The sequence below is a fragment of the Akebia trifoliata genome, chromosome 1 (genome assembly GCF_017979445.1).
Source record: "Akebia trifoliata isolate Shusen 1 chromosome 1, ASM1797944v1, whole genome shotgun sequence".
NCBI classification, from domain to species: domain Eukaryota; kingdom Viridiplantae; phylum Streptophyta; class Magnoliopsida; order Ranunculales; family Lardizabalaceae; genus Akebia; species Akebia trifoliata.
Window position 1 is genome coordinate 20,071,452 of NC_141375.1, and position 72,089 is coordinate 20,143,540.

Here is a 72,089-nt window from a genome sequence, read left to right on the forward strand (position 1 = left end):
AGTATTTTTATTTTTTTAATTATTATTTAGGTCTTTTTAGCAATGTAATTTTATTTGGGAATTAGTAAAGACCGACGTTTGCCGGGCGGGGTTGGTGCCTAATACCTTCCAACCTCGTAACGTGATCCCCGGACCCGTATTTTTCTTTCGTAGATTAGTTTATTTGCCTTTTAGAATCAAAGTTCAGTTCATAGACCGTAATAACTAGGTGATGACTCCCAAACCTCAAGGGTCAAAAGCGGATCCGCGCACCCCGCGGATCGAGGGCGCTTTCAATATTCTCTAGATATTTATAATTGGGGTAGAAAGACAATTAAATAAGAAAGTTAAAATAGTTAGATCAGATAAAAAATATAAATATTATGTTAGATTTAATGAATCGGAGTAGAATCTAGTCTATTTTGCCAAATTCTCAGAAAAGTTGGGCATTTATACACAGTACACAATGCCTAGTACACCTTTACAGAATGATGTGGTTGAAATGCATAATCATATATTTATGAATATAATTTGAAGTATGTTGAGTCATTCAACAATTTCATAATTCTTGTGGGGAGCAGCATTAAAATTGCTATGTATATCTACAGGCTTCCTAGTAAGATAGTTCCCAAAACTCCTTTCAAGTTATGAATTGGTGGAAATCTAATTTAAGATATTTACATGTTTGAGATTGTCCAATGAAAGAAAAAAAACTACAATTCACAAGAAAAGAAATTAGATCCCAAGATTATTTCTAGATATTTCATTGGTTGTCCAAAAAAATCTAAAGGATATAAATTCTATTATCCTAAACATAGTATGAGAATAATTGAAATCGGAAATACTAAATTCTTAGAAAATGATAAGATTAGTGGGAGTGTAAAACCAAGTAAAATAATTCTTGAAGAAATAAGAGTGGATATTCTACCTCCTCTTAATCTTCAAGAAACTATTTATTCGTAGGTTACTCAATAACTTAAAAAGAATGGAGAACAATTAGAACAAGTTAATTCACTATTCTATTAGTACCCAACCATTTTATTGAAAATTTACCATCGATAGTTCTGAGAAAATCTCTTAAAGAAAGAAGACTTGTCACTCTAGATGATTACGTGGTATATTTACAGAAATCTAATTATGATATTAGGATGATTTAGTTACGTTTTCACAATAAATAAACAGGAATGATTCTTCTAAGTGGATAAATACCATAAAAGAAGAGTTAAAATCTATGGACCAAAATTGTATTTGGGATCTCATTGAATTACTTTCTAAAAATAAGAAAGTCGACTATAAAGAAACATTCAAGACCAAACACGAAGTAAAAGACAATGTTGAACGATTTAAAGTCAGACTTGTAATAAAAAATTTTATTCAAATGAAAAGTATGAATTACACTGAAACATTTTCTTCAATTTTAAAGAAAATACTCATTAAAAGTCATTATAACATTAGTGGCTCATTATGATTTGAAGTTACACCAAATGGATGTATAAATAAATTTTTTGAAAGGGAGTTTGAATGAAGAAATCTACATAAAATAATCGGAAGGATTCATAGAAAAAAGAAAAAGAAAAGTTAGCTTGTAGACTTAAAAAATTCATCTACAAACTTAAATAAGTTTCAAGACAACGATATATAAAATTCAATGATACCATTACATCATTTGAATTTAAGAAAAAAAATATTGACTAGTATATATATCTAAATGTCAATTAGAGCAAGTTCATTATGTTGGTTCTATACGTAGATGATATTCTATTAACTAGTATTAATCTTGGTTTGTTTTATAAAACCAAGAATTATTTTACTAAGAATTTCAAGATGGTTGATATGAATTAGGCAACATATGTTATTAGTATAAAAATTCTAAAGAATCAATTTCAAGGATTATTAAGATTATCTCATAAATAATATATTAATCAAGTCTTAAAGAAATATAACATGTAATCTTGTTCTATCGGTAATGCATCTACTGGTAAAGGAGATAAGTTGAACTTGATGCAATATTCGCAAAATGATTTAGAAAGAGAGCAAATGAAGGATATTATATACGTCTTAATTGTTGAAAATTTGATATACACTCAGACCTGTACCAAACTGGACAATTTTGTAGTGGGGATGTTAGATAGATACTAGAATAACTTAGGAATTAACTATTGGAAAGCTAGAAAGAAGGTTATGAGTTATCTACAAGGAATGAAGTAGTATATACTCACTTATAGAAAATCAGATCATCTAGAAGTGATCGGATACTCAGATTTAAATTTTTTCAGATGTTCTAATAGAAGAAAGTGTACATCAGGTTTTGTATTTCTTATAACAAGTGAGTTATCACATGGAAGAGCATGAAGTAGAGTATTATTACTTCATCCACTATGGAGGCTAATTGCATGGTATACTTTGAGGTCATGAGTCATGCTCTATGTTTGCGGAATTTTATCTCAGAATTTGGACTTGTCGACTCTGTAACCAAGCCGCTAAAAATATATTATAATAATACCGTAGTTGTATTCTTCTCTAAGAATGGAAAGTATTCGAACATTTCAAAACACACAAATGACGAGTACTTAGTGGTTAGAGAAAGAATCCAGAAATAATTAATGTCAATAGAGAAAATTAATACCACTCAAATGGTAGCTGATCCATTGATAAGGAGATTATCGTCAAAAGCTTAGAAAGAACATATTATCAAGATAGGTTTTTTAGAAAAATCTCTTATGTATTTAGAATAAGTTACTTTGAAGTGGTTATGTAATTGACATTAACATCAGTACTAAATAAAATTTTATTTCTACTTATTTTATATTTTCATTTATGTTAGGATCATATTTTGTTTTAGATTTAAGTAATATAGGAAATGTCTTGACAAGAAAATTTACAAAAGCACAATTAAAGGCTATATTAGGAATGATATTAATGGTGTGGTACATGGAAAGAAGTATGGTATACATGACATACAACCGTCAGACTCACATTAGTGTCTAGTCGAAATATAATATTATGGTATCTAATTAAAAATTGGGATTATTGACAAGATTTCAAAATTCGCAATCACATGTTAAAAATGTTTTGGTTACAAAATCATAAATTGAGTATTTTTCAAAAAGGTATTATTTTGAAATTTTCACTTTAAGACAGTAAGTCTAGTAGGCCTAGTGGAAGAATGTTAAAACCCAATAACCGTGTGGCCCAATTGACTTACACGTTTTGAGTATTTGATTTGCACAATTATTCTATAAAATAGAGACGTCAATAATTAATGGTTAATCACAATTAAATTAGAAATAAAAATTACTCTTTAAGTCTTAGAAGGAAACTTTGATGGATAGGAATCATATTAAAAGAGGATTTGTAAGCCCTCTATTTCCAACTGAAAGTGGATCAACACCCCCATAATAGATGTACATAAAATGTGAAAAGATATATAGGGTTTTGAATTATGGTAATCGCCATCAACTACTAAAGTCCTAGCCGATCCAACATAGAAAAAAAAGAATGTGAGTATGGAAGATAGAGAATAAGTGAAACAATGTTCACACGACTTAAGGATTTGCACACATTGGATCACAAGCACGGAATTGAGAAAGGTACACCTCCAACAAATCTTGGATCATCAATTTAACTTACGGCACAAGGTAAGTACCCTAATCTTTATTCTTTAGGAACATGAATAAGTTTCTTGAGATATACGAATGATTCTTGATCTTGAAAAATTATGGATTTATAATTATATGGATAATGATTTAGATTGATATAAATCTCACAGTATCGATTTGGTACATGTTGATCAAGAATCATATCATTGATTGATTATGAAATTGGGTCATATCCTTAGTTAAACTCAAATCTTTGATCTAGATGAATTTCCAGTTTGATATGATCCATTAACAACCACAAATTCTATTCGATTTCTAGTCAGTGAATTTTGGCATTTTTTTATGTTAAGGTTTTAGCGACCAGAGCGTTGAGCAAATGCAAGTGTGAGGGAGGGAGCGAGGCTAGGAGTAGGAACGTAGGACCGCCAAATTAAAAAATATCTTGGGGTATAGAATATCTCCAGAGCATTTTAAAAAAATAATAATAAAATTTGTCTACTAAAATATAAATTTTAAAGGTTTTAGATTAATTTTATAAGTACAACAATATTTTAAAAAAATCATCATTATATGATTGTGGTGTTCTAATTGTAATGACGTCAAGTCTCCCTTGTTGGCCACTGACAAGGAATTTCCACGTCTTGACCGGTATGTGTGGGTGGTTGGGCCATGTACTCGGGGATTTGGGCGAGATATTGTGTTCCTGCTCTAAGAGGCTATCAACTCAAATAACACGCTTACAACTTTATTACCTTTATTTATCTACCCATTTTCCAATCATACCCCTACAACTTTATTGTCCTCCCTCTATTACTCCCTTAACCCCCTAAAAGGATGATCATATCGTAGGCACTTGCAAAGTCTAGTACTTAATATAATTGATGGAATAAGATTTTCATAGATAATGGATTTCCAATACTTTGAAAGCATATTCTTCTATTTTGAGAGCATGGATGGAGAAGGATTAGCTCTCAAAGTGTCATAAGAAGATTTGAGAGCAAAAATGACACCCTTAACAGAAGGATTGGATCATTGAATTGGAGATCATGGTTTCCAAACTTGTCTAAAGATGAATAAACATGACATCTTAACTATATGGAATCTCTCAAGATAAATGAGATTACTAGGATGAGATTTTAAAATCTCATACAATTCAAGAAAACTCGGCTGAGTCAACCATGATTTTGTTTATTTTAATTAAAATAATTCTTTTTTTAAGATTTAAACATTATCTAAATAAAATATGATTTTATCATTAAACATCTTCCATAACCTACCTTATTATATAAATAAATAAATAAAAGTTATAAATACTTTCATATAAATGTATATGAAGTTATTTTTGTTTCGCCTTAAAACTCATCGAAGAAATTTATATTACCTTAGTTATCTAGGGTAAGCAAGGGTCAAACCCAAGAGACAGTATGTTAGTTGATCAAATCAAGAAAAGATTCAACTTATTTTTTGAAACCAAACTATGGATTAAAATCAAAATTAAAAGGGATAGGTAAATCTTTTTGGAGATTAAAAAATAACCTAGAAAAGAAAGATTGAAAAACCAAATGATTAAAGCATTAGAGATGATGATTCCACCTTTAACAAGAGATATTATAATCAAAACACTAATTTAATTTCTGATTTTGTCCCAATCCAATTAGCAACTAAATGACATGGATCAGAACATAGAACTTTTAAAATATGTGATTATTTGAATCTTTAAGCAATATTTTATCAAGTAAATAAATCTTAATAATCATCTACCCATCGTGCTTGAACTTATTTAAGAATTTATTATCACCGTTAGGATTAGTTTATCACTAAATTTTATTCTTTGCCGAAATAACTAAACAATAAAAATAAGTGCTGGAATAAATAAATGCAATGATAACAAAATCATCTTGCTCTTCAGTTTCATCATCTTTTCCAATGGAGGGATTAGTTACGAGTCATCACAAATTCATAGGAATGTAAAAAATAAAAGAAGGTAAGTAAAAATAATAGGAACTTGGAAATAACTATAAAAGAAAACGATCTTTCTTGAATCTTTAATCACTTCATACAACGTCTCTCTCTGATTATCGAAAAATAAAGCTAAAGAAAATAAAACCTAATCTTAACCTAAAATTCTCCCTCAAACGAAGTACAATTAAATAGAAGGTCTAAGCCCCTTTAAATAGAAGGAAATTAGGGTTTCTTTGTTATCAGAAAACCCTAACCCTAATTACACAACTTCTAATGAGAGGACCAACTCAACATCGCTCAAATGCACAAGTCCACAAGAATCCAAGGCCATTGGTATGCCTACTAATGTTGTTACCTTATTGGGACTTTTGCTTTCCAACTTTGGGTTGGAACAATGTCTTGGTCTTTAGAGTATTTTCCACTTGCTAACTTACCTTGGTTCTTCCGTCATGATCTCGATAATATTTGAATCTGAAAATAATTAACAAATTAGTTCCATTAGGCTTACAGTTTAATTGAAACTAAATAGACTAATTATTATGTGGGCTAAATAAATGGTGTTAAGGTCTTGCATAATTGGGCCTTAAAGTCGTAATTCTAGGCTCTGATCAGTAATTTCTTATAGTGACATTCATATTGATTTGGTAGTACTTCTTGCCCATGATTGATTTGGAATTACTGTAGTGGTTTGCTTTTGATAATTCCTCTTGTTAAATTTTTAACCAACTTGATGAAGTTTTGTTGCGTGACCTTTTGAAAGATTAAATTCCAGACCAATCTGTTTTGTTAAATCTCTTTTGGGACATTTAATCTTGTGGGAATGATTTTACTTTGTTTAAGAAAGATATGACAAACATGTTTCTAAAGTCAAAACTCACAAAAATTTGTTTATGTTATGTGCACATCGATTTTTAAGCTTATAGTATTTTTCTACTAGTGACACACCATGTTTTTTTTTTTTGGCTAAAACACCATTTTTTAGGCTTTTCAACGTTGGTGTATTTTGTTAAAGGATGGGTAGTATTTTTGCTTATAACATATCACAACAACAATGCAAAAAAATTAATGTGTTTTTCACAAAGCCACAATTTTTTAAATCAATTTTTGGATTTAGGCATAAGATAATGATGATGTAACCACCCTCAAAAGGGACACAAAACCCTAGTTTGACCATATTCTTCTCTCTTTGATGTTAGGATAACTTGGATCGTAATAGAGACTAGTTCTTTAATCGGATGGACTCTGTGCCTAATACCTTCCGCAACCCAGAATTTGATCCCTTGCCCTTCATCTCTTACCAATGGACCCAAATCCATTTGGAGTCAATTTTACGATTCTTAGACTTATAACTAGGTGGAAACTCCCCAATTCCTCAAAAATCTCCAAAATACCATACATTTTTTTTAACTGTGTCGAAGCATTTTCAATAGGACCTACACATGATAGGAGTTGATTGACATGAAACATCCCATTTATAATTTCCAGACAATGTTTTGTTATATTTGGTTGATTTTTTTCTACAACTTAAATTATTAAGGTGAAGCAACTAATGGCCTACGTGCAAGTTATTGTATTCCAAATAAAATAGGTAGTATTGGGGTTAAGAACCTAAAATCATGAATTCAACTTGATTGGGGTAATGACTGTGGAGTTTAGGATGAATGGGATTTTCTATAGAGGAAGTAATGTAATTATGGGACCAATATTTGGGGATGGGATAATGGAGTCATTCGTTCTTAATTGGGTAGGGTTGCAATAGAAAACCTTTTTAGAAAGAATAAAACTAAATTAAGTACTCACTAAAGTGTAAGGGTATCTCCACTTTAGCTCAAAATTAAAGTAAATATGAGTGAGTGTAAGGTTGTAAACGAATGTTTATCGAATCGAATATAGGTATATTCGAATTCAACATATTTTTTCAACATCTGAAATCCGAAAAATGTTGGGAACACACATCCGAATTCAAATTCAATTGACAAATCAGATATCGGATAAAATTCGATTCGATTATTATATTTTTGTCTTCCACAATTCTATCTGTAAAAATAAAAAAAATAAAAAGCCTAATTTTTTTTCTTCAACATCACACATCTTCAACCTTTAATTTCTACATTTAAAATCAATCAGCTTCAACCTTAAAGTTAATCAATGGTTGGTCAAGGTGAGGTTGAAGATGAGAGGGTTTATGGGTTTTCTTGCAAAGGATCAAGATGAGAGGGTTTGGATCAAGGTGAGATTGAAGACGAGGGGGTTCTTAGATTTTCGTGCAAAAGTTCAAGGTGAAGTTGAAAATGAGAGGGTTTTTTTGACTTGGGTTGAAGCTGATAGAGATGAAAGGATTTCTTCACTTTCTTCGCTTGACTGGAAGTTGTGTGTATGTGTGTTAGAGAGAGAAAACATGAAATATTGCTGGAGAAAATGATCTAAATCATCGAATTTGTTGACTTGGTTGGCCTCACAAACCTTAGCTAACAACCAAGCTTTGTGGTCCTCTTCCTCTTCCAAGTTTGTAATTTTGAATAGAGAAATTATAAAAGAAAATAATAATAATAATATTTTTTTTATAAATAATTAATAACGAATTATTAATAAGAATCTTGATACTCTAACTACCCCATGTGGCAGAATCAATCGACTACCCTGACGTGACAAGTTCAGGAATCATAGATCTGCACTTTTCGAGATACACGACTACACTTTCCCATAAAAAAGTATATTCCGGGGAGAGCATATCTACAATTTCTAGACTTGTCACATTAGGTAGTCAATTGACTATGCCAAGTGGGGTAGTCAGATTATCACTACTCTATTAATAATATATAATATATAATATATTAAATCGAATTGGATTTTTTGGGATTCGAATGTACTAACATCCCAATTCGTATCCGAAATGTAGTTGAATCCAATATCTAAAATTTTGAATTCGAATTTTGGAACGTCCATTGCCAGGCGTTATTGAGTGGACCTTATAGATTGTGAATTCTAAGCTTTGTACACGTGGCAAAAGGTAAAAAATGATGGACTAGATCCTAACCAACACAATGGTAGCAAAGACCAATTCTTTGAAATTTGAGAAACATGGTCGTAGCTGGCACCTATTAAATCCAACCAGACGTACAGCTCTTTTCATTGATATCGGGTCCACATTGATTCATTTTTGTGGAAGAAGAAAAAGACGCGAACGAAGCTGCGCTGTTCTACAGAGATACTCTCGAATTCGATCAGAGAGAGATTTCTAGGGTTTCAAAATCCCTAGAGTGACTCTCAGATCGGACCTCTGTAGCTATTTTCCTTAGGTTTGTCTCTTTTCTTCATTTTTGGTTGATTTCTTTGAATTAATGATATTTTCTTTTTCTCGTCTTACTAATTGAGGGGTTTTTTTTTTCAATTAATTTGATATTTTCATGGCGTTATTGGTGTTTCTTATTGAATACTTTTGTTTTTAGGTTCGGATCTTGTGTGTATTACAGTCATTTAGGAGAGAATCAGAGATTATAGTTTTCTTGGGAAATATTTATAATCTTTAAATAATTGCCATTTTATGCCCAAAAAAAAAAAAGAGAAAATAGTAAAGGTTTTTGAAGATTTGTTAACTGTTTGGGTAAGGTAGGTTAAGTAAGAGAGTTTTTAGGAAATTTTCACCTAATGAGAGGTTTTTGAAGATTTGTTAACTGTTTGGGTGTGTTGAAGCCTCCAAGATAGTCGACCAATTTCCTTCTTTTTTTTTTATTTTTTAATCTTAGAAATTTCTTTCTTTCTTGTTGCTTGAGCAAGTTTAAATTTGCTTCTTTGGTTCTGTTCTTAGATTTGTATTGGGTTCTATCCTATTTTGTTGACTTTTTAAAAACCTGTCCCTTATATGTGTGTCTCGCCCATATGGATAAGGATGACATTTTGAACGACCCAACAACACATTTATTCTCAACATGGTGATTACTATCACAAAGAAATAAGTTCATTTTAAAATAATTAACAGTATGGAAAAGAAAAATAGGAATTAACTATTTAATGAGACAATAAAGATTCTTCAGTGTAAGTAAGGAGAAGTATATCAGAATGGATCGAAATTTTGTGAGGATGTTCTTCAAGGTATGAGCAACACATTGTATAGTTGGATTGTCTAGCATGACATCCATATTAGCGACCAAGGTTTGGATACATGACCAAGTTTCCCATGAATTAGCAAATCCTATATGACTAAAAGGAAAAATGAAGTATGATCTAAGAGAAGGCTCTAATAATCATCATCATTGAAGTGATATCCCAAAGATTTGGGGTCAGCTTAACGAATTGTGTTCCTCCATTCAATTCTGCCCGGAGGCACGTATTTTGTTATTGACAGTGTTTTCATATCGATTTTCACTATCTCAATCCATGTTCTTTTGGGACTTCTCTCACTTTATTAGGACATTCAATTAGCATAGTCCTTCTAACCGGGACAAATCTGGCTCTAATCATCTGTTTAATAGTTCAATTTTATTTACTCTTTGATAGGCAGGTGGTTGGTCGTTGGACCAACTATTGATTACAGATAGTACTCATACTACCCACTGGCCGTTGTGTCCAACCGACCTAATCCACCCTTGGCAATTTTTTTTTCTTTTTTCAATTCTCTGTTGTTAAGTAATGAACAAAGAGAGGAGAATTATAACATAATTTTTTAGTAATGACCGCAACTAAAATTTGCGGCGGGGGGATTAAACATTGGTTCTCCTACCTCTCTCAGTGCAAAAAATAAATAAATAAAATTAGCCTAAAACTTTCCCAAAGCCACTCTACTCAACATTCCCTACTTGTATTGACCCTAGTCTACAACTCCCTTTCTTTATATATCTATTAGTTAGCCTAACATGTAAATTATTTGTCTTTTAGTTTTAATATTAAATCCATTGTTATTTTTTTAATATAATGTTTATTTCTTGTCTAACCTATTTTCCAATTAAAAATGCCTCCAGTAACATAAAGACTTGATAAGATGGTTGCCCAGGGCTTTATCGTGGATTTGAATAAACCTCTTGTCTTCCAGGTTAGTTTCCATTGGTTTTTTTCTCTTTTCTTTTCCTTCTTTTACAAATTTCTGTTTGATTGTTAAATGGAAGGACTCATATGTGATATTATGCTGTGCATGCTTCCATAGTGGTGCGGAACTTTTCATATTCCTCACGTGTTTAAACTGTGGTGTTCTCATTTCTCTGGTATTTTGGATTGAAACAGGAAACAGGAAGTCTGAATGACTAACCACAGTATCATTTGAGTCATATAAAGAAACTTTTAAGCTCAGGCTAAGTAACTTCCTTAGAGCCCTAACCACAAGGGGTTGGCCTAGTGGCAAGCCGAGCCTTGATAAGCTCCTCAGCAAAGAGTAGGTCAAGTGTTTGTAACCCCATGAAACTATGAATTTCTTGGGGCCACCCTCCAGGGTCTTGTTGACCCTTGACTCAACCTGTTGCATGTAAGACTTTCCAAGGGGATGGCATGTGTGACCAAGGGATTACTCCTACCCGAAGGGTGGGGATACACCCATGATTTCAAAAATTAAAAATTAAAAATTAAAATTAAAATCCTTAGAGCCTTGTTAACTCTCTTCTTTGGCAGTAAAGGCACTTGCATGTCATTTTTGTTCAACAGTTCCAAAATTCTTGATCTCTCCTTTTATAATGGGTTATTTTAGAAACACTCTCGTGTAAAATTGGTGATATTAAGTTTACCACCTTGCAAAACACAAGATTAGGTTTACCCCCCTTGAACGTAGGCCAATGTTGCTTTTTTCTTGATGATTTAACAGTGAAATTTTGCTCTTTTCCAAATTTTGATTTAGTAATTTAAGTATTTAAAGATCATTTTGAAAGAAAAAAAAAATCACCATTAAATCGTCAAGGAAAAGCAATGTTGACTTACGGTCAAGGGGGGTAAGCCTAATATCACCAATTTTACAGTGGGGGCGTTTCTAAAATACCCTTCATAATATCTGCTTGCTTTTTATTCTCATCTGAATTCCAAGTTTCTATGTTGCTCCTTACTTCAAAAGCCCAACCTGCCAGTCTTATTAAAACCACTATAATTGCAGAAATTCCTTTTCTTTTATTTGATTTCTAACCTTTCAACTCTTTTATAGGTTGGCCATCTAGGAGAAGATTACCAGGAGTGGATCCATCAGCCTATTGTTTGCAAGGAAAGCCCACGTTACTTCGGAAGTGACTTCTGGGAGGTATTACCCAATTTCCCTGTAATAGCACTGTCATATTTCTGAAGGTATTTCCATTTGTATGGTCCAATCATTGATCTCGGGTTGACTTATTTTTCACTGAAAACAGTTCTTGACCCGCACGGTGTGGTGGGTGATTCCACTCATTTGGCTGCCAGTTGTATGCTGGTTCATCCTCTCATCCATCCAAATGGGCATTACGCTGCCTGAGGTAGCTGTGTTGGTAGTTGGAGGGATATTTGTGTGGACACTAATGGAGTACTCTTTGCACCGCTTCCTTTTCCATATCAACACAAGCAGCTACTGGTTATTTTTCTTTTTCTTTTTGTTTACTTCTGTCCTATATATATACTACAGTTTGCCCGTGCCTATGGCACAGGCATCCTCTTTGGGGTTAAGGGGATAAAGCCAAAAAATTACAAAGTTGGAGAGGTATTATTTAGAATGAGGAGAAGAGGAAAGACAATAATGTGGGTTAAAGGGGTAAAAGAGGAAAGATAATAAAGTTCAAGGCGTACTATTGAAAAAGGGATAATAGAGAAAAGATAGTAAAATTAGAGAAATATTATTTTAAGGAGGGGGGAGAGATAAAGAGAAAAGACAATAAAGTTAAAGAAATAAAGAGGAAAGGATAGTGTGGACCCCACTCCAATGTAGCTGGATTGGACGTTTATTCCCCATAACTACAATTAGAGTGGGTTTCACCGTTGTTTTATATATATGACTCATGAGAAAACACATGATCTTAACCATGTAAACATGGAATCCAATTGTCAGAATTTATACGTATACAAATTACAAATCTCACGGATAATTATTTCAATGATAAATCTCAACCGTTCGATTTTATGTTTACACTATTGGGATCATGTGTTTTTTCCATGAGTCATTCTTCGTGAGTCAACAAATCCCAACTGTATATATATATATATATATATATATATATAACCTCAAGGGGTTGGCCTAGTGGCAAGCCGAGCCTTGTTAAGCTCCTCAAGAAGGGTAGGTTAAGTGTTTGAAACCCCACGAAGCAATGAATTCCTTGGGGCCACCCTCTAGGGTCTGGTTGATCCTTTACTCAACCAATTGCACATATGACTTTCTGATGAGGCAGTGCATGTGACCGTGGGATTAGTCTCACTTGAAGGGTGGGGATACCCACATTAAGCAATATATATATAAGCTAAAAAGATTCTATCAAAGGAATAAGTAGAAAAGGAACTCTATGGAGGTCGAAGAGACCTACCTAGGGAACTAGAACCCTTTCAAAACAAGAACGACAAAACATAAAGAGCTGCATCTCAACCCAGAACTGCCAAACCACAAAGAACCCAGACGATCAAACCGTCAACGAGTCCCAACTAAAACAAGGTCTTAAATGAACATCCCCTTGAACTCCTCATACTCCTTGGCTCGGGAAATACCCAATACCTTGGTCCTCCGTTTAAGTTTTTATCACCATTTCAATAGAAGTAGCCTCATTTACCAATGAATGCTAACTACTTGCTGCAGGGGAAATACGTTACATTACCTTCTTCATGGCTGCCATCATAAGCACCCTATGGATGGATTACGCCTTGTTTTCCCTCCTGCTGCAACAGCTATTCTGTGTTTTCCGGTATGTTCCCATTGTTTCTTCTCTTTTAATTTTGTAATAAAAATGAGTAACTCTCTTTGACTGTTTGCATCTCTTTTAACAAATCCTCAAACAAACTTTTATGCATTGATAGGTTTTTATAATGTTGGGTGTAACTTCAAACTCATCAATCCATATTGTTCAGTTTGTGGTCTTGTTGTAGGCCACATATATTAATCATATTATCCTAATCAACAAATTAGACCTTCCACATAGACTTTTCTCCATATCAATTTTAAAAACATCCTAGTACCAAGTACGATTGGATAGAGGATTACACTTTCAATGTGACCTTAGGCCACATCCCATTGATTGAATGGTCTTGATGAGGCTATGGACCATATATACCATATTGATCTAGGAAACATGTATTGAATCAATGAATGGTGCAGCAATATTCACTACAAAGGTACTTAAGTTACATTTAGATCCTATGTGTCTATCATACACTTGTAAAAACAATCCCTACCATACTGTAAGTTGAAATATGCATTATTACATAATAATGCCATTTGATTATGAAGCTTGCACTGAATATGCTTCTGATCATCCAGATGAACGCTTTGTGTTGGTGAACTAAAATAAATTTTTATCCTGACCGTCCTTAAGCTCTTAATGATGCTAGTATGAAATACCTATGGAGAATTCAGATGCTTTTAGTATGTCAAACATGGTCATTACCACAGTGACAAAAATCTGTGATTTTTTGAAAAAATTGCAATTAAATTACGATTTCAATAGTTGTCGATTAAATCATCGATTTTTTGAAAAAAAACACAGATTATTTTTTACTTTTAGCAATTTTAAGTGTTATTTTATTATTTAATATATGAAATACATACTTTTTACACTTCAAAAAATAGGTTTGTTTCTAAATTTATCCGATGTTTTCCCAACTTCATCGATCTTTTGGCAATTTTTTTAGGAACTTTCTCTCGTCAAATTATTCCCTTTTCACTATGATCATTACCAGAAGAGGCACATATACTGGTTTATCTTTTGAGAAGTCAAAATACGAACTGAAGAGAATAAAGATAACTGCATTTTTTTAAGCCATTGCGTACCTTGTTTGCTGTGATTCTGATTCATCATGTTATGTGTCTGCTAGTTATATAACCTTGTTAAGCTCATGTCAACTCCCTCTACTGCTCCTGCATTGTTTGGAGGTGGCTTATTGGGCTATGTGATGTACGACGTCACCCATTACTACCTGCACCATGGACAACCATCTAAAGAAGTGCCTCGAAATCTGAAGGTGAGAGGAAAGTGAAAAAAAAAAAAAAAATTATTTGTCAAAAAAGGGTCCCCTCTTATACTATAGTGTACTACTTGGTGCACACATTTTAACTTGGCATCCATCACTCATTGGGTTCATGAGTGAAATTTTCTATGCTAAACTTGACCTGATTGGACGATCTCAACTGCCTGATTTATACTTTCCTGCTCACCATAGTTTTCTTTCTCACTGCCAAAAGTGTATTGAGGGTTGGATGGTTTGGGTCAGTTTTGAATTGAGGCGTGCCTTGGAAAGTTAATGAATGAATATCCATGATAGTTAACAAAAATTTAACAATTTTGAGATCTTAGAAAATCTAAAATACTTGTTTGCTTGTATTTTGGCAGAGATACCACTTGAATCATCACTTCAGAGTTCATAACATGGGATTTGGTATCACATCCTCACTATGGGACAAGGCATTCGGGACACTTCCTCCATCAAAAGCTATTGAGAAAAATAGATAAAATCTAATATCAGCTGGAGTGAAAAGCAACAACCCAATGATCAAGGAGCCTGGATTCAAATGGAAGTAGTCACATATGATATATCTATATATTAATTAACTGTTTGTTCAGTAGTAAGCTTGGGGAGGGGAGGGGAGGGGATTGCATTTGTTTAGAGAGATGATGCTCTCTTTTTTAACTCATTTATCTTCCTGACCCACCTATCTTAATTAGCAGCTTTTCACAACAAGGTGTGGGGAGGGTATAAAAGATTTGAGTTTAATTTGAATGCATCATCCATCACAGTTGTCAGAGTTAGATTGTTTTCATTCTTTGTTGGAGTCTCCAACTTCCATCCCATTGTTCTTGACAAATTTCTCTTATTTTGGTGTTCCTGTAAATTTTTTTGGTTTACCTTTTCAAAAGGGGTTATTTTGCCAAAACACATGCCAATGTTTTCGCCTATATGGTGTCTTTGCATCATGATTGTTAGCATAATAGATCATGTCTGATAGATTTACATTACGCTAGGAGGGAAAAAGGCATTTAATTTTGAATATAATTAAAATTAAATTAAATGCCTGATAGTATGATTTAATGTTAATAAGATTGTCGGTTTGAAATGGTATGTAGCAAATTTTCGTTAATGGGGGCAAACGCCTACGAAAAGATCGCTTGGATTTAAGAAAGGGTCGCTTGGATTTATCCATGATTTATTCCTTATCTCTAAAATCCTATTTCCTAATTCTAATTGATTAATTTGGGATCCGACCGAAATAGGATTTGATTGGTTTATATTTATATGTGCGTTCTGTCTAATCTATTTCTTTATCTCCTTATGAATCGTATGCTTGTAACAATAGGGACAGAATTTTCTCAATTCCAATCGACTAGGTGTATTGTGTCGATTCTTTTGAGTAATATATCTGGAAATGCCCGGTGATTCCTTATTAATACCGTTTCGGACACAACTGTTACATTCCAAAATAACTCTTATTCTGACATCTTTACCCTTGGCCATGAACCTCCTTTGGATTCACTTAACTCTTCTATTTTCGATCCGAAACGAAGAAGAAAAAAGGGAAAAACAAAATAGAAGTTGCTAACTCGAAATCCAATTATGAAAGATTTCGTTGCAATTGCAATCAATAAAGTAATAATAAGTAATACAAGCATTTCTAACTATCAATTTATAACTATCAATTATTTCTAATTCCAGTATAGTATTTCATTTAAGTATCTTGTATGATTTTGTTGTCCTAGACCCCCATTTGTATTTCCGTTTTGTATTTCCGTTCGCACTCTATTAATTAGAGCCTGAACCCGAGTTTCGCTGAGGTTGAATCTACTTTTCTTCTTTCTCTTTCCTTCTTTATCCTAAAAAACTGAAAAAAGAACAAAACTAAAGAAAGGGAGAAGTATTAGTCACAGATTATTTAGTGTATCTCTAATCTTCTTTATCCCTTCCTATGTCATGAAAAAAAGGGGAATGTCAACGCATCTGGGAATAAACGATTGATCTCTATCAATAGACCCGCTAAAGACCCGAACCATAGAGTACTCAGCACAGGGGCCACGGAGAGATATGTTTTTATATCTCGCATTGAAAATCCTCCTTCTTTATTGTAATATTGTAATACATATATGATCAGATACATATGTAGTTAAAGATCCCTTGTATGTGTACGCGGAATCCTATGTATATAATCCTTTCATTATATGTTATATGAGATATGAGACCAAAAAGAAGAAATGGCAAGATAAATTTGAATTGTATATCAATGGAGGAAATAACGATGTGGAAAACAAAACGGGGATTCTCTACAATGACACTGTAGGCCAATTGAAAGGGATGTAGCGCAGTTTGGTAGCGCGTTTGTTTTGGGTACAAAATGTCACGGGTTCAAATCCTGTCATCCCTACCTATTACTTCTCCCAGGAGCAGTAACGCAGGATCAATTGAGATCCATTAAACTTGGACATACATACTCTTTGAGTTTATGATACTATACTCATGCAAAATGCATTGGGGGGTACAAATCCTTTTCTTTACGGTCCTATCTATTGTGATAAGAAAGCGCTCTTAGTTCAGTTCGGTAGAACGTGGGTCTCCAAAACCCGATGTCGTAGGTTCAAATCCTACAGAGCGTGATTTCGTTCTTCTTGTAAATGCGTAACTCCAATAACAGTTAATTTGACGAAATTATAAAAATATCATTTTAATCTTTAGATATTATAATTAAATAAGGGTCTAATTAATTTATTGAAATTATAAATGTACTTTTTTATTCAGGATAATGCTGAAGTAACATTCTGACAGGGATGTGTTTCATAATCATAGATTTTTTCACGACAATCTTTTATTCGTCAATATTATAATGAGATAAGAGTTTGATGCAAAATGATAATTGTCCTAATTAATATTTTAAATTTAAAAAAAAAAAAATGCCTTTTTAATACATTAAATTATAAACTACCTCATAAAATTAGATTATTTATTTAAATTTTCAAAAATAATAATTTAAATTAATTTTAAAAATTTTAATCTTACACTAATCTGTAATACATGTGTGTTGGCACACACACGACATCCTGGTTAAATATAAATATACCTCATTTATATATTTGAAGCACCGGACTGATAAGTTATTGGATCAAGTCCTTATGGAATCCCAAATTCCTGATCCGTACCCATAATTAACAGTTCGGAATACAGGTTTGATCCTATCCATTGATGGCCCTAGTATTTGTCATTACAATGGCCTACTACTATTATTTTGATGAATTCATGTAGGCACCCCATTTTGTATGTCCTTTATTTATCAACTCGCCTTTTCATTTGGTTCTATTTCCAGTGAAAAGCAATGCTTTCCAGGTCCCTGATGGTACTATTTGAGCTAATCCTAGTTTCCCAAAACGATTTTCCAATCAAAACTATCATTTCTTAAAATAAAAAAATAAAAATAAAACTCTAATTTTAGAAAGAAAAAAAAAAAAACCAAAATACGATGACATGTCATGCCTCTGAAAGGGTAGGTCTTGAGTTCGAATTGAATAACCTCAAAATGCATTGTTTAAGGTATAAATCTTGAGAAAGAGAGTGAGACTCACCATTGTGTTTTATTAGATAGATATGGGCGGGGAGGGGTGACAAAAAATCAAACAAGGCAACATCAATAGTTTCAATAACATTTAAGCCAAAATTTAGGAGAAATTTTGTGGTGAAGGAAACACATTGTGCCCTTCATGCTTATACAAATACCACAAACTCCAAACCAACCTTTTGATTTTTCTTATCAGCCATCCTTGTAAAGCTGGCCAGCCAAACCACATGATATTAGGGATTATGATCCATCTCAAGAGGTGAATCACCAATGAACAATCTAGATCAATTCATAGCCGGCCATATATTATATACATACAAAAGTCCAGCTTAAAATAAAAAAATTGTACATATAATGAAAATGATCACAGTGATAAAATTGTAACTGTTAATAGTTGATAAAGATAACACTTTTGACTTATCAAAAAAATAATACTTTTGGAGTTTGGACCAATCCTCAAGTTGATGTAAATCAGCTAAAATTAAAATGATCACATTTTAAATTTGACTATGGTTTGTAGTCATTACAACAGCTACTCTTGCCATTTGAAGGGATAGAACACAGCATCTCTTGTCCATTAAATAATTACAGTTTGAAAAAATTTACCTTTAATGGGAAAATATTTATTGTACTCCCAGCTTCGTCATTGTCCAAAACGCAGCATAATATCGATTCTGCAGTTTTTTTATAAAATCAACGGCAAAAGTGTCTTGAGTTGTCATAGTTAGAGAAAAAAAAAATTGGGAAAACACAGGGTTGATTGGGAAACAGAAAAAAAGGAGAGAGGGGAAAGGGGGGGCTTACTTGCATCATGGCACGGGGATTCGCAGTGTAAGTTGTCTCAATAGCCCTTTCCCGCTGTTATCCAAAATTGAAAGAACAAAACTATCATGCATTAAAAAAATTCAACCAACGATGCTAAAGAAGAATATAGTCAATGGAGTGTAAGTTACCTTCAACTGAAATCCATAATGGAAAGCAACCCTCTTCACATCTTCCAAACTGAGTTCAATTGACATCTCCTGAAAGCCACAAAAGGTCCAGAGAGCAAGTGAGATATGTGTGTGTGTGTGTGTGTGTGTGTCGGAGAGAAAGAGAGAGAGATTTACATCTTCTGTCCCATAAGCATCGGCAAAGTGATAGAGTAGGGGGCCCAAGTTTATCCATACCTATCAATGGAACAAATTTGCACATGAGGAAGAAAGCACAAGTTAAAAAAGTGAGAATTTAGTGATTCAATCGACAAATTTCCCAACACATCACTTAACAAAGAGACGAAAAAATGTAAGGCAATGCAATTCATGATTTGTGCCAAAACAGAGAAAAGAAAACTTACTCCTCCATCTCTCAGTATTTTCGATATGATTTCAATATATTCCACAATGTTGTGGGCTGTATCCAGGAAGAAACACGTAACCACGGCATCCCAAGCTCCTGAAAGAATAAAAAAGAACACAACAATGTTTGAAGTAAACAATGACTGGGGCTCCTCCAATAGTACAATAAAAGCCCATAACAATGTGTGAACTAACTAGCCGGTGAGTTGAAAGTACGCCATTTATGTATGAAAATTAAGTAGATGGATGTGCATATTAAACAACCGACAAAGCCCAACAAAGATACAACCTTGATAAACAAGCAGTTCTTCAACAGGCAACACCTAAGAGAAAAGACTCAACAAAATCCCCAAAAGAGCCCTTCACAATCTTCTATGATTGAAGACCAAATAGAGCAACGGTTTTAACATTCAGGACAATCTTCTCCGCTCTTAATCTGTTAAAAAAGTGACTAACACTCTCTTTCCAGATGCCCCAGCATAACAAAAGGAAGTACGGAACAGAAGACCTATCCTCAACAAGTGTTAGGTTTAATTATAAGGACTTATTAGTTTTAGGTGTATGTACATCATTTAGCTTTGTAATGCGTTTTCTCCTCATATATAGAGGTAGGAGGCTAGGGTTGGAATCACTTTGATTCTGCTCAACTGTTATCGGCATTTTTATCTTCTCAAACTCTAGGATTACATTGTATATGTATCCGAGCACATCGTGTAATCAAGGGTTTAGATTCTGACTTCTTTCTATTTTCTTCCACGTATTCTTTTTTATTTTATGATAAAATCAAATCCTAATTGAGACTTAAGGAATCCTTGGTGTTTAAATCCTCCACGTGGAAATACATTTGTGGTTGTGATCGTGCATATACCCTCATGTGGCTGAATCTAAGAGGGGCTGGGTTTTAGTGATTTGGTGGTGTTTTGGGCAAACTTTGTGGTAGTTCAATGTACTGGAAAGTGCTTGATGTGGTGTTTGGGTATTTTTGAAGCCTGCAAATCTTCTATGTAGAATTCTGGCATAGGTGATTTTGGTAAGCGTGTTTTTCGCTACTTCTCTCAAATTTTTTTGCAACATGATTTTTCCAGAGGACTCACAAGTTTTTGTGGGGTAATTTCTCCTAAGGACACTTCTTTCTGGTTCTCTCAACTTTTTGTGAGTATTTATCAAGTTCCGAGGGGGGCAATTTCTCCACAAGAGGTTTTAACCTAATTTTTTGTTGCTACTTTTTTTCTCTAGTACTGGTAGAGTGTAGATCATCATGAGCATGGTGGATTTCTGGAATAGAAATCGAATAAAAGGTATGTATCCAAACCTTATAGGGGCATAGATGACTCCCATCAAATGTAATAGAAGTAATTACATTCAGTTATCTAAAAGAATAGAGGTATTTTTGAAAGCAAAGGAAAAAAAAACACGGCCACTTGATCCAGGATAAGCCTAGTTCTAATGACCCGAATGCAATTGAGGGATAGGAGCAAGAGGATGCTCAGATAGTGACATAGTTTTGAATTAGTATGGAACCACAGATTAAGTGCTAATTTGATGTTTTTTGGACATAGCTAAGGAGATACAGGAGAGGGTGAAGAACATGTACTCATGGTTAGATAATATCACCCAAACTTCTTAGGTCACACGAGTTTTTCTCTCTGCAGTAGGACGACAAGACCCTAGAGCAGATTTTTTTGCATCCATTATGTGTGTGACTGAAGAACTTAATCAATGACGGCCAATTACCAGTATATTCTGAGGATGCAGAAAGAAAAGGAAAATATGGATGTGATTAGAAATGTGGCAATGATGGCGACAGATCAGCCTTAGTTATGGGGACCACAGAGGTCATGTTGGTAGAGATACATGTGAAGCCATGGAACCCATAACTGTATCCATTATCGCCTCAATGGTCGTATAGTAGATTATTGTTGGGATTTAATGGCAAACTAGCCACCCATCATCTTCTTCCTCACTACAGGATAAGTAATGTCAGTCTCCTACTTTTACCCTTGGACAAATTACAGAAAGAGGGAACTAGTTCTTCTCTCCAAGGATAAGTATGATAAAATCATTTCCAAATCTCAGCCCCAATCATCTTTTCTACTGCTACTTAAGCCTAGACAGATATGGCATTGACTTGTTTACTATCAACATCCAATCCTTAGATTATTGATTATGGTTCATCAAACCACATGACAAGTACTTTTAGTTTGTTGATTTCTCTTCGTTTCTCTCCTAGTCAAAGTATTAGGCTTCTTAATTGTTCTTAGTCTAAAGTTGTTAGGTTGGGTAAATCTCAACCTCATTCCGACATTTATTTGTTGTTTGCTTCTACATTCTTAAATTCAATTTTAAGGGCTTAGACCCATAGTTCAGTTGGTTTGACACATTCCAAAGCAACTAATAGGTCATGGGTTCAAGTCCAGCTTACCTATCAAAAACAAACTTCCATTTTAATTTTTTATCTGTTAGTCAGCTAATAGACATTACAGAGTTTAGTAACATTCTTTCCTTATCATTGTGTATCAGGATCTAAAGATGAGGCATTAGTCTTTCATAGAGAAAGTTGGATATTTTAGATGAAACTAGTTTTCTTGGATACATCAAAGCATTATCACTTACCGCTTATTTAATTGTGCCATTTGACCTAATTTAACAGGACGGATATATTTTAGACTAGGAAAAAATATGTATCATAATTTCTTAAAAACATATAATTTTTATGAATGATGCTGAAGTGGCCTCAGGCTGGAACCTCTATCGCACTTCTTGAAGTGAAAGTGTATGGGAGCATTAGATGCTTTTCATTGTGATACGAGTGAAAAAGCATCTATGGTTCGTATCCACTTTCACATCAAGAAGTGCGATATGAGATTCCAGCTTGAGGTCACTCCAGCACGACTCAATTCTTATTTATACCTTATAAGTAATATTAGGGAAAGAATAGTACTAAGAAAGAAAAATATCATGACAAATTGGTGAAAGCTAATTTAATGTAATAAATTAGAGGATAATGATTACAAACAGTTTTAACCTAGCAAAATAAAGATAACTGACCATATTGAATGATGAAAACTCTTGCCAACTTCCCAAACTGGAAAATTAGAATGAAAGGTGAGAAAGAAAAATAAGTTGACCTACTGCTTAGTACCTTCGTGGCTTGGATCATTGTATACTTCAACAAAGTCACCCCCACACATGGAAAAGCCCTCTGTAATTCCTGCACTGCTTGCAAAATCAAGTCAATGATTACAATTTAAGGAATTTTTTTTTTTTTTTGGATAATTAACAATCCAATTTGATTTATGAAAGAAAAAAAAAATAGGTGCACACAGAAAGCACAAAAGTGTGAAACATTCATTATAATAGCTGATTAATAATAAACATAAATCCAATATAAGCAATTACTTGCTAATTCACCTTTAAAATAAAGAACTTAAAATTTTGAAAATAAAATAACAAGAAACAACCCCCCCCCCCCCCCCCCCAAAAAAAAAAAAAAAAAACTCTATATTTCCAAAGAATTCAAAGAGCATTTATTTCTGTAGAGATAAAGGGAGATGTTGATCACTAATCCACGTCTCATGAGTTGAACATCCCAAATTGGAGACTTGGACCGCTCTTCAGGCCCACTAACCTCCATGAATGTTAGTTACTGCCTTGGTGTATGTACATATCAAAAATCAGCTCAATTGGTGATTCATAGCCCTTGGATTTCAAGCATTTTTCCATCCTGGGTACCATGAAAAGATCCATGGATGAAAATATTAGGTTCCAATCCCATGACTGAAATGTTCAATCTGATAAACAGGGATCAACAATCAGGCCGATTCTTTACTGCAATTTCACCAAAGGAGGACCAAATATTGATGGGCTTGGTACACTATGTGAATAATCAGATAACGACTGGTGATACGTAACGAGAAAATATGATATGAAAGTTGTGCATATCCAACTTGTAAACACTAATAAATAAATAAATCCAAACATATATCGTCATATTACAAACCTTATGTTAGTTATTTAGAATTGACAACATGGAAAGAAAATGAGCTAATGTGAACAAATGGGCTTCAGAAAAGAAACAGAACTGTGAAAATTACCTTCACCGTTACTAGTAAAAAAAAATATAACTCTTCATCCACAAAAGACTTGAGACTTATTTCAGAATAAGGAGATCAAGTTAATGAAAGTTTTGAAGGAAGCAACCAATATTCCAATTATTTGGCAATGGCAAGAACTTTATAATTAACTGCTTATTGGAATCCTATTATTTTCCCTCATTTCTTGTAAATAATGTGTGGATATCTAAATGATACAACTCTTGTTTGAAAACAAATATTTTTGTGATAGGTAGATTTTTTTTTTTTTTTTTTGAAGAATATCAATCGAACTCAAAACTCCATCATCAACAACTGTCCTTTATTTTACTTGGAAAAGTGAGCTTGGACCCATAGTTCGGTTGTTTTCCATTAATGCAATTTTGAGGTCATGGGACCAACTTCAACTTACCTACCAACAAAATGTCCTTTATTCGAACAATTTGTGCTCAGGCATCCATGCCTCGAGTAGTGTGGAAGAACGGTACTAGAAGTTTTTGTTAACATATATAATGTTTTATCCTTGTCCTTTTATGTTTTTTTCCTATTTCTATGTATCTCATACAAATAGGAAGTAAAGGAATAAAGAAAATAATATTTTCTCCGGAATTTTTCTCTTCTTCTCTCTCTCCCTTTTTCTCCAAACCCTAGATTAAATCTTTACATGGTATCAAAGCACAAGATCACAAGGGATCAAGAATCGAAGAGAACCGTACAGGAAAAGAGTCCTACAACTATCGCCCTCCATTTTCCAGATTTCTAGGACTGTCACCCTCCATTTTCCAGATCTCTAGGGCTGTCACCCTCCATTTTCCAGATCTCTAGGGCTGTCACCCCCCATTTTCCATCCCTGTCCCACTTGGATCTCCGACCAATAGGGCTGTCACCACCCATTTTTGGGGCTGCCAACACCCAGTTTTCAGTCATAGGGGCTGCTGCCACCATCAATAGGGCCCTTGCACCCCACCAAAAATCAGATCTCTTCTCCTAAATCCTTTGAAGGCAGATCTCTTCTTCTTGGGCTCTGTAGGGCTAATTTGAACTCATCTTTTGGTTGTCACACCCCATGTCACGGTTGTAAAAGCCCTAAAGATCAATAAACAATTTTTTTTTGTTACCTAGAATGGAGAGTAGAACCAACTCCAATGCTGGAGTAGTTGTTTAGTGTTTCCGAACAGTATTAAGTGTGATTTGGATTTTTTTCGAGAGTTATTTTCCTCCTGTAAGTCATGTCAGAAGTCACTTCCGGGCAATCTAACAATAATGGGTTTGGATCCCCACAAGTCAGAGATGAAAATCCCAGTCTCCAACTCACCACAGTCAAACTCGATGGCATAAACTATTTGGAATGGGTTCAGTTTGCAAAGTTGATTATTCATGGGAGAAGAAAGGCTAGTTATCTTAATGGGAAAGAGAAACAACCTAGTCCTTCATATCCCAAGTACGAATAATGGGATGCAAAAAATTCCTTTGTTGTTGCACTCAATGCAACCTCAAATTAGCAAAGGATGCCTATTCTAGAAAATAGCACAACAAATATGGGAGTCAATGACTCAGATCTATTCCTACGCTTAGAACAGTGCTAGGATTTATCAATTGGAATAGAACATATCCCATCTCAAACAAGGGGACAAAACATTGTCAGACTACTTTTCTGAGTTGCGTAGTATGTGGGAAGAGTTAGAGCACTACTTACCTTTTAATTGGAAAAGTTCAAAAGATTGCACAATTCAAAAAGCATGTTGAGACTCTACGTATCTTTCAGTTTCTAGCCGGTTTGAATCTTAAGTTTGAGATGGTTTAGGTTCAAATTCTAAATAGAGATCTCCTTCTTTCTTTGAATACAGTCTACTCATATGGTCAAAGTGAGGAAAATCGATGATTGGCTATGGGACAGTTGAATTTCCCCATGAGTGGCAGATCTGCCATGGTAGCCAACAAAGAGAGTGGAGGAGTCTTCAGGGGGTAAGAAATTTGGTAAATCAACACAGGGTGCATCCATACAGGGATTCAATAGCAGAAAAAGACCAAAATGTGATAATTGTGGCAAGTTTGGTCACATTCGAGCAAAGTATTGGGACTTGATAGGTCGTCCCGACTCCTTTCAGCCTAAGAGTCATTCCTCTGCAGCCCATCATGCTTTTAGTATTAACGTGCCAAATAATCCTCCAAGTTCTAAGATGTCGACTTCGATGGCACATGCACCATTTTCTCAGGATGATATTGTTCGTCTTTGAGCTCTATTGGATGGTTCCACTGTGACTTCTTCTTTTGCACACACAGGTACCTCTACTTCCACTCATCATGCTTCCTCATCTCACTCCACCTCCTGGATTCTTGACTCAGAAGCTTCAGATAATATGACAGGTATATCATATTTTTTCAGTCCTATAGTCCTTATTTAAGCAAGGACAAAATTCGTCTAGCTAATGGTTCCTTATCATCCATAACCGGTAAAGGAACCATCACAGTTCTTAATAGTTTTCCTTTGTCTAATGTTTTACATGTTCCTAATCTTACTACTAATCTTGTGTCTATTAGTGGTGTTAAAAAAATCTTAATTGTTGTGTTACAATTTTTCCTTCTCACTTTGTCTTTCAGGACTTGGCAACGAAGAGAGTGATTGGCAATGGTCATAAAATAGATGGCTTGTATCTTCTCGACATTCCAGTATCTCAACATCTTTCACAAGCACATGCATCTCAAAGTAATAGTAGGGAAGTCAATAAATCTCGGATAATGCGATGGCATATTCGTTTGGATCATATCTCTTTTTAATAACTACATCGTCTATTTCCTTTTATGTTTCAGTCCATATCTTTGTTAGAGTTACAATGTGAAGTCTATCAGTTGTCTAAACATTGTCGCTCATCTTATCCAACAAGTTTGAATAAAAGTTTTTTATTTTCTCTTGTGCATTCTAATGTTTGGGGGCCTTCCCCTGTTATTTCTTTATTAGGTTTTCGTTATTTTGTCACTTTTGTGGATGTACATGGGTGTATCTGATGAAGACCAAAGATGACGTCTATTCAATATTCAAAGATTTTCATCCCGTGGTCCTCACTTAGTATGGCAAGAAGATCAAAGTCCTTCGATTAGACCAAAGGGGTAAATACTCTTATGGCAATCTTCAAGAATTTTGTGTTGCACAGGGGGATTGAACAACAAACCTCATGTGCTTCTACACCCCAACAGAATGGTACTGCAAAAAGAAAAATTCGTCATTTGTTGGAATTAGGAAGGGCCATGCTGATTGGGATGCTTGTCCCAAAACATTTTTGGTCTGAGGCAATCTTTACAGCTTGTTATATCATTAATCGTACTCCCTCAAGTGTCTTGAACTTTCAACCTTCTCTAATGGCTCTTAATTCAGATCGTCCCTCGTTTTCAATGGTTCCACGAGTGTTTGGACATATTTGTTTTTCTCATATCTTTGGCCCTGCAAGTACTAAACTTGATCTTAAGGCTATGAAGTGTACATTCCTTGGTAACTCTAGTTCTCAAAAGGGCTATAAGTGTTATCATCCACCTACTCGTGCTTTGTCACTATGGATATCACATTCTTTGAGGATCAATCTTACTTTCCTAGTTCTGACCCTCATCTTATTCTGGGGGATCGAGAACCTCTTCCCAATGTATCTATTTCAATTCCTCTTGACTCTACTATATAGCATGTGCAACCAACTACATCAGCACCTAATCTTTTTGGACGCACCTACACAAGGAAAGGGAAAAAAGTCATTGCTGATGCACCATGTCACACTCTTGAGGAGCCAAGTCATGTCTCCATAACTTCATATCTAACATCTCCAGTCCCTAACCTCAATGTTTTGATTGCTCACCATAAAGGTAACATTTTTGTACATTGCACCCTATTTCTCAATTTGTTTCATATCATAGTATGTCTCCTTCTTATCATTCCTTTGCAACTACCTTGTCTTTTATTTCCATCCTCTCTAGTGTGAAAGAAGCTCTTTCCAATCCCAAGTGGAAACAAGCCATAGATGAGGAAATGAAAGCCTTATCCCAAGGGAAGCAATCTGTTGGGCGCAAATGGATCTTTACAGTAAAGTATAAATCAGATGGTTCGATTGATAGGTACAAGGCTAGGTTGGTTGTCAAAGGCTATGCATAGACTATCAAGAGCTCCAGTTGCAAAGATGAATTCCATTCGTGTTCTACTCTCTTTGGCTGCAAACTTCTCTTAAGAACTTGGACCCCTCAAATATTTTCTAGGTGTTGACGTGGCTCGCTCAAAGATAGGCATTTTTATCTCCCAACATAAGTATGTATTGGATCTACTTCAGAAAACTAGAGAACTTGGGAGTTAAACCAGTTGATACTCCCATTGAGCCAAATCACCGATTGGAAGAAAGTGATGGTGAAGTTTTGGAGGATATTCGTCGTTACCAATGTCTAGTTGGACAACTGATATACTTATGTCTTACTAGACCAGATATTGCCTATGCAGTGAGAATTGCAAGTCAGTTCATGCATGCTCCTTGTACAAATCATCTTGACACTGCTTTATGTATTCTTTGATACCTAAAAGGGTGCCCAAGAAAGGGATCATTATTCCGATCGCATGGCCACGTGAGAGTGGAGGCATGGACTAATGCGGATTTGGCAAGTTCAATTACTGATTGACGCTCAACTTCGGGGTATTGCACTATGGTGAGTGGTAATTTGGTTACTTGGAGAAGTAAAAAAAACAGTTTGTGGTTGCTTACTCAAATGCAAAAGCTGAATTTCAGGCAATGGCACATGGTATATGTGAGTTGCTTTGGCTGCTATTGTTACTTCATGAGCTAGGATGCTTATCTCCTAAATCATTCCAGTTATACTATGATAACAAGGCAGTCATTAACATAACTCATAATCCAGTTCAACATGATCGCACAAAGTATATTGAGGTTGATCGTCATTTCATCAAAAACAAGGTTACATCCGGCTAAATATGCACTATCTTTGTACCAACGTCCCAACAATTAGTGGATGCCCTCACTAAAGTCGTGGGTCATGTTAGTTTTGATCATCTTGTTAGCAAGTTGGGCATGTGTGATAGCTTCGCACCAACTTGAGGGGGGTGTTAACATATATAATGTTTTATCCTTGTCCTTTTTGGTCTTTTCCTATTTCTATGTATCTCATATAAATAGGAAGTAAAGTAATAAAGAAAATAATCTTTTCTTTGGAATTTTTTTCTTCTTCTCTCTCCCTTTTTCTCTAGATCCTAGAATAAATCTTTATAGTTTCCCCGCGTCAAGTAGTTAAGATTGTTGATGTTGGATTAGAAGGAAGATTGATAATCAGTTGGTCACTCATGATGCCTCAGTAACAGTCTAGAATCCAAATGATTATTTGAATAAATGTTCAGATATCGTTCCATATGTATTTAAGGTGGTAGTCAAATATGATAGTAGATCTTTTGAATGGTTGGAGATGGTTCTACCCAAGTTTTTTTAGCCTCTAAAAACGCTGCTAGCTCTGCTATAATAAGGCCACGGGATGTCAAAGGAATAATCCAAGGCAGATATGATAATTTTGGTACAGATATACAGATGACACATCTAAGTGGGCTTTCATGCATGAACCCCTCATTTGATTCAGGGGGGGAGTTTATACTTGCTCTCAATTCAAAGGTGCTGGTCAAAAATTCATTAAGGGTCTGACCAATAAGGGAGAGCATGCTTTGAAATGCACCAAGCATAGAGAAGAAATTGTTCAAATCCATTGAGGGTGGACCAAGGGAAGGTGGTTCAAAAGTGTGTAGGGGTGGAGATCATAGTGTTGGAGGAGGGGGCAGGGGAGGCATTGGAAAGTGTGAGAAGGAAGCATTATCTATGCAAACTTATGATCCCAATCCAATGTGATGGATTGTTGAAAGGGTTTAACAAGGACCGTTGAAAAGGTTGAGTGGGAAGAGTGCTACAGGGAGAGGTTTGGAAAATATGGGGAGTGAGGTTGTAGCCCCAAAATTGATTAGAGAAGTATTGGGGGTTAAAAGGCCATGTGAATAAAGAAGATAGATCGCAGGATAAGGGGGAGGGGAAAAAAGACCGGCCTCATCTCAATTATGGAGTTGATGACAACTTCTTGGAATGTTTAGGGTTTTGGGAGTAAAGATACAATATGTCGAGAAGGTGGAAGGTAATGTTATTCAAATACACGTATTCATTCTGAGTTTTGGGAGTTTGTTGATAGAAACCTCTCGATGGGCCTCCCCCTCACAATATTAAACTGGCATCCGAATATGTGCCATTGCTTCTTGTCTGCGGGGAGTCCTTGTCGCCTAGTGTCATTTAGGTTCGAGAATATGCGGTTGGAGGTTTCAAACATTGTAAGAAAGGTTTCATACTACTTTTAGGGCAGGGCAGGTGTTCTATTTAAAAAAAGCTTAAAGCCCTTAAAGAAATTAAAAAGTTAAATACAGAGGCTATTGGAAGAATGGATCAGAAGCTGAAGCTACGCCTACTCTTGGAGGAGATAGTTTCCATTGATAGGGAGGAGTTAAAAACATAATTAACAATATTGAGTATTGTATAAAATCAATAAATAAATAGGATAAAACATGTAAGACCCCATCATATAGTTTACAAAATACAGTATTGAAAGACCTAAAAACGTCGATTACATGATAATCTAATTTTTGTTGTCAAAACATTATTTTACAGAGCTTTTATTGCCACACCAACTTTTGCTAACACCACCCCAAGATGTGTAATTCTTAGGAGATTTACATATGAATTGGGGTGGCATTAGCATAAGTTGGTGTGGAAATAGAATCTATCTTATTTTATTATGATTTGGGACCAATCTAAATGAGTCTTGAATCAGAGCAGTATGGCCAATATGCCCAAGACTACATCAACTAATACCCATTCCAGCATGTCATGAATCCAATTGTCAAATTACATAAGCCAACAGTTTTATCAAGCCCTAGCAAGATGGAGGTGATTCAACTATCAGTTTCCCAACAACTTGAGGACTTAAAAGGTAAATCCAAGTGGTTTTGGCTTTTAGAATCTCATACATACATCACCATGTACTGCCACTAATTTTGCTGCTCTTACTCTAAATGGTCATTTCTTACCATATGATGACTGATGAGTGAGGAGTATTTTTCATTTCCCAGAGTATCAATATTTTTTTTTCTTGTGTTTATCATATGATTTCCATTGTATTTTTATTATACTAAAAAAAAAAAAAATTTAGAAGTATATTAAAAAATTTATAACATTACAAGACAAACAAATATTGAAAATATTTCTATTTCCAAATTCTAAGGTAATCAAAAAAGGAAATTTAAAACCGGTCTTTTTCCAAGATATTCAAGTATAATGGAAATGATCCCTATGCATAAGGAAAACAATTATAAGGATCTTCTTTTTAAAATATAATAGAAAGGAAAGAAAACACTGGCCAAAAGAAAGTCTCAAGTCTACATAACAATCATGGACCTAGCAATAGAGGATGGGGATGAACTATCTCCCAATGTAAAAAAACACAAAAAAGTTAATAAGAAAATATTGCATTACGATACCACACGCATACTCTAGCATCCCACAAAGTAAAGAAGACCTTCAAAAAACACAAGCTTATTAAACTCAATCAAATCAAGGTCCTACGAGTTCCTAATAAAGAGAACTAGGATGACTTCACCCTTTATTGGATTCAATCTACCAAAATATCTATAACTAAAACTTCCACTCTTGCATTTAATCAATATATTAATAAATAAAAGCCTCAAGGATCATGGCTTGGTAGGCTTATAGTAAGGATTAAGCACACTTTGGGTGATCGGCCATTTTTTCTAGAGATTTAAGTGTGGAAGTGAGGTTAAGAAACCCTTTTTTTTTTGTTATTTTCCAAAATACCCCTCTTAATTTAATTATATGAAGAAAAAAAATGATATGAAGGTGCCAGCTTGCTAAGTTGGTTAATGGCTGTGAGAGTTGATACCCCAACCAGGGTGCAAAACCTACCTTCACCTATTAATTACTAACCACCAACCAGCTTGCTTATTATTATTTAAATAAAAAAATATAAATGATATTAAGGTCTACATTTAGGCCCAAAAAAATAAAAAAAACAGGAATCGACCCTTAACATACAAGCAATAGTTGCACCAACTTGGGAGTTTTTGTAATTGAGAGCTCATTTGAAATCGGATTTTGATTCCATTGTTCTTCTAGACTTCATGCAACAAAACTCACCAAATAAAAACTTGATTAAATCTTTAAAGATTTTTTAGGCAAGCAATTTTACATTTATTATTTTTCTATTTCTTTTTTACAAACTCATGAAAATTTTCTTTTATTGTTTGTTACTACTTTGTTCTTACTTTTGTCCTTTGGTAACTTGTTAGAAAATGGTGCAAGGAATTAGAAAACGAGGGAGTAGAAGAAATAGAAAAGATTCACATGAAGTATGGAGTTGAGTTTGAGGGTAAACAAGCGAGATTCTTCATTACAGCATGTCATAGCAAAAGAAGAACTAACAAGCTTATTTACTCCATTTATCTCTATTCCTATGATGAATTAATTTTTAAAATTTTATTACGATTTTTTACAGCATTTGTTTTAATTTATGCCTTGTTCCACCACACCTTACAGGGGCAACCAACCTTAGATACACCTGATGACTTGTTAAACCTTAAGAGACAAGGACTATAATCTTGATCTCAACATTGCTAAATAAGGATCCACTCAAGCATTTTATCGATTCCATTACCAGCTTGGATTCCATCATGGGTGGCAGTTTTTTATAGTTCTTACGTATATAATAGGGTGTTGTTGGTGAGTTTCTTCCTTTCCAGAACTTCTTTTATATTGGTGTTTCCCCATCTCATAGATCTTTACTATTATAATGAGAGAAAGCAGAGTAGAAGTGATTCAACACCAAATCTTGGATCCCACAAATGCCTCCACCTTTACATTTAAACTTAATATAATCAGGTTCATTTTGGTCAAAAACCAAGAAAATTGCTAACGAAGACCTTAGAAACACGTTGTTAGTTTTCAAAATTACAAAAATATCCTTTTTACTATGTGATATTTAGAAGCCCTTCAATTACAGATAACCCCTTTTTATACATGTACGTTTGCACATGCCACCTTGTAGTATAATTATATTTTTATTTTTTTGATATTGTGGGTATCCCCACCCGTCAGGTGGGACTAATCCCACGGTCACATGCACCGCCCCCTAAGAAAGTCCTACTTGCAACAGGATGAGTCGAGGGTCAACCAGACACTGGAGAATGGCCCCAAGAAATTCATAGCTTCATGGGGTTTCAAACACTTGACCTACTCTTCCTGTAGTATAATTATATAAAAATATCTTACACTATCAAAACAAAGAATGACCCACTTTGAAATGCGGACTCAACCCAAATAATCAAATCCTACGGACACATTTGAGAACAAAGAAGCATGAACATTAACTAAAATTGAAACATGAGCAATTCATGAAAGTAACATCAGCAAGGCTAACGTGAGTACCTAGCTGGATGGATATCTGGAAATGAAACAGGCCGAAGTTGGTCATTGTCAGAAAGAGAGTTGCAGTTGCTGTGAATCCAAGGATAAATTGTCCATTGCCCAACAGTCTGAGTGCTAACAAAAGGGTAAAAAATGGAAGTATGTGATTAAAATGACAATTATTCGATTCGGAAAAAGACAGAGATTGAAGGAAATATTCATGGATTCCTTACTGGTTTAAAATAAAACTTGAGCAGATCATCATATAGTATGAGAACTCATTTCCTTGGCTTATAAAACCTGTTTATTTGTATGATTAAAAAACAATGTCAGGTACTTTAGAATGTAAAATGAAGTTCAATTATGTAATGATTTGTTACTATATACAAACCAAGGCATGAAATCTCCAAAGCCAGCCTCCCAAGTCCAGCACCCGGAACTAAACAGCAAGGAGGCCTATTAACATTTATGATTTTAGTCCAATTTCAAGAATAGTATAGAAAGGTATAATCTCCAGAAAGAGAAAAAAATAAGTCCACTGCTCTTTATGTAAAAATAGCAAAACTAGGGAATGGTGTACCTGTCTTGAGACCGAGAAGGGAATAGGCGATCAAGCTCTTCAAGAATAGGCTTGTAGCACTGATCACGTTCTCTCCATCCCTATATTAGAAATAATAAAAACAACATGGATGGACTAGTCCAAATTAGCGAGATATAATCCTGAACACGTAACCTAGAAGCACATACGAGATGAATGAGTACCTCTGGTGCCCAATCTCTAACTATGTTCCTCACGATACATCGGACCTGACAAGGAATATGAAAATATTGCTAAGTTACAGCTATAGATTAGGTGTAACAAGGATGGGGCTAAGTTTATATGCATTTTTTCAATAAGATAAACTATCAACTTTTCTTCATTTACTGAAACCAAATTTTGGATACGAAAACAAGAATCTAACATATATCTCACAACATTCTAGGAGTTAAGACAAAACCAAACTATTCAACTTGATAAACAAGAATTTTACAGGTATCAATATTCTATCCGGTATCTGTCTGAGGAAATGATCCTGTAAAAATAGGCCTGGAAACATATAATTTTCGCAAGTTGATCACTTTTAAATTTAGGAAAATCAAATGGCCCGAACCTTCTAAAATTGAAATTTGCCAAGAAAAGAGCAAATATACCTTGTCAACATCAACTAAAGGAACGTTCAACTGAAATGACGGATCCAACCAATCATGTGGGGGTGAGCTTACCTGGATGTCCATATACCAAATAAAAAAAATTCATTACATAGGAAATAGAACACACAATATTAAGCATGAGAGAGTTCCATAAATGACGGAGGATGATGAGGAGGTGTGCAAAGAAGAATCAAGCTGGTTTATATTCCAAGCAGGCCTAAATAAACCTTCTTCTGTCTCAATATGAATTTTATAATCATCATTCTTCATGCTAGTTGCAAATTGGGTTTTAACCCAGTCCATGCAAGAAGCACCATGTGCCCGTAAACTCTAGCAAGAAGTTTCCAATTTCAGTAATGTTGCTAGACCTTTAGTAATTAGTTTAGTTTCTGTTTGAATTAGTGAGATTGTTTCTTCCTTATTCTCAATCCCTAGAAGTATTATTTCTTCCTTATTTTTCAATTCCTATAAGTGTGGAACTTCAGTTGGAGAAGTTGGTTTGGGGCTTACAAGAAATGGGATGGACCAAAGTATCAAACTTGATGTTGGAGAACTCCACAGAAAAACGGATCCCTGTATATTGTAAGATCGTATAGCTAATTTGGTCAAGTTTTTATGTGAATCTTAGTAAATAATTCACCGTAAAAGGTGTGTTTTAATGCTGTATGGTGGGATGTTCTCTTCATTAAAGAATGAGATATTACTAGGGAGACCATGGCTTTAAGATCATTATGTGGAGCACAATGGAAGACCAACACCTATGCCTCCAACTTGAAGAACAAACAGATTGTGATACATCCGAAGAAGGAAGCTGAAGCTAATGATAGATTACTTGAAAAGAAATTTTTCCAGGGCAAGAAGTTGAAGAAAATGAGGAAGATCCTATAGTGCAGTTTAAGGAAACACAAGTTGAAGTGTAGACATATGATCAAAATCAGAGAATAAAAAGCCAAATCACATTCTATAATTTTCAACGTAATAAGAAATCTGTTAGAAGTAGGAAATAAAGGTGAGATGGTTAAAATGGGTATAGAATAGCTTGTCACATATCAAGAATTAAGCCGGTAGAGGGTGTGGGAAAGAGAGAACAATATAGAAATGTACTAAAAATTGTATTCAGGGTGAGAATGTTTGAAGTAGTCTAGACGACCTTCCTTTCAACGAGAAGTTTGGAGCAAAAAGTTGGTTGGAGAGACTTTTTGAAGAGGAAGATGTGTGGAAGGTCATTGAAGGCTTTGAAAGGGAAAAAACCCCATGTTTAATAGGCTTTTCTGACTTTCTTCAAATCTTGTTGGTATGAAAATGATTGAAGAGTTCTAGGAAAAAGTTATTCTGAATTACAGTTCCAAAAGCACATTTTCTGCCCTAGTTACTAAAAAGAAGTACCTGGAATCAGTTTAAGAAGCTTTTCTATGGCTTTCTCCAAGTCTTATGGGTGGATGTGGTGTGTAAAGAAATCAGTTCCCTTATATTTTCTCCGTATCAAACAGGAAAATATGCCAATTCAGAACTTCACGATTTGGTCATTGATTCTATGCGTTAGGATTTAAGCCTCTGATGGAACCTTAATGATTGCGAAGTGAATGCTGTCTCTAGGCTGATGAATTGTATTGAAAGTGTCCTACTTCCGGAAGTAAAGAAGACAGAAGAGTGTGAAGGAAGAGTCAGAACATGGAGTCCTTGCGAATATGTAATCTTTGGGGATTGATGATGTTTTGTAATTATGCTTATGTAGGCATCTTGCCCTCCTAGGCGACATTTCTCTGTCTTTGTCTTTCTTTTATAAGCAAGCAAGTGAGTGGTTAGTAATTACTAATTAATAGGTGACGGCAGGTGTTTAAACCCAGGTCATGGTATCAACTCTCAGACTTTAACCAACTTAGCAAGTTGGCACCTTCGTATTTGTATTTGTCTTTCTTGCAAATGAAATTGCTATATTTGCCAAAAACATAAAAGACAATAATAAACATTTTCATTCCAGTGCCCATTAATACAAATCAATGGAACATTGGTCCTATCAACTTTTAGTCCATTTAGAAGCTAATTACAGAATCGATAGACAATGCCCGTCATTTAATTCTGTTAAGTTCCTATAGTAGTGTCCTTGTAGCTTTCTTAAAGTGGATGGAGACTATCTTAGAAGTGACAAGACGGGATTTCTAGAATCTATTGTGGTCGTTGAGTAGGAATATCAAGTGTCGAATAAGGGGATGTACATTATCTACCAATATCTATTAGTGTTATGAAGAGAATATTTGGACTTCACCAGATGGATTCATTGCTCATAGTTTGAACCCCCTTCAACATGTGGCTGTCTACTAAAAACTCTCCATTAATACTTGAACAGGTCAAAGAAGGCTGTCAATTCAACTCTTAAGAAAAAAAATATGGAACTCCAGATACAACTGATGTCACTAATCGACTTCTATATTTATAGACTTCTAAAACTAAATCTACTAATCCTATATCTATGAGAACAAACAGGTAGCTTCATAAAGACCATAAAACCTACTAATAACTTCTAGAAACATTCCTAAACCCACTAAGTCACTAACTAATTACTAAACAAAATAAATCTTATTTTATCAGTTGGAGAAGAAGAATTTTACAACGTATATGTTTTCACCTCAAGTTATATCCATGTGCCATTTTGTATTTAATTATTATGTACCATGCAAATAAAAAGGACAAAAACTGGTACTCAATTAGTGGAGACAAAATTGAAGATGCCAACTAGCTTAGTTAGTGAAGTCTATGGGTGAGTCTAAATATCTAAACAATCGATCAATAGCACTTCTTGGAAATTGAGCCAAAAAAAAAACGGTCCATGATCAGACATCAGAACAATTAAATCAAGAATAAAATGAACTATTGAATCATGAACTCGACCCCCTAAAAGTGGACCATCTCTACGTGACTAGGGCAATGGTAGGGAAGACACTCGTGCTACTGTAAGCATTACACTGCTTGATCTCATATGTTATGTTTTAACTCAATTATAGATAAGTATGACCCAAACAAGCTTACATTTCCATTGGAATCGGTGATGGAACAAAGTGCCTCCTGATTATTGAGAACCTTAACAGCACTGGCACCAGCTCTATCTGATTCTTTGCTATCCTCCAAGCTTACCGAACAGCTTCCCATAATAGGTTCAGAAGCCATTGGCACCTCCTGTTGCTATCAAAATAAGTCAAATTTCTAGATGGAAAAAAAATTATAATATATAGGGCAATGTTCGATAGCCAAATTTTTTTCCTATATGGGTTAGAAGTTTTAGAATGGGCTGATTTTTTATGAGAATGAACTCTATGGTGAGAAGATCATCCTCAACAAAAATCAGCCCATTTCGAAACTTATAAACCCAGTTTACAAGTTGAAGAATCGTGGACCATCAATTTTTCCCATTCATTGGTAAACCACTTTTGAAGGGTTTAGTAGTTTCAAAATTGGCTGATTTTTTGTGAGGACCGAAACTTCTAACCCATATAAGACAAAAAATTTGCTGCCGAACGGGACGTTATATATATAGACACATATAATAACTTGCTATGCTTGGCTTTTTCATTTGTTGAGAAGGTTTACTATAGTTAATTGAAGGCACCTCATTAGTAGTCTTTCCTTTTGGTGAATCACAAGTCAGATCACTCCTTTCCCCACAACTGGCTTTGTTAGTTTCTGAAAAGGATGTTCTTCCACTGGTCGAGGTAGACTGCCCAGAGCAAGAATTCCTCTCTCCAAAGAGATGATCCTCAGTAACATTGTCTAAATGTTCGTGTTCACAAATGCATATGTCCTGGCTCATGTCAAGTGGGGGCTCAAATGCCTGTCAGACAATCAAGATAAATCTACAATAATTCTTGAACCAATTTCAAATATTCAAGGTGTAAACCAACTTAGATTCTCCATACTCAGTAGAGATGTATCACAAGTAAAAAAACCTGGAACTGAAATTTTAACAAGTATAATGATCTATGGGAAAGGAGAATAAGAATAGGTTTAGAAAAATGGGATTGTGGATTACCTGAAGCATGTTCAAGATGAAAACGGAATTTATGGAAATACACCTACAATGAAAATCCCAGCATCAGGATCCGCCAAGATATCATCAAAAATAAAAGTCTAATATAAACCATCAGACCCATTATAATGGTGTCCAAATATATAGGTTTATGTAACAACTCATAGCTATCAAAAGGACAATTATTTCAATGGACAAAAATAAAGGTCTTTGTTATTAGACTGATTTTTTAAGTCCGAGACACCAGTTATAGCCCACTCAATTTATGCCAAAACCACGAGCCATGTCAAATCAGACTATCCCCAATGATGCCATATCTAGACATCTTGAACATTATGCATCAGACAAAATGTTTCAAGACATTCAATATTGGCTCTGAATGTTACAGAATATTTCAATATGTACCATGTGAAAAATTGTGACATATCATTTCTAAGGTTCATTCAATCACTTAAAATTTTTAATTCTAGCATTATTTATGCACGAATTGCAATGGTTTGGGTTAAGCAATGTTTGTTTGGGAGCATTTCCAAAGCAAATCTGTATGAATAAGTCATGATACTTATTTCTAACTTTCATGTAATCACTTGAATAACATTTTTCTATATTTATTTATGTACAAACTATTTTTATCTATCAAAAGAACGGATTTTTATTACTTCAAAATGCTACGTTGGGGTTTCTTGAAATACTGAAACGCAAATGAAACAGCATTTTAAAACTTGAAATTACACACAGTGTATCAGGATGTATCAATACATTCCAATTGTCTTGGAATGCATTTTTTATTTTATTTTCTATTTTTCAAAATACTGAAACACCAACATGAAAAAGCATTTTCTGTGAGCATAGAAACTTTAGTAAGAGGAGACAAAGAAGAAATGAAACAGATTTCAAACCTTGATTATAGCCTCTTCAAGTTGTAAGGCAGCTGTTTTTTTTTGCTTTTAAATCCTTAAACTTCATTACTATTTTTTGATAGGTAAAGATAATTCCATTCAAAAAACGGAGGTTGAGAAGACCATCCGAGAGAAAGCAATACAAACCTATCAAAAGGCAACCAAACACCCAAAAAGGACCAAAACAGGCCCAAACAAGAAAAAGATTACTCAATACTAGTATTACACACCCTCTCACATCTAACAAGGAAATCTTCAAAGAAAATACCCCTAAATTCCTTAAACCTTTTACACCAAGAAAATAACACTTCCAAGACTGGTTTGTGTTCCTCCGTAGCTTTGTTTTCGAACACCCGCTAAACTTCATTACTATGAACACTATAAATATGTAAATCGAGCTCTAAGAGTCTGAGTCTCAGATACTTACACCAACATCTATTGCACACTTGATCTTATTGTTTTTGCTTGAAATGAATCTTAATTATGAAGTATAATAAATAATGAGTGCATTTTCATATTTGATTGCTCATTTCTTTAGATATGAATGTGTGTTTTTGTGCTCTTACACGATTTTCAAAGAATAATACTAAACTGACTCAAAAAAAGACACTCAAATACACTCAACTGGTGTGGACGGTGGACAGAACCATAGATTTTTCCTTGTGCATCTTAAGGAAAAAAATCCATGGTTTTATGCATATTCCACGTCAGTTGAGTATATTAGAGTGTCTTTTTTGTAGTCAATTTAGCACGGCTCTTTTCATAACGTTTCTAAGCTTGTCAACATTTGAAACATAGATTCTCTCTTCTTCAATTTAGTTAATGTCTTAAAGGTATGCTTTTGACTTTTCAAAAGCTATCGAGGCTCACTTTGAAAATCCACAATCTTCACTTTTGTTTCTCATAGATAAGGTGAAAAGTGGAATGTTAATTAAAGACACGCTATTGGCTCCCATAGGTGGATACAAGGTGGGTGAAAGTCATAATGTATCCTATCCAAATTCCATCTCGCCAATGACATTATTATTTTGGCAAACACTACTTGGGGCTTATTAGCAACCTAAGATGCATTTTCAAGGTACATTGAATCAATCTCAGGTCTTTGTATCTTGAGTAGTATGCTAACTTTTCATTCCAAACATCATTTCATCATGTTCTACCATAGCAAGGTCTAACTAGATCGTTACAGTTACCTAGATGAAGTCTATTGCATCCACATTTAAAAAGAAAGAAATTAATGATAATTTGATACATTGAATCCCTGATCATGGGTATATATGTAACAAAAGTTTTTTTAAATTTGATGAATATGCTACTTAATATATATATATATATTATATATATATATATATGCTATTGAATCCCTGTATGTATGTATGTATAAAATTAAGACAACATAATAATGCTCCGCTAACTTGATCATGCTCATTGGGAGTCAATGGAAGACGATGGGTAGGAGTGGACCCGTACTAAAGGTCCTAACTTTACTGTTAGTTCCTTCGCTACAAGGTTGTCTGCTTCTACTAGTTCTTCTCATCATTTTCCTTCCAAGCTTATAAGGCTCCCTCAAAGGTGCGTTTCTTTTCTTGGCTTGCTACTCTCAACAAGTTACCTACTCTTGATCACTTAATTAATCATGGCTTTGTAACTTCAAAATTTATGCTCCCTATGTTATTCAAATGGCTGGTTGGTGGACCACATCTTGATTCACGGTGTCTTATCTCATTCCATTTGGTCTTACTTTTTTTATCGCTTTAAATTTTCCTGACTTACTCCAAACTCAGTTTTGTCTTTCTTCTAGAGTTGGGACTCTTCTCTGTTCTCAAGGAGAGAAAATTATGTGGCATTTTCTACCTTTTGCTACTATTTGGGGGTTATGGAAAGAAACAGGAGAATCTTCAAGAGGGCAAAATCTTCTTTCCAAGATATTGTGTTAAATAAATTTGGGTTGCTATTTTTTTTGTGCAAATTATGTCCCGAGTTCAAAGGAATTTTCTTTGAGAACTTCGCCTTTAGACGGGACACTATGAGTGCTTCCTAGTTGTTTTTGTTTCTAATTTTGTTTTCATTTGGTTGGTCACCTCAATTGCATGCTATATCTTTTCTGAGTTTTAGTAAATTTATAATTATCAAAAAAAAGATGTTTCGGTAAAAAGGCATTAAATGAAATTAGGGAAAGAAAATGAAGATATATGTCAATTTTAAAAGATGAAAAAAAGGGCCCAAAACTAGTAATCCAAGAACTATTTTTCTTTCAGAAAATACTTTTTTCAGTGGATTTTACATTTTGAATAAAATATACATTTCATGCTCAATATATCGTTAGATGGAGAACGTGAGGTGCGAGCATTATATACCGTCTGAGCCTTTGACACTTTGAAGTGAAATGAGATAGGAGAACCTGCACATGCAAGTGAAATGATTCAATAATTAGCAAATTTGTAGAAATAAATTAAGTTAATAAAAGCAACATTTGAATTACAAACAATACTAGTAAAAAGGATTAAGAAACGGATTTTAAGAATCACCAGCACCAAGTACAGAAGAGGGTGAAACCAAGGTACTAATCTTCAAGTTTACCATAAACTACGAACCATAAATATTCAAAAATATATAGATGAAGTTCAATTGGAGTGGAGAAGTCTTACAAAAAGTTGCCAACTTAAAGAAGTCAGGAGAACGAGCAAATATTTCAAGACGTAATAGAAAAAGAAGAATAACAATGTATGCAGCACTATATCAAAACACAACCATTTGAAAGAACAAATACAAGATGAATATCATTCCCACAAGAATCTAACAAAAAACCTTAACAGAGGGATTTTTTCACCTAGTAGCATCCCTAAAACAAACAAATGTGGAAAAATATGGTAGTTGTTTTAAATACTTCTCATTTTCTTTAAATTTTAAGCGATGAACAGTAAAAATTTACTATCAATGAATCCTCATTTCTCCAGATCATAAATTGAGAAAATTCCTAAAAATTCAGCTAAGTTTTTGCTACTGGTGAGATAAAAGAACTAACATTATTTTGAAAAGAAATTTGAAGTAAAATAATGGAAAGAACATGATATAGACCCAAATATATTCACAATTTAAGGATCTTTTTGGAACACAGGAGATGAGAAAATTCTCAGTCACACGACCTAAAAGCTTTATGTATGTTTGGGTTATGCGACTTCGAATGCCCATGCATAAGCAAAAGTCACCTTTCTTTTGATTTTATATACCACCCTGTGCCACTTAGAGGATATAGCTTTAGATACAGTTGAAGAAAGAAATGGGATAATACATAGATGATGACCTCCCTTGTGGGACTTTCCAATTCACATGTGAGAATATATTAAACCACCACTCAAAATGGACCTAGATAAAAAAGAAAAATAAACTAGTTTGCGTCCTATCTAATTATCTCTATGTTTTGAGAGATTTCTCGAGATAGAGAACAACTAATGCAAAATCCTCCACCTCAACAACGTTTTTATCCCACGTCACAAAACCCAAAAATCGAAGAGCACTCTATACCACGTTCCTCCTCTCCCATATCTCTGCCACACAACCATCCTTCATTTTATCTATTTTCATCTTTTGAAGCTTTACCATATATTCCCCTTAGTTCTTGAATAAGCTCCATGTAAAATACCTCCTCTATCTACTTATCAGACCCCTAACGCTCCAAAACGCCATTTTGAGCTCCACCTTCATAAACATGACCCAAGATTTTTTTGATAGATAAAGAAATTTATTAAAAAAGGGGTGGGCAAGGTGGCCACACCAGAACGGAGACAAATAAGGAAAGAAAAAACAAAATAAAGAAGAAAAACCACCTACCAAAATATAACACTTAACTACACACTCAATCCCATCTCCCCATGAAATCATTAAAGAAGACCTCTTTCGCTTCCTCGAAGACCATCCTCCAAAGGAAAAGACCCAAGATGGATCTCAGAACTTTGGTTCTCCTTATCTTCAAAAATCCATACGTTCATTTCCTTTCAGATCCCACAACAAATGGCAAGAGGGATGATGCTCCAAAGTTTCCTCTTGAAAGCATGAAATCAAGCACCTTGTCAATCAAGTACCTTGTCAATCAAGTAAATAAGTCTAGAGCCCTTTGACAATACCTTGCCAATCAAGGATGATAGGTGTACATTAATTTCAAGCCTAAATTGTACATTTTTCATCGCAATGCCATCTTTGACTATCTACAACCTCGTTGTATGAAATGTGTTCCTGACAATTGTGTCTTGTGTCACCAGTTGTTCACAACCCACCTCTAGTGTTCTTTTTTTGTTGCCCTTTTGCGACGAGTTGAATCACCAAACTTACTCTGCTTCTACCTCTTAAACTCTGAACAACAATTAAAATATCAACCATCAAGGTTGCGCCATCACAATTTCAACCATGTAGTCCCTTCTTACTTTCTCTTCTAGCACAGCTCTATTATGTCTTAATTGACATTTTATGAATATGCACATAGCTAAATAATGATTCTTGTGACCTCGTCCAATTGAGAGGAAAACACCCCCTATTAACCTCTCATACTATTTGATAATTTTAACTCATAAAGAAAATATTTATTAATCATTTTCTTTATTCAATCTTAAGATCCAACATGATATTCAATTAGAATCTCATTCCATTAAACAATCCAATTCGATTCTGATAACACTACGTGTGCTTTTATATGCACAAAGAATCGAGCACACAACTTTACACAGGACAGCTGAAAACATGTGAATAAGCCTCGAGACCATTTTAAACTAGCTTTTATATTCACAGAGAGAGAGAGAGAGAGTGAGAGAGCACACAATGACGAAAACCGTACAAGGATGGACATAGTCATTGAGAAAGTATCAAGTCAACAAAGATCATTTAACGTGATTATAAAATTACTAGAAAACAAAAAACATCTAACTAACAAAAGGCAGATTGAAGTTTGTTTTTCATATGTAGTTTTCATAAAAACTTCAAGTTTAAACAATTAATGTAGCTAATTTGAGAAAAAGAATACCTTGTGGGAAGGAGGAAGTTTGTTAAAAGATCTTTCGTATCTTTTGACATCTTCTTCTGCAGCATCTGAATAACTGTAGGACAAGAATTTATAATAAGAAAAAATTTGGTTAGTATCATAGATAAAGGTGAAAGAGAGAAAAATAGGACATAAGTGAAATCCCATCTATTGACAATGGAGAAATTAAAATTAACAATAACAGCAACAAAAATAATAATGATAGATGAATATGTCACTGGAAGCTCAAAAAACGTGGAGATATCCGCCAAAAGTAGAATGATAAATTCATTGATAAAAGAAATGAAAAATATTTTAAAGCCACAAATTGAAACTTCTACCGATTTCAACATAAAGATTTTGGTGCATTGAATGACCTTGCTAGGACACCTTCCCCTGGAACGAGAAGGCATCATTCTTTTTTATAAGTGAACAAGAAGGCATAAACCTTTTCTAATCTCTAGAACTTCACCTTCATTAAAACTCAAATAGTTTCATCAAGCGTGAGGACACACAGCAAACGGGATGGTATTTGAAAATTTGGAAAGGAGAGCCCTCAGAATATCAGCATGGGAACAAAGCAATTTTGTTCTCTATCTTTTAGGGGATTATAATGTATAATCCCCAAAAAAAATTCCAATTTTTTTCCGAAATTTTTCTGGATTTATCCAAATTGAACTGAACTGAACTGACCCATCTCCTCTCAACCACGCACACACTCCGAATAATTGCCGAACCCAAACTTGATTACTGTGGTCATAATGTATAATCTCCGAAATTTTCCCAAAAAAAACAATCGAAATTTTTCTGGATTTATCAAAATTGAACCTAACTGACCCTCTCTCCCCCACACCCACAGACCACACCGAATAATTGTTGAACCCAAACTGGTCACTGTGCTTATTGGTATATAATATGAGACATATAATGGAAGAAAAAAAAATTTTATCTTAATTTGTTATATGATGATATTTGTCGAACCTCATTGCTCTACATGTTGTATTTGGAGGTCACCATTTATGGGGTTCAACAATGTTCATGAAAACAAAGTAAATTAAAGTTCAGATTCAAGAAGATAAAACAGCTGATAATTGTAAGAGAAGCTATTTCAATGATAATAGATTGCAATCACAGAGAGAGAGAGAGAGAGAGAGACTTGAGATAGGCACTGATGATTCGCCTCAGAGATTTAACCTCAAGAGCCTCTTCGAGCTTGCTGAGACGATGCGGCTCTCCGCTCGACATTTTCCCTCTTTTTTCTCTAGCAGTCGCAGCAGAATCGAATACAGTTTTCAGTAACTCGGGCCACTGGCATGGTTTTAAAACCCGGTATCTCGACTCGCCCCAGATACCGAGTCATCTCGTCTCAAATCGGCTCGGAATGGTTTAAACTTTATAGTTTATAATAATACTAGTCAGGACACGTGTTGGCCATTATGCTTTTAAAATGGTAACATGCCCTTGTTGTCTTCTTGTATTGACTAATGAAAAATGATTTACAACCCCTTGATTTCTGTTCCCAATCCCCTTAACTTCTTGGGGATGATGATGATAAAAATATGAATAATGATTTTATGACTCCCCCTTACTCTCATGAAGTGGCATGTGTTAGAACCATAGATTTTCTTTCTCGAGGTTCAAAGTTGCACATATTTATGGGGAGTGTATTTGTGTATTTTGATGAAAAATCTATAATTCTAGTACATGCCACATCAAGAGAGTATGTCAGAAGGGGGTGGGGGAGTTAGAACATTACGATTCTAAAAATATTGTTTCTCATTTTGTTTTAAATTGATGCTTTAATATGTCAATTTCTTAAACAATTCTTTTCAAATCGTGTTTTTTAAACTTCATTACAAATTATCCCTTTACCTAATTGTTAATGATAAGATTACTCTCTATTTAATTACAAAGATTGAGTATAAATAAATAAATAAAAAGGATAATTATTGGGTCCAATGATATTGTGCATAACTCAACTTCAGTGTATTTATTTTTATTAAAAGATAAAAATATCATTTTATATTTTAATCAAATCTTGAGATTATTGTATTTGTATAATTCAAACTTAAAATCATTGTAAGCATTCTAACCTTTCTTTTTCCTCATCAACTTTGGTTTTACTATTGCATTTTAAGTGAATACAAAAAAGGCCAATGGTCATGGTGATGATGTGACAATGGGAACTACAACAAAGATAATAATGATGAGGAGAAAGATTAAAGGGGGGCATTGAAGTTATTTTCTTAGTAATCTATAAGGTTGTGTTTGGATTGAGAGAAATGGAGAGAAGAGATGAGAAAATAAATGAGTTTTTCTCATTTTCTCTTGTTTGGATTGTTAAGTGGGGAGAGAAGAGAAAAGAATTAGGGTATGTTTGATTACGCCTAGAAAATGATAAGGATTTAAATTTCTATGGAAAATAATTATTTAAAGTGTTTGATTGCAAATTGTTCCATGGAAATCTATTTTCCAACACAAACAAAAGTCCTCCAATTACTGGATTTCGAAATCCCACCCTCACCCCAAGGAAAATGATTTTCCAGCTAACACGGACTTTTTAATCATTTTTTTTCATTAGGTTACCCGATCGAACACTTTTCACAAATGTCCCACTACAACATTTTTTATGTATAGCGGCAGACTTTTCCGCTGCTACAGGATAGATTTACGTCGGTAAAAACTATTTACAGCGATGAACAGCAGAAAAGAGATTTATAGGTGTTGCCTCGGTCGCTAAATATAACAGCGGATGTCATGTTCCGCTGTTATAGGTAATACCTATAGCGGCGTATATTAATATCTGCTGCAATAGGTTTTTTTTTTTTTTTAATAAAATATATCACGTATAGCAGCGGATATTAGTATCCGCTGCAATACTTCATTTTTAAAAAATAAAAAATATAACACATATAGCGACGGATATTAATATCTGCTGTAATAGATCTTTAAAAAAAAATAAAATATAACATATATAGTGGCGGATATTAAAATCGGCTGCAATAGATCATTTAAAAAAAAATACAACATATATAGCGACGGATATTAATATCCGCTGCAATAGATCATTTAAAAAAATAAAATATAAAATGTATAGCAAATGATATTAATATCCGCTGCAATAAGTATTTTATATATATATATATATATATATATATATATATATATATATATTACCCTATGTCCTCCAACCTGCATACATTGAAAATAAATATACAATAAACAACACTATAGGGAACTTGTAAATGAATATTAGCAACGTTCTATTTCTTATGAGCAGAAGTGAAAATGAAAAACATTAACATTCTGCATGAAGAAACTATGAAGTTCTACATTCTAACTGTACCTTTTATTTTTAATGTATAAATAAGTTAATAAAATATCCAACTAATTAAAACATAGAGGATTGTGAACATGCTTATACAGAAGTACTAATTATTCTCTTTCTGAATTGCTAAGTGTAAGACAAGTTTGCAACTATGATCTCACAAGCATTAGAAAAATATAAACTTCATAAATAAAATGAGAAGGTAATTGTCAATCCATACCAAGTTTGCAGCAGCCTATTGTGACATGGTTGACAATCATGGCTCCATCCCTTATAACTGAGCCAACAATACAAGTAGGTACCTCTGCAAAGAAAGCTAGCACACTAAGCATAAGCATGAGAAAAAATGAACAGAAGTCTAGCAGTACAAAATTCTGCAAGGAAGATAATATCACTAAGGGCAGATACATATAACACATAATGTGGAAAGTAGTAGAGAAAAATTTTATTAGTAAAATATGGATTTGAGTAGTCTCAGTTCATATACTGGTTAATCATTAAACAAACTAAAATGCCTACGTGGAGTTACTGAGAGGAAAAAATGGTGTAGAAGTTAAAGATATAGTTTGTTTTTTAGGTCTTATTCTCATGTTAGGATGAATAATTACTCTACATGAACAGAACAAGTCAATCCATGACTGTCTGACTCTGTTTCACGATTCAATCTTTTGAGAAACATAACAACTTAAGATTGTTAGAGCAGGTAATAGCAAAAGCAATTTAATATGATGGACATCTGAAATTTTGAACACTAATTAGTTGACCAATGTGTTTGCTGTAATAGGGCAAGCCAGTATGCTAAATGAAAACACTATGACCCTGCAAAAGGAGACAAAATTATACTAAGATAACCACTTCTACATTTTCATTATGATTTTAATAGCATTTCAAGCCATAACTAGCATATATTTACACTATACTTCATTACCAAGAAAGAATTTAATAGTCTTAATTTTTCACAGTAGAAAACAATGAGTTTCACTCATTATTGTTTAAAACCCAGGTTCTCACATCCATCTATATGCAATTATCCAACTTTTTTTAGATAGAAATGACATTACTTACCAAAGGATCTTGAGACAGTCAAAAATCATGAAAAAATAATTTATCAAGAAGATTTTATCTCAGTGACAAAGAATGCATAAGAAAACACAAATTTTAGTTATTGGCCAACAAAGACAAGCAAAAAAAAAACTCAAAAGAACATAGGAACCAGTGAGAGTCATGGACTAAGAAATACACAATGTGAGGTAACGATAATTGGTTTCTAACAACCGATGTTTGAACTTCTCCATCAGACATACTGCTTAGATGAGAGAAATGTACAGATTTCCTAGATATCACTATCGGTCTTTAAATTTTTTGCCTAAATATTAGCATTGATGAGTAGGTCAGCCACATGAATGGATGGAATGTTAGGGGAATCAGAGACCATAGGCATTGATGAACCTCATGTTTGTTTTATGCAAAATGTTGTTATATCACATATAAAGATGAAATCACATGGAGATAAAGTAATCTTATATAACACTCAGATGCAATACATGAGTTGATTAAATACTCAAAAGAGTAATGAACAACAAGCTTCTTAATGGATTAGGCATAGAACAGTCAACCAATAGATTTCAACAGGCTTTGATATGCATACATAGACACTACAAAAAAATTGCAAAAGAAGAACATATGTTTAAAACGGTATTAAGCCATTTTTATTTAAAAACGGTATTAAACCGTTTTACATTTTAAAACCATTTTATTCGTATTTTAAAAGTCGCAATATCCGTTTCATTATATTGGAACGAATTCGTTCAAACCCCTTTCTCTCTTCCTCCCTCCCTCAATCGAACTCTCTCTCTCTCTCTCTCTCACAGTCGCTCCTTCTATCGAACTCTCTCTCTCTCAGTCTCTCTCTCGATCTCATCTCTCTCTCTCTCTCTCACAGTCGCTCTCTCGATCGAACTCTAGATTGAGCCATTATCGTACAAGTCTCTATCTCGATTGATTGGTCGATCGATTTCTGTAAATTTCATGCGAACGATTTTCTAATTTTAATTCGTCTGTTTATTTCCATTAAAAACAACTTATTGTGATCCGCTTCTTCGACTTAGGGTTTCTCTTGTTTGAAGTTTTGTTGATTATCCTCTAATGGCGAACTCTCATAGATCCAGTGTTTAGTATGGCGCTGCTCCATATAGATCCAGGTATTCTAATTCTCCTTTTTTTAGAGAAAAAAAGGAAAAAGAATTATCAAATCGATTCATTATATTTCCAATTTTTTCCCCTAAATATCATTTCTTGTTTTTTTTTTTTTTTTCAATTTTATATATTTTCAGAGAAGGTCTTAGCACGAGAGTAGCATCTAATTCAGATGAAATCCAGTTGCGGATCAATCTTAATTATGCACATAGATTTGGACGAAGAGATCACGGGTCTTCATAGAAAGATTAGCCTACTAAAAAACGTAAGCTTTTAATTGGGGTGATATTTTGTGTAATTTTTAATTGGATAACATGAGAAACGTTTATTTAAAATTTAATTTGAATTTTTTTTTGGGGGGGGGGGGGGGGGGGGGGGGTACAGCTCTGATCAGTTTTTAGTTATTGTGTGTGAAGTTGAATGTGAAATCTTTGAATGAGTTTAGGGTATATGTGAGGATTCTGAAAAATTATTGGGATGAATGAATATCTGATGCCCGAGGGCCTGTTTGGAGACATCACATTTTTAGGTCAAGCCTTGAACTAGCCTATTTCAAGTTTAGTTCTTGATTGGTTCAATTTCAACATTTAATTAGTTATGTGCTTCTGTTGTCGCAAGAGTTGAACCAGTTTTAGGACCAAAAGTTGTAAGAAATCCACACAATGTTGTTAAACAAGTTTTAAATCAAAACCTACCTTGAATTGCCCTGATTATTAGTTTCCACAACACGCCTACTAACATTATAACTATGAAATTACGAAAATTAGAAAAGGAAAAAAAAATTTAACCCAAGTGTATTATCACATCACAAAGATGTAACTCTGCAAGTGGGTTCTCTTATTTCCTCAAGAGCATCTGTTTATATATCTACTTGAAGTTTTTCCTATTTGAGAATCTCATTGTGTTTGCTTTGCTGAAGCAATGTTTGTCTAAATCGATAGATTTGGGACACAGCAGGGCAGGAAAGATTTCAAAGTCTTGGTGTTGCATACTATAGAGGGGCAGATTGTTGTGTTCTAGTCTATGATGTGAATGTACTCAAGTCATTTGATACTTTTGATCATTGGCACGAGGAGTTTTTAAAGCAGGTGTGTGATAACTTTTCTTGCTTTCTACTTGTAGACACCCCATTTTTGCATCCGCCTGATTAATCAACTCGTCAACCCGATCGCAATGGTTCCCAATGATGGATGTTTATTCCATTGCTTTATTTTGTTACCAGATACGTTTCGGAAATCCGGATGAGGTATCTCGAACTGAAAAAACTGTAGAAATCACACTACGCTAAGAAAATATGACCTTAGAAACATAGAAATCATCATTTTTTAGACAAAAAGAAACTTCATGATAAAAATCACTAAAAAATAATCAAATTACCAAAATACCCATAACCTTAAAACAACCCTACAACCTACATTACACTTAGGAAAACTCTTTTGAACACATAAAACAACAAATCGGAATCAAGTAAATCATTTTACCAATTTTCACAGAATTTGACAAAATTACGAAAATACCCCTCATAAAATTCATGACCATTTCACACGAAATTTTTTATACATGACACAAATTAATATTTCCATTGAATTCCTTACAAAAAAATGATTCTAAAACATCCTAAAACATTAAAAACCGACTTAAAACGTGAAAAGTCCTCTCCGGGGGCAAAACGGTAATTTCACAATTTTCATAGTTAAAAAATTCAAAATTAATAAATAAAATATTAAATAATTAAAGTGAAACATTAATGAAATTAATTTAAAATTTTGAACTAAAAAAATCAATCAATCGGGCTCTCACGAAAAATTATTGAGAGTTCGTGAGATATTTCTTTAAGGACCCCTCCATTTGGGGGTCCAAAGAATTAAAGATATAATAGAGGAGGGTTCTCCAAAAAATTAAAGTCAATTAAGCAAGACTAAGGTCAAGGTATTAAAGTCAATCAAGTAAGACTAAAGTCAAAATTAACTAAGACTAAAGTCAAAAATCTTAAAGTCAATCAAATGGGACTAAAGTCAAAATTTTAAAGTCAATCAAATAAGACTAAAAGTCAAAACCCTAATAGAGTTCTAATTAAATAACAACTCTATCTAATAGAGTTCTAACTAAAACACAACTCTACCTAAAATAATTCTAATTAAAACACAGCTCTACCTAAAACAATTCTAACTAAAAGAACTTTAATTAAACACCAACTCTATCTAAATCTACCCTTAAAAAAATCTATAACTAGAGGTCCTCACACCCTATTTTCGTATCAAATCAAATCAAAAACACTAAGAGAAGTAGGTCTAATAGTCCCCCTAGTCTCCCATAAACCCTAGTTTTGGAGTCCCAACTCCTTACCTAACATCCCTTCTTCGATTTTAACCTAAAAAACATCAAAAAACCCTTCAAAAACATCCCAAAATCCATAACGAACTTGAAGAATCTAGATAAAAAAAAGGAGATACCTTGCCTCGGAGATCAGAAATCAAATCCAGAGACAGAACGAAGCAAGGAATACGGTACAAGGAGCAGTTTTTGTCGGATCTGAGGGAACAAGGTCTTTGCTATAGGAAAGGTATAACTTCTTACTTTTTTATTTATTATTATCTAGGTTTTTTTTAGCAATATAACTTATTTGGGAAATTAGTAGAGACCGGCTTTGGCCGGACGGGGTTGGTGCCTAACACCTTCCAACCCCGTAACATGATCCCCGAATTCAGTTTTTTCTGTTATAGATTAGTTCTTTATTCGTTTAGAGTCATTGATCGATTCCTAGACCGTAATAACTAGGTGGCAACTCCCAAGGGGCAAAAGCGGATCCACGCACCCTGCTGATCGAAGGCGCTTTCAGTGGCGACTCCACTAGAGACATTTGAGGATCAGACTTGAAAAGCCACAAGTATGGGAAGCATTGCCAATAAGACCTAGTTTTTTTTAATTATTTTATTTTATATTTAATTATTTATTTATTTGATTATTTTATTTTATTTTATTTATTTATTTATTTTTTATCATTCTTTTTTGATCAATTATTGAGCATTGGTTTGGATGTTGAATATGTTGTTTTGGCATTTTTTTATGGATCATCAAGGGTCATTCGGAATGACCTTAAAATCATGTAGGATTTCTAGAAGGTAATGGTCTAAAATAGGGGAGTTGATTCATTTTTATTTGGATTATTTTTTGTTTATATTATCCTTTATTAGTACCCTTTGGTACAATTTTGGATATTTCGGATTTGACATACAATTTTCTTTTTGGTTCAATCTAGGGTCATTTTGGGGATGACCTAAATAATGAAAGATTTAAATTGACATAAATTGAGGATGGAATGATGGTGATTGAGATGAGAGTTATGATTATTTAAAAAAAAAAAAATTGGATGATTTTTTTTTTTCACGTTACTAGGCATAAGCGGCAAGTTATAGAAAAAAATTATTTGTGAGCGATGCACTAAGAAACAAAAAAATTGCCTTTTTTAATGTTGTTCGTGATCAGGAGAAGATTCCAAGAAAAAAAATCAGAAAAAATCGCAAAAAAAAAAAAAAAAAAAAAAAAATTCTCTTGGTGTGCCGTTAGCAGAAATCCGTTTCTGCCGTTTCTATCTTCTTCTCCACTCATGCTGAAAAATGAAAAACAGCAAGAACGTTTTTCTCTCTCTCTCTCGTTCTGTGATGGGTCCTCTCGGCACACTCAATTCTCTCCATCAAGAACTCAAATCCTCTTCTTGATTTTCTTTAACTCAAAGTACGATTTCTACAGATCTCATTGAAAATCACCTTCTTAAATTAGATTTGAAAGTGTTTTAAACCAGCCATTGATGTTGCTTGTCGTGAAGAGGTAAACGATTTTTTCTCATCTCTCTTTATACGTTATCCATGGTTCTTCTTGAAATCATATATTGCAGTCGATTTGCTGCACTTTAGAAGCTTTGAAAATGGCTTCTGTTATTGCTGTTGAGCATTTTCGTTGGTTGAAATATCAATCTGATGATGAGGACAGCAAGGTTGTTCATGGTGAGGGTGAGTTGCAGCGAAGAAGATAAGGAGAGAGTGAAATAATTTTGTCTTTTTTGACTCCTCCCTGACTCTGTCTATCAATTTTCATCATAAAAATCGATTGGGTTTATCTAACGATGAAGACGACGATGATGTATTGCCCATCAGGACCCTAACGTTTTTTCTCTTTCTTCTAACAATTCTTCGATGGATTAAACCTTCAAGAAAATTCTTTTGTGACTCTGATCTCAAACATCAGACTCGTAACCCATTCGATGTTAGTTTGATTTGGGGATCACTCGAACAAGGAGACTATGGGTTTAGACCCTTTTGATTTTGATTTTTATTTTTTTTTAAATTTCTGATAATCAAAACCAGTGGATCAAACAAGAAGCCATGGTTGAATGAGCACATTTTTATGTAGTTTTCGCTTAACTTAATTGGTGAAAGTTGGGGTTATCTGGATCATCTCGTTATGAATTTTTATTAACACACCAATCTTTACTTATAACGCACCATTCTACACATAAACAATTCTTTTTTTTTTAAGAATTGGTGTATTGTAAGTAAATAATTGATGTGTCAATTTATGAAAGGGACATATATGACAGACCTCTCTATTGTTTCCTTACTGAAGAAGAGAACACCTTTGTTGATTGAGGGTTGCAATTGGCACATCAATTTCTTCTAACGCTACATCAATTGTGTGCAATTATTTAGTGATTACTAGTTTTTTTAGAGAACTTAGTTTTTTAGTTTTTTTTATGATTAGTAGTAGGTTTATATATATATATATATATATATATATATATATATATATATATATATATATATATATATATCTATATATATATATATATATATATATAATATATATATATATATATATATATATATATATATATATATAAATGTTCATTTTCTTTGATTGAGGGTTGCAATTGGCACATAATTTTTTTTCTAACGCTACATCAATTGTGGGCAATTACTTAGCGATTGGTGTGGCATTAGTAAAAGGTAGTATGACAATAGTGACTCACTAGTCACCTTTTTTTTAGGATTGTGTTTTTTTTTAGTTTAAAAAAAAAATAAAGATTCATCGCTGCTCCACAATTACCATTCTACCCTCAATTTAATATTCTTTAAAGTTTCGAATTATTTTAGGTCACCCAAAATAACCTTCGATTGGACCATAAAAAAGAAATCCATTTGATTTGGATTAAAAAAATTGTGTACTTGTTTCAATATTGGATTGGATCAGTTATTCCATGTTATATTCATTGATTGATTTACCAGGATATATGCATATTTGATCATGATCAGTTCTTCCTTTGTCGTTTGATGCTATTAATTTAATGTGTTATGCTTGCTCTTGTCATATGCATTTATTCAATTTTTGATAATTTGATTGGTATGATCTATTGATTTTTGGATATTTGATGCCATTGATGCTTGAATATATATTGTGCTTTGATCAAACCTATGGGCCCATTTGTTTGAAAAGGCCCCGGGCACACCCCACCCTGTTTTGCACACACCACATGCACGTTTACTGTTTTATCCACTTACACGTCCCATATAGGCAACGTGGCACTAGTGCGTGGCCCGGTCTCTTCGGAGATGCGATGTCATTCATGAAAATCACAACTCCAGTCACGTACCTTAGGGTATATCAAACTGGGGCATCGATACCGTCTGATCAGGTGATTTTGAGAAGTATGTTGATGCACCCAGGCTGGAGTGACCTGAGCCTTTGACCTATTGTGAGCCACACAGTCACATGTCCCGATTGCCAACGTAGTACTAGTACGTGGTCGGTCCCCTCGTGGGATGCTAAACCATTTATGAAAGCTACAACTCTTGACTCGTACCCATAGGTATGTAAAGATAATCTAAGTATATCAATTGCACTTCTTGGTCAAAACCGGTGCCTAAACAAGATCTTGCCCCGCTGTACCCTACTGTACGAAGGGGATAGACTACGTCTATTCTAGACATTTAAGTGGGCCCTTGCTCAGCATTGTGCGCCACCTCTCAACTGGAGATCAAACTGGCTGTTTTTTACTTAAGAGAAGTGAATTGAAGTTTTAGATTATCACCTATACGGTATATCAAATCAAGTCACCATGTATCGAGAGGTATATAGGTGTGCTTGGACAATGGTGGCCAGATAAAGATGCATTGCACGTAGTAAGCTTAGAGTCTAGAAACCTTCCTAGTAGGTCACGACTCGAACTTATCACGGGTGTTCCCGGATTGTTTATTGAATGAAACCTTTTGATTGAGGAATGTATATGAATGGTGTGAATGGTGAGATCAAAGTGTATGATTGTCCTCAAGGATCAAAAATATTATTTTTGAAAATCAAAATGGGTGCACCGACCCAATAAAGAATCCATTCTTTTACAATAATGACCCAGTCCATCCCGATCCAATAGTCAGGATGGACCAGGCCATTTAAATCAAAATGGAAATCGAATTTTCAAAGAAAAAAAGGAAAATATTTTCCAGGAAAGAATGTTCTCCAAAAGAAGTGTTCTTTAAAAAAAAATGTTTTCTAAAAAAAGTGTTGATCTCTAGAAAAAATGTTTTCTAAGAAAAAGTGTTTTCCAGAAAATATTTTTCATAAGAACAAGATTTTCCAAGAGAAAATGCTTTTCAAATAAAAAATTATTTTTCAAAGAAAAAATATTTTTCAGAGAAAAAATATTTTTCAGAAGAAAAAGTTTTCCAAAAGAAAAGAAAATGAAGGAAAAATGATTTACAAAAGATCTATTTTTGCATGAAATTTTTTTGAAATATGTTTTTTACCAAAAATCTATTTTTTGCATGGACCTTATAAAATTATCAAAATATATTTTTCTAAAAAGAAAATGATTACAAAAAATAATCAGAATTGTGAAAATTGTTATTCAATAAAAACATTATTTTCAAGAGTGCAATAAAATTATTTTCCTTCTAAATAATCATTGAATGGATGAATTGTTTAATGGATTGGTGCACAGAATCCAATAAAATCTTATGGTTCATTTAAAATGTTATCAAGAGGGTGACACTGAAATTGGTTAAATTCACTTTCAAAGAGGTTTAAGGGTTATCATTATATCTAAGCTCAATCGTCCATTGTCCAGCTAGGATTGTAAATCCGGTCAGTTAGAGTAAACGTCAATATCAAATCAACAGTCAGAAATGACCTCAAAATTTCTCAACATCTTCAAGTTGTTCTTTGAAGATTATAGTGTTTTAATCCTACCGATTGTAAGCAATATCTCAGTCCTCAGTCCTAATCAAACTCATGTGGGTACTTGTCTTGAGTTTTCGTGAGTCATTTGAGTTAGCTCGAGTCCTTTTTCCCAGCAAGGTCATGTCTTCCTTAGATTGAGTTTACTCTTTCCTATTGAGTCAAGTTAATTCGTCGAGTCTATAGAGGTATCTGTCACCCCTTCTAAATTTGATTGGATAAAGAAAATTTTTGAATACCCCGAGCGCATTAACGAATTAACTAATAATCTAGCTTCAAGGATATATTTTTCTCCTGAACAAGAAGATGAAAGTCGAGCTCAAGAAGGCAAAGGTCATTGACCGTGGAACATAAATTAAATCCTAAAGAGATTCAAATAGAAATCATCCTATCCCTAGAGGAAAACAAGAGGATAATGAATTTTCTCAGAAATTTCTAAAGACTTGTTAGCTTGGGCCTATGAGGATATGTTAGGTTCAAGTTTGGGTGTTGTCTGACACGGATTATATATTGACTTGATAAAAGGAGATCAAGAAAGATGTTATAAAATGTATTAGTGCTAGACTTCTCAACATGGTAGAGCTCCCAGAATAGATTACATTCTCAGACTAATGAAATAGTTGAAGCGGTATTGATATTTGATAATGGGTTGTACATCAAAGCTTAAGTTGTTACTCTATATTTAAAGTTCAAGATCCGGCATCACAAATCATCTCCCTACGTTCTCAGACTAATGGAAAGGTTGAAGCAGCCAGTAAAAAATCTCAAAATAATCATCAAGACAATGCGTCAATCACACCAAGATTAGTTAGAAAAGTTACCATTCATACTAGGGGAACATCATACTTCAATGTATTCTTCTACTAGAGCTAATCCCTACTTTCTAGTGTATGGCATGGAAGCAGTTTTGCCAGTTGAAATGGAAATTCTGTCCCTCAGGGTCTTGTTGGAAAGTCAGTTGTCAGAAGCAGACTAGGTTCGTCATTGGGTATGAAGAGCTAAACTTGATTGAAGAAAAATAACTTAGAGTTCTTTACCACATGCAAACTCATTAAAGAAGAGTCACTCTCATGTTTGATAAGAAGATTATGGCTCATTACTTACAAGTCGGGGATTTGGTACTCAAAAAGAATCGGGCACCTATCTTTGACCCTAGAGGGAAGTTCAAACCAAATTGGGGAGGTCCGCTCATCATCAAGGAAATACTACCAGGAAAAGCTATCAAGCTTCAAGATCATGATGGAATCGAATTACCAGAACCAACCAATCTTGACCAAATCAAACGGTACTACATTTAAGGAGGCCATCTTTGGCCGAATCAATTATCTTATTACCCAATTCAATATATCCTCTCTCAACCCCTTTGCAGCCTTTAAAAAAAAGGAATAATATATATATACATTTCTTTCTTAGCCTGATTACCTAACCTAGGGAAGGGAAAATTCAAACTACGTTTTGGTCTGATTCCAAAATTCTGGGGTACGTAAGCAACCTGAGAAGTTACTTCAGGCCCGACCACATCAAAATAAAAAAAATATATTTCCCCACACAATAAAAAATCAAGAAAAAATTCAAAAGAAAAAGAAATCCAAAATGGGGAAGAAAATTCAAAGTAAAATAAAAGAAATGCCACACAAGGGACATTTGGGTTTTTGAGCCTCAAAATTCCTTTCTTTTTAAATCCGGTCCTAAGCTTACCTATAAAAGTCCTCCTAAGTACCGTACGAAAAGTCAAGGAAGATAGTAAAGCATGATCAGACAGTAACTCTAGAAGATCATAATAGAAGAAAAGAGAAAAAAAAAGATAAAGCCTGCTAAGTTGAAAACCCGAAAATAACGACTTAGGCAAAAATTAAGGCAAGCTCGCAAGGTTGAAAATCTGAAAGGACAACTTTGACAACAATCAGAACCAAGAAAAAAGAAAAAAAAAAGGCTCGCTAGATCGAAAACCTGAAAAGACGATCTAGGCAAAAGCTAGAGCAAGCTCGATAAATTGAAAACCTGAAAAGACTATCTAAGTAAAAGTTAAAGCAACAAAGAAAAATAGAAGAAAATTCCAAGCTGAGAGCAGTCCGAGCTGAAACATCAGAAGTCCGAATAATCAATTTCAATACTTAGCTTAAACCAGGAATAGACTCAGAAGTCACAAGTATCTTGTCTACGATCGATATGAAAATTCTTACTTCCCCAAGTGAACCAAGGGAAATAAGGTTGAATTCTATGATGAGTCTCGAAAGGAAATAATTTTGTTCTCTTGAGCCAGACTCAAAATCTTCAATAAAATTAATCAAAATTAAAAGTTGAGTCTTTATTGCGCTTGTGGTAATTAAATATTTCAAACCTTCATATAAGGGGCATTTTCTTTCTTCTTTAATGTAACTTTTTCCCCCTTATACTAGGGGCATTTTTTTTTATTTTTGCATGATGTGTTCAATTATCTTCAATGTCATGTTCATTGTCAAACTAGGGGCATTTTATTTTTGAGCAATGTTAATCCTAAAAGATAATGAGAACCCCAAACTTAAAGTTACCCTCTTGATAACAGTTTTTCAAAAAAATTTTGAGGTTCAAAAGAAATAAAAACTCAGGTTTTAAATTCATGAAATTTTTTGGATAAAACCTTGAGGTTCAAACAAAAGCACTTCGGATCTCACCTTTGACTGTGCTCAGAGATTAACTAATAATTCATTTACCTAGAGTAGGAGATATGTCATTCTTTCGTTCCCAGATTCCTTTCCAAATTCAATCATTCTTGGATTCGATCATTTCTCTTCCAGATTCAGTATCTTCTAGATTTATTCGATTCATTCTAATCAGTCTTCTCCAAATTCATTCATTCTTTCCCAAAATTCCTTCATTCCTTTGCCAGTTTTGCTCAGATGCCGCCAAGGGTTATCTTGGATTTTGCTCAGTTGCCGCCAAGGGTTATCTTGGATTTTGCTCAGATGCTGCCAAGGGTTATCGTCAAGGGTTATCTTGGATTTTGCTCAGTTGCCACCAAGGGTTATCTTGGATTTTGCTTAGATGCCGCCAAGGGTTATCTTGGATTTTGCTCATGTAGACACCCCATTTTTGCATCCGCCTGATTAATCAACTCGTCAACCCGATCGCAATGATTCCCAATGATGGATGTGTATTCCATTGCTTTATTTTGTTATCCGATATGTTTCAGAAATCCGGATGAGGTATCTCGAATTGACAAAACCTTAGAAACCACGCTACGTTAGGAAAATACGACCCCAGAAATATAGAAATCATCATCTTGCAGACCAAAAAGAAGTTTCACGATAAAAATCACTAAAAATTGACCAAACTACCAAAATACCCCTAACCTCAAAATAGCCCTAGAGCCTACGTTACGCTTAGGAAAACTCTCTCGAACACATAAAATAACAAATCGGAACCAAATAAATCATTTCGCCAATTTTAACAGAATTCGACAAAATTACGAAAATGTCCCTCATAAAGTTTATGACCATTTCACACAAAAAATTTCATAAATGACACAAACTAATATTTCCATTGAATTCCTTACGAAAAATCGATTCTAAAACATCCTAGAACATTAAAAACCGACTTAAAACGTGAAAAGTCCTCTCCGGGGGTAAAACGGTAATTTCACAATTTTCATAATTAAAAAATTCGAAATTAATAAATAAAACATTAAATAATTAAAGTGAAACATTAATGAAATTAATTTAAAATTTTGAATCGAAGAAATCGATCAATCGGATTTTCAAGTAAAATTGTTGAGGGTTCGTGAGATATTTCTTTAAGGACCCCTCCATTTGGGGGTCCAAAGAATTAAAGATATTTTAGAGGGGAGTTCTCCAAAAATTAAAAGTCAATCAACCAAGACTAAGGTCAAGGTATTAAATTCAATAAAGTGAGACTAAAGTCAAAATTAAAGTCAATTAAGCAAGACTGAAGTCAAGATATTAAAAGTCAATCAATTAAGACTAAAGTCAAAACATTAAAAGTCAATCAAATAAGACCAAAAGTCATAATAGAGTTCTAATTAAATAATAACTCAATCTAATAGAGTTCTAACTTAAAAACAATTCTACCTAAAACAATTCTAATTAAAACACAATTCTACCTAAAACAAGTCTAACTAAAACACAACTCTAATTAAAAGAACTCTAATTAAATACTAACTCTATTCAAATCAACCCCTAAAAACATCTATAAATAGGGGTGCTCACACCCTATTTTCGTATCAAATCATAAACCCTAAGAGAAGTAGGTCTAGAAGCCCCTCTAGCCTCCCATAAACCCTAGTTTTGGAGCCCCAACTCCTTACCTAACATCCTGTAGACACCTCATTTTTGCATCCGCCTGATTAATCAAGTCGTCAACCCGATCGCAAAAGTTCCCAATGATGGATGTCTATTCCAATGCTTTATTTTGTTACCAGATATGTTTCAGAAATCCGGATGAGGTATCTCGAACTGACAAAACTTAGAGACCACGCTACGCTAGGAAAATACGACCCCAGAAACATAGAAATCATCATCTTGCAAATCAAAAAGAAGCTTCACGATAAAAATCACTAAAAATGATTAAATTATCAAAATACCCCTAATCTCAAAATAACCTTAGAGCCTACATTACGCTTAGGAAAATCCGTTCAAACACATAAAACAACAAATCGAAACCAAGTAAACCACTTCGCCAATTTTCACAAAATTTGACAAAATTACGAAAATACCCCTCATAAAGTTCACGATCATTTCATACAAAAAACTTCATAAATGACAAAAACCAACATTCCCATTGAATTCCTTACGAAAAACTGATTCCAAAACATCCTGGAACATTGAAAAACGACTTAAAACGTAAAAAATCCTCTCCGAGGGCAAAATGGTAATTTCACAATTTTCATAATTAAAAATTTTGAAATTAATAAATAAAACATTAAATAATTAAAGTGAAACATCAATGAAATTAATTTAAAAAGTTGAACCTAAAAAATCGATTAATTGGACTCTCAGGCAAAATTGTTGAGGGTTCGTGGGATATTTCTTTAAGGACCCCTCCATTTGGGGGTCCAAAGAATTAAAGATATAATAGAATGGGGTTCTCCAAAAATCAAGCAAGACTGAAGTCAAGGTATTAAAGTCAATCAAGTGAAACTGAAGTTAAAATTAAAGTCAATCAAGCAAGACTGAAGTCAAGGTACTAATCGAGTCAATCTCATAAGACTAAGGTCAAAACCCTAAATCAAAACCCTAATCTAAACTAATCAAGTCAATCTCATAAGACTAAGGTCAAAACCCTAAATCCAAACCCTAATCTAAACTAATCAAGTCAATCTCATAAGACTAAAGTCAAAATCCTAAAACCCTAAAGACTAAGTCAAAACCCTAATTGAAACCCTAAAAGAAACCCTAATCAAACCCTAAATGCTTCTAAAAAATTTATAAATAGGAGCCTCCACACCCTATTTTCGTATCAAAGAAAAAACCCTAGAAAAAAGTAGGTGAAGAAGCCTCCACAACCCCTCCAAAACCCTAATTTTGGAGCCCCAACTCCTTCCCTAACACCCCTACTCCTATTTTAGCCTAAAAAACACTCAAAAACCTCCCAAAAACATCCCAAAAATCCACCACAAATTCAAAGCATTCAGATCCAAGAAGGAGACACCTTGCCTCGGAGATCAGAAATCAGATCCGGAGACAAAACGAAGCAAGGAGTACGGTGCAAGGAACTGTTTTTCAGATCTGAGGGAATAGTGCTTTTGCAGATCGAAGGTAAGGTTTTTTATTATTTTTTTAATCTAGGTTTTATCATTAGCAATGTAGTTATATTTGGAATAAGTAGAGACCGGTATTGGCCGGGCGGGGTTGGTGCCTAACACCTTCCAACCCCGTAACATGATCTCCGGATTCAGATTTTTATAGTAGATTAGTTCCTTTTTATCCATTTTAGAGTCAGTTTGGTTCTTAGACCACAATAACTAGGTGGCGACTCCCAAACCTCAAGGGTCAAAAGCGGATCCGCGCACCCCACAGATCGAGGGCGCTTTCAGTGGCGACTCCACTGGGGACATTGAGGATCAAACTTGAAAAGCCCCAAGTATGGGAAGCATTGCTAATAGAGACCTTATTACTTTTGTGTTGTGGTTTGTCTTTATTTTATTGTTTTAGTTTATCTGTCTATTCTTATGGCTTACCTCTCTCGTGACTCTATTAATGATTATTACGTTGAATATTGTGTTTAGCCCGTTTTTTATGGTTCAATAAAGGATTATTCGGAATGGCCCTAGATGAGGCGAAAGTTCCAAGGAAAATTTTATTGAGGATAATGGTTATATAGATCATGGGGATTGTTAAAATTTTTTGTTATTATTCATTATTTGATTGCTTTTAAAAAATAACAAAAAACACGTATGGATCCATTCTTTAATCGTGTCATTATTGATCTTTATTATTATTTTTTTTTTAAAGGGGGGATATATTTTTGGTAGGTATGTTCAAGCAATTATTTTTTAGGTTTTTAATTGTTTTTTTTTAATATTAATTTGTTTGGTCAATTTTTCAAAAAAAAAAAAAAGGGTGTTTTTTATGTTTAGGCGTGCTTCCCTATGGACAGCAAAGAAGAAAATCAAGAGAAAGTGAAATTTTTTTTTAAGGCTCTGTGAGCAGCACAAGGCGCTGAAGTGGGTGGGGTGCCCCGAGTAATTTTTTGTTGTTTTTTCTTCACACCAATTAACAGCAACAACGTGCTTTGTGGGTGGTGTGCGATAAGTAAATTCTATTTTTTGCTCCCCCCACATCATCTTCTCCAAAGGTTTAATGGCTTTCTTTCGACAGAGACCGATTCGGCCTCTCTGTTGATCAATTGAAAATCAGTCCAAACTGATTTAGAATTCCTTTGGAATTTTCGAAATCATCCTCTCCTTTTGAATTCGGACCAAACTCAAACGATTTTGTTAAAAAAAAAATAATAATTTCACTTCTCACTGTCGAAGGAAACATAGAGTAAACCAGTTGAAAGTTCGAGCTTTGGGAGGTAAGATCGAATCCAAATCATGTTCATAATAGTACTTGAAGGTTTTTTTTTAACTTCGGAGATCATCACCGATCGGCTGGGTTCTCGTTGCTTCGGTCGCCTAATCTGAAAATCATTATTGGTGTTTAGTTTTAAGAAATTCTGCGAATGGTTCTTTCCTGATTGACTCGTTTTTTTTTAGAATGATCGATTGGTAGCTCCTAGAATTTATGGAAACGGTTTCCACTTCGATTTTGAGCTGAACAAACCATTAAATGGCATGATTTATCGTAGTTAATCTGGAGTTTAAAATCACAAGACCTCGATGATTAACGTGGAACTTTAAATCGATCAAACTAACCTCAAATCGATTGGGTCGAGAGCCTAAAGCATTCTCTGTTTGAACTTGTTTGAAAATCGTTTGAGAGGCTAAAGCATTGCAGAAATTAAATAAGAATTCTCATTTTTGCTAAAGCCACATCTGTTTATTGAAACTGATGATCAGTATGGCTAAATAGCTCCTTATCACATTGCCACTGGATTTGTCTTTTAGTTTTTTTTCTCTTTTCCAGTTTTTTCTCTCTACTGTTTTGCTTGTTGGCTTGTTAATGATTTTCCAAAAAAAATATGTTCTTTTGAGTTTGTTTTAAAAAAAAAATTGATTTGCTTTTTAAATATCTCATTTTTTTTCTCTCCCTCAATTTATTAAAAAATCATCCTAATTTCTCATCCCAATGATTGTTATTTTTAGTCCAATATCCTCAGAAATATCAACTTGGTTAGGGTCGCTCCGAAATAACCTTGATTGAACCATAAAATTTGTTGAGACTTGGAACTAGGGGCTTATTTCAATAACTCGATTTAATTATTAATTGCTAGTCGCCCTTCTAACATGCCATAATCTTGCTTGAAATAGATGTTTGATTGTGATCATAATGTCGATGTGATGTGATCGGATTGGTATTTTTAATATTCATGTGATTGGTAGTGCTTACATCGATTAAATATTCATATAATTCATGTTATAATGATTGGATTGATTGGGTTGGTGGACCCATTTTGTTTGGAAAAGGCCCCAGGCACACCCCACCCTGTTTTGCACACACCACATGCACGTTTACTGCTTTACTCACTTACACGTCCCATTTAGCCAACGTGGCACTAGTGCGTGGCCCGGTCTCTTCGGAGATGCGACGTCATTCATGAAACCCACAACTCCAGTCACGTACCTTAGGGTATATCGAACTGGGGCATCAATACCGTCTGATCAGGTGATTCTGAGAGACATGTTGATGCACCCAGGCTGGAGTGACCTGAGCCTTTGACCTATTGTAAGCCACACAGTCACATGTCCCGATTGCCAACGTAGTACTAGTACGTGGTCGGTCCCCTCGTGGGATGCCAAACCATTTATGAAAGCTACAACTCTTGACTCGTACCCGTATGTATAAAAGGTAATCTAAGTATATCAATTGCACTTCTTGGTCAAAACCGGTGCCTAAGCTTAGAGTCTAGAAACCTTCCCCATAGGTCACGACTCGAACTTATCGTGGGTGTTCCCGGGTTGTTTATCAAATGAATGCATGTGATTGATGAATGTATGTGAGTAATGTGAATGATGATTGTCCTCAAGGATCACATGTTGTTTTTGAAAATTAAAATGGGTGCACCGACCCAATAAAGAATCCATTCTTTTACAATAATGACCCAGTCCATCCCGATCCAACAATCATGGTGGGCCGAGCCATTTAAATTGAAGATGGAAATCAAATTCTCAAGTAATTTACAGGAAGAAAATCTCTTCTAGAAAATATTGTTTTCCAAAAGAAGTGCTCTTTAGAAGAAATGTTTTCCAGAAAAAATATTTTCCAGAAAAGATTATTTTCCAAAAAGAAGTGTTCTTTAGAAGAAATGTTTTCCAAAAAAAAAATATTTTCCAGAAATATTTTCCAGAAAAATATTTTCCAGAAAATATTTTCCATAAGAACAAGATTTTCCAAAAGAAGATAAAAAACTGATATTTTTACATGGACCTTGGAAAAGTACTAAAATACCCTTTTGTGTCAAACCAGGATGCTAGTCGCAGGCGATAATCCAATCGAACAGTTAGTCAAAACGACCGTTGTAGGGATGCACCCTGTAGAGAAGATCAATTTTGGGAGATTCATGTTGAGGAGTGCTATTTACTTCCATGAGTTTGAGATAGACTGGAACCTCCTACATGCTATGGCTAAGCGATGGAATCCCCACCTTCATATATTCCATATGGGGTATATGCATTTGTGCCCCACTCACGAGGATTATTGCGGCATCATGAGGATATCCACTTCAGGACCTCTAGTCAGGCCCTCATTGAAGACCGGATATTCTGGTGAACTCGCCACAGGACTAAACATTTCCAAAGAAGAAGCCAAAGTCTTAGTCAATGACGGGATATTGAACTTAGTACCCCTACTGGGCCCGTATCGCTCTCGCAGTCACCCTATCAATGTAAAACCCGAAGCCTGGCGAGCTACTAGAGATTATCGATTGTGCCTAGGAATCCTAGCCCAATACATGCTGACTTCCAATAGTGATGGCCAAACTATCCTTGAGTCCTTCATAGATATAGCGTCACAACTCTCAAGGAAAGCCAACCCAGTACCTCTCATCCTAGCTGAAACTTTCTCAGGTTTAGATGCCATAAAAAATGGTAAGCGGGAAAGCTTCAAAGGAAGTCCTTACTTGCTCTATATGTGGCTTTGTGACCGTCTCAAAATCGTAGAGGTTCCCTCAAACCTCGAATATGGGCCAGAACACTTTTCCAAGAGAAACCTATTAGTGCGTTACAACTCAGTCAAAGCTTGGAGCAAATGGTTAGACTCTCGCCTTGCCCGTCATATTGGTTTTAGGTGCCCTTGGTGGATGACTGATCCCCCTGTTCTAGGAACCAAAGGATCATACTATGTCCGTCTGATTGGTTTAGAAGAAACATCTTTCTACCATCCTAATCTAATCCCAGAACAGTATGATGTACCTACAGAGTTATCATTACCTCAGCACAAAACTTTCTTTCCCCCCGAACCTCTGACTGAAAAGTTAGTACACCTCATTGAGAAAGCTTGGAACAAGCGCACCTTAGGGTATCCAGACGGACCAGCAGAATTCAAAGAGCCAGTTATTAGAGCTAAGAGGGTCAAGCCTGACAGCAATCCTGATGACCGTCAAGACAAAGCCAAGCGTCCATGTAAAAATAGTTGAAAGATGTTTTTAATGAGAACATTTATTTGTCAATTATTTTCAATAAAGCTATTTTTCTTTCAAATGAATATTGATTTCTTCTGTGAATGTTCATTATGTGAATGGATTAATTAATGGATTGGTGCACAAACCTCAATGAAATGATTCCTTAAAATGTTATCAAGAGGGTAATACTGAAATTGACTAAATTTACCTTTGATGGGGTCATATAGGATTATCATTACGCCCAAACTCAAGCGTCCACCTCCTAGTTGGAGTCGTAAGTCCAGTCGGTTAGAACGAACTACGGTACCAAGTCAACAAGCAGAGATGGCTTTAGAATCTGAACTGACAGAGATCCGTAAGATCTTGGCAGCCTTTGCCAATGATATCACCAGTATAAAGGGCAAAGTAGAAGTGCTAGAACAGACTTCGGAATCAACAGGCAATCTCCTAAATGATCCAAAATGAAAGAAAGTAGAAGAGAGACGTCCACATGAAGTCTTCGAACTCGACGGAGATGAAGAATATGTCAATGAAAATCCGATGTTAGTTAACAGAATGTCTCAGTTAGAGTCGGCTATGAAAAGTATAAAAGGCATCGATGAAATTGCAGCAGGTATTGAAGCTTTGAACCGCATCCCTAGAATTCATCTGCCCGAGAAGTTCGTGATGCCAGAAATGGACAAGTTTAGTGGTATAGGGTGTGCAAAAACACATCTTAAGGTGTATGTTACTAACATGCGCACTATGGGGCTCAGTGACGAACATATGACGTTGTTGTTTCGGAGGACTTTATCAGGGTCAGTACTACGTTGGCTAATGTCTCAAGATCCAGTTACTGTGGGCACCTGGGAGAGCATGTCAAAGGCCTTCTGACATCAGTATAAGTACAGTACCGAGATTGAGACTTCAAGAAGAGATTTGGAGGCAACTAAGCAGAGAAATGGGGAGACATTTACTGATTTCATTGGTCGTTGGAGGGCCAAGGCTGCCCAAATGTGGGATAGACCGTCAGAGAAAGAACAAGTAGCGATTATCCTAAAGAACCTCTCGCAAGGATATGCTCAACACTTAGTGGCCCAATATCTCCCTACTTTCGAGTCATTATTACAAGCCGGAAGCCAACTCGAAGATGCATTTGCCTCTGAGATTCTTTCTAACCCCTCGGATAACAAGTTTAAGAAACCTTATGTTTCTAAACCTAGCACCAACCATGTCTACATAGCCAACACATCAGCTACCCCAGCTCAACCCCCAATCTGAACTAATAACCAAGCTCACCCAAGTCAACCTCGAACTCCACGTCAATTTACCAATTTAGGGATGACCCTTACTGGAGCTTTGCAAAAACTATTGAAAAAAGGGTTGCTTACCCCAATTCAACCCCGGCCTTTACCAAATCCCTTGCCAGCCGGACACAATCCCAACTTATTCTGTGAATTTCATCAAAATCCTGGCCATCACACAGATCGATGTATCACCTTGCGTCATGCCATTCAAAACCTGATTGATAACAAAAAGGTCACAATCCCTAGTCCACCAAATGTCACCACTAATCCACTACCTACTTATCAACCTCCACCAACCCTGAACATGGTTTCTCACACACCATTGCCATTCGATCCAGTCTCTCTTATCCATCCCATCCAAGGTAAACCGCCTAGTTACCCTCTTGTCGGGATAGCCTTCACTGATGAGGTTTTCACCACAAACTATGAACCATTTGACTTAACCTCAGATGATACGTATTGTTTATCCCCGCCTCGATACAGTAGCCCCACATTCACCAGTTACCTGTTGGCCCAGATGAACTTAAAAAGCCCTGTACCTTTAACAGATGAAGATCCATACGTGCTGATTGAAGAAGATGAACCTTATCCTCTCTCCTGTGATGAAGTTAGACATATGACTCGAGGGGGAAGAGTTTTTAAGCCACAAGAACTTTGTGTTGATAATCCGGCAGCCTTGGCAAGAAAAGAAAGAGAAGATCCTATCAAAGAAAACATTGAAGAAGATAACTCCGTGATTAAGCAATTGAAGAAATCATGAGCCAATATCTCGGTTTGGGGATTACTTATGGCTTCCACTGCCCATAGGGAGACTGTTCTCAAAGCATTAAGTATAGCCCAAGTCTCCCTTGACACTTCTCCAGATCAGCTAGCCAACATAGTAGGGGCGACCTATGTGGAAAATATCTTGTCATTCTCAGACTCCGATCTCCCAAAGGAAGGAGCAAACCACACTAAGCCACTGCACATCACAGTTGACTGTAACGGGATGAGGGTACCTCTGGTATTGATCGATAATGGGAGTGCATTGAATGTTTGCCCTTTGAAGACCGCCACTTGCCTTGGGTTTAAAACTGAAGATCTCAAGCCCACTAATCAAGGGGTTAAGGCCTATGATAACACTAAAAGGGACGTATTGGGAATTCTGCACCTTCGATTGTCTACGGGCATAGCTGAATTTCTGGTAGAATTTCAGGTCATAGACATCCAGTCCTCCTTTAATCTGTTATTAGGAAGACCGTGGCTACACCAAATCAAGGCCATACCTTCCACGCTGCACCAGAAGGTCAAGTTTATCAGAGATGGGCTAGTGATCACTCTCCATGGAGATGCTGAAATCGTAGGGATCATAAATAGTACTGAAGCTAAGGATGAACCGCTGCTTGAGATTTAGCCAGAAAAACAAGGAGTAGAGCTCAGTGGGTTCGAGTTTGAGAAAATATGCTCAGTCCAATGGGATCAAGCCATGAAAGAATATTTTCCAATAGAAAGTACTTCTAACTGCAATATGGCCAATATATTCAAGAAAATGAAAATTTTCCCTGGTATGGGCTTAGGCCGCAAGCAGCAAGGTATTAAAGAGGCACCAGTGATTAAGGAGGTCATTGGCACATTTGGGCTAGGATATAAGCCTACTAATGAAGATTGGGCCCAGTACTGGAAGACAAAGCGAGACAAGGCAATTGCGAAAAGACAAAGACGCACCACAACTCTAATTAAAAAAACTCTAATTAAACACTAACTCTATCTAAATCTACCCTTAAAAAAATCTATAACTAGAGGTCCTCACACCCTATTTTCGTATCAAATCAAAAACACTAAGAGAAGTAGGTCTAAAAGTCCCCCTAGCCTCCCATAAACCCTAGTTTCGGAGCCCTAACTCCTTACTTAACATCCCTTCTTCGATTTTAGCCTAAAAAACACCAAAAAGCCCTTCAAAAATATCCCAAAATCCATAACGAACTTGAAGAATCCAGATAAAAAAAAAGGAGATACCTTGCTTCGGAGGTCAGAAATCAAATCTGGAGACAGAACGAAGCAAGGAATACGGTACAAGGAGCAGTTTGTCGGATCTGAGGGAACAAGGTCTTTGCTATCGGAAAGGTATAACTTCTTACTTTTTTTTATTATTATCTAGGTTTTTTTTAGCAATGTAACTTATTTGAAAAATTAGTAGAGATCGACTTTGGCCGGGCGGGGTTGGTGCCTAACACCTTCTAACCCCGTAACATGATCCCCGAATTCAATTTTTTCTGTTATAGATTAGTTCTTTATCCGTTTAGAGTCATTGATCGGTTCCTAGACCGTAATAACTAGGTGGTGACTCCCAAGCCTCAAGGGTCAAAAGCGGATCCGCGCACCCCACGGATCGAGGGCGCTTTCATTACTTTGTGGTGCTCTCGAGCTATTTGTATGTGAAGAGTGAACTATGTGCTTTACTTTTTTTTATTCATAAAGCACCCCAATCCTTTATGCACGTTCACTATCGCCAACCTTATGTTTCTTGGGTTGACTAGCTCTTAGAGGTGGCCTAGGTGCATTGCCAATTATTTATTGAAAGGCTCAAACTTCAGTGCAGCATGCCTTTATGTGGTGATTATTTGAATTGGGCATTGTTCTATACTGTTAAACTGAAGCTCACTGGCGTATCTACGTCACTATTAAGGAGGATACATGTTAAAAAAATTGTATTAATGTATTTTTCTTTTGAAAGTAAAATTAGATTACTTTTTCTCCTCTCTCTTTTCCTTAAATCTGTTTTTTTTTCCCCTTTATTTCTTCATTGCCAGAATGCCCAAAGTGATTATATTTTTAGCATTTGCATTACAAAAGTGCATTGTTATGAATTTCTAATATTATTTGGATTCTCTCAATCAATCAAAAACTATTTGAAGGATAGAGGTACATGAATTGGGCACTTTTTTTATTTTTTTGTGAGTCTCAAATTAACTTTACTTGTTGTCTGCAAGTTTTCCGTGCTATTCAAAGCATTGTAAATGGTTTTGCTGTCTTCTTTACGAAATGCAATATTCTTTTTTTTTTTTTTTTTACTTTTTGTCCTTGGACCAACTTCTCATGAAGATACTAGTCTTGGTTCAGAATATCACGCCAAGCTTTGAGGCCACCTCTCCTTTCAGAATGTGTTTGTGTTTGTGTGTGTGTGTGTCTATATCGGTTATACATGGTAGAAATAATTCAGACACAATACTTTCTTTGAGGTACTTGATGTTGACTACCATCCTTAGTTTAAAGTAGCTCTTGGTTACTCATGAACAGGCTTAAACATGATTCAAAAGCTAGTTCTATGCTAGATCGTCCTGCTTATATGATCAAAACCATCCAACATCTCACATTATTTTTTATTTTTAGAATATAAATGACTAACAGTCCACCAAAAATCATCATATATGTTGAAATTGTTATTTCATAAAGTTGATATTCTCCTTACTAATGGAATTGTTGGCTTCTAATAACTTTTGTATATTGAATGCTAACTTGGTTTAGTTCTTCCTTCACGTGCAAGTGGATGTTACATTGGGAAAGGTCGCTTATTGTGTCATTGTAATAACTACAGTGGGTGGTGAAGTCCCCC

At 34.8% G+C, this 72,089-nt stretch overlaps 2 protein-coding genes and 2 non-coding genes across 5 annotated transcripts; 3 read left to right on the forward strand and 1 right to left on the reverse strand.

Moving 5' to 3' along the window:
* The first annotated feature begins 8,658 nt into the window (after positions 1–8,658).
* Positions 8,659–15,551, forward strand: LOC147410860 (dihydroceramide fatty acyl 2-hydroxylase FAH1-like). The gene is made up of 7 exons (XM_086441017.1): positions 8,659–8,839; positions 10,499–10,569; positions 11,659–11,751; positions 11,858–12,054; positions 13,261–13,366; positions 14,493–14,639; positions 15,008–15,551. The coding sequence occupies exons 2-7, from the start codon at positions 10,519–10,521 to the stop codon at positions 15,125–15,127; spliced, it is 714 nt and encodes a 237-aa protein (XP_086297143.1). The 5' UTR covers positions 8,659–8,839; positions 10,499–10,518; the 3' UTR covers positions 15,128–15,551.
* Positions 15,552–16,244: 693 nt separating this feature from the next.
* LOC147410861 (uncharacterized) lies at positions 16,245–45,544 on the reverse strand. Of its 2 annotated transcripts, none has more exons than XM_086441004.1 (18): positions 45,399–45,544; positions 44,246–44,318; positions 41,589–41,632; positions 38,336–38,378; positions 37,916–38,137; positions 37,339–37,485; positions 34,312–34,383; positions 33,883–33,927; positions 33,701–33,780; positions 33,512–33,576; positions 33,354–33,420; positions 33,142–33,255; positions 22,690–22,763; positions 19,547–19,644; positions 19,320–19,379; positions 19,164–19,232; positions 19,015–19,068; positions 16,245–18,884 (listed from the first exon to the last, which is right to left on the reverse strand). In XM_086441004.1, the coding sequence occupies exons 1-18, from the start codon at positions 45,485–45,487 to the stop codon at positions 18,834–18,836; spliced, it is 1,467 nt and encodes a 488-aa protein (XP_086297130.1). In that variant the 5' UTR covers positions 45,488–45,544; the 3' UTR covers positions 16,245–18,833. The 2 variants fall into 2 exon arrangements, with proteins under 2 accessions (XP_086297130.1, XP_086297124.1); XM_086440998.1 differs by having other exon boundaries at positions 37,339–37,491.
* TRNAP-UGG (transfer RNA proline (anticodon UGG)) lies at positions 16,955–17,028 on the forward strand. The gene has a single exon. It is a non-coding gene; the product is annotated as a tRNA-Pro (tRNA).
* TRNAW-CCA (transfer RNA tryptophan (anticodon CCA)) lies at positions 17,184–17,257 on the forward strand. Its single transcript has one exon. It is a non-coding gene; the product is annotated as a tRNA-Trp (tRNA).
* Positions 45,545–72,089: the final 26,545 nt, after the last annotated feature.

Excerpts from the sequence above, each read along its gene's own strand:
- LOC147410860 (XM_086441017.1), top strand. The coding sequence starts at position 10,519 with ATGGTTGCCCAGGGCTTTATCGTGGATTTGAATAAACCTCTTGTCTTC. Across the intron at positions 13,367-14,492 it reads CAGCTATTCTGTGTTTTCCG|TTATATAACCTTGTTAAGCT; the intron begins GTATGTTCCCAT and ends TGTGTCTGCTAG. Across the intron at positions 14,640-15,007 it reads AAGTGCCTCGAAATCTGAAG|AGATACCACTTGAATCATCA; the intron begins GTGAGAGGAAAG and ends GTATTTTGGCAG.
- LOC147410861 (XM_086440998.1), bottom strand. The coding sequence starts at position 45,487 with ATGTCGAGCGGAGAGCCGCATCGTCTCAGCAAGCTCGAAGAGGCTCTT. Across the intron at positions 33,928-34,311 it reads CTTTAGTTGATGTTGACAAG|GTCCGATGTATCGTGAGGAA; the intron begins GTATATTTGCTC and ends ATTCCTTGTCAG. Across the intron at positions 33,256-33,353 it reads TCAAGTTTTATTTTAAACCA|CACTCAGACTGTTGGGCAAT; the intron begins GTAAGGAATCCA and ends CCCTTTTGTTAG.